The 66,507-nt window shown below is 54.3% G+C and overlaps 6 protein-coding genes and 1 long non-coding RNA gene across 9 annotated transcripts in view; 4 read left to right on the forward strand and 3 right to left on the reverse strand.

Annotated features, from left to right (window-relative positions):
• Positions 1-2,134: 2,134 nt before the first annotated feature.
• Positions 2,135-4,821, reverse strand: LOC132533003 (basic salivary proline-rich protein 2-like). The gene is made up of 6 exons (XM_060172315.1): positions 4,761-4,821; positions 4,372-4,467; positions 4,206-4,301; positions 3,826-3,997; positions 2,839-3,667; positions 2,135-2,523 (listed from the first exon to the last, which is right to left on the reverse strand). The coding sequence occupies exons 1-6, from the start codon at positions 4,819-4,821 to the stop codon at positions 2,434-2,436; spliced, it is 1,344 nt and encodes a 447-aa protein (XP_060028298.1). The 3' UTR covers positions 2,135-2,433.
• GNB2 (G protein subunit beta 2) lies at positions 3,066-7,043 on the forward strand. Its single transcript, XM_007534807.3, has 10 exons — positions 3,066-3,242; positions 4,780-4,925; positions 5,030-5,068; positions 5,177-5,283; positions 5,462-5,525; positions 5,599-5,761; positions 5,841-5,907; positions 5,991-6,192; positions 6,281-6,497; positions 6,575-7,043. Exons 2-10 carry the CDS (start codon positions 4,869-4,871, stop codon positions 6,679-6,681), a joined length of 1,023 nt encoding a protein of 340 aa, XP_007534869.1. The 5' UTR covers positions 3,066-3,242; positions 4,780-4,868; the 3' UTR covers positions 6,682-7,043.
• Positions 7,044-7,212: 169 nt separating this feature from the next.
• On the reverse strand, positions 7,213-16,799 carry GIGYF1 (GRB10 interacting GYF protein 1). Of its 3 annotated transcripts, XM_060173427.1 has the most exons (27): positions 16,678-16,799; positions 15,388-15,518; positions 15,030-15,260; positions 14,252-14,585; positions 14,044-14,173; positions 13,875-13,970; positions 13,687-13,798; positions 13,505-13,613; positions 13,356-13,396; positions 13,118-13,282; positions 12,803-13,041; positions 12,619-12,727; positions 12,295-12,438; positions 12,085-12,203; positions 11,767-11,938; positions 11,515-11,681; positions 11,331-11,431; positions 11,119-11,250; positions 10,856-10,956; positions 10,693-10,775; positions 10,477-10,608; positions 10,177-10,398; positions 9,920-10,092; positions 9,686-9,843; positions 9,396-9,559; positions 9,189-9,318; positions 7,213-9,104 (listed from the first exon to the last, which is right to left on the reverse strand). In XM_060173427.1, exons 4-27 carry the CDS (start codon positions 14,284-14,286, stop codon positions 9,052-9,054), a joined length of 3,087 nt encoding a protein of 1,028 aa, XP_060029410.1. In that variant the 5' UTR covers positions 14,287-14,585; positions 15,030-15,260; positions 15,388-15,518; positions 16,678-16,799; the 3' UTR covers positions 7,213-9,051. The 3 variants fall into 3 exon arrangements, with proteins under 3 accessions (XP_060029410.1, XP_060029409.1, XP_060029411.1); XM_060173426.1 differs by lacking the exons at positions 15,030-15,260; positions 15,388-15,518; positions 16,678-16,799 and having other exon boundaries at positions 10,477-10,614; positions 14,252-14,426; XM_060173428.1 differs by lacking the exons at positions 15,030-15,260; positions 15,388-15,518; positions 16,678-16,799 and having other exon boundaries at positions 10,477-10,614; positions 12,085-12,185; positions 14,252-14,421.
• Positions 16,800-30,037: 13,238 nt separating this feature from the next.
• On the forward strand, positions 30,038-30,720 carry POP7 (POP7 homolog, ribonuclease P/MRP subunit). Its single transcript, XM_007534805.3, has one exon. It carries the CDS (start codon positions 30,081-30,083, stop codon positions 30,501-30,503), a length of 423 nt encoding a protein of 140 aa, XP_007534867.1. The 5' UTR covers positions 30,038-30,080; the 3' UTR covers positions 30,504-30,720.
• Positions 30,721-31,580: 860 nt separating this feature from the next.
• On the reverse strand, positions 31,581-35,499 carry LOC132532985 (uncharacterized). Its single transcript, XR_009544881.1, has 3 exons — positions 35,442-35,499; positions 34,807-34,901; positions 31,581-31,773 (listed from the first exon to the last, which is right to left on the reverse strand). It is a non-coding gene; the product is annotated as an uncharacterized LOC132532985 (long non-coding RNA).
• An 8,800-nt stretch (positions 35,500-44,299) lies between these two features.
• On the forward strand, positions 44,300-48,088 carry EPO (erythropoietin). The gene is made up of 5 exons (XM_007534832.3): positions 44,300-44,336; positions 44,406-44,572; positions 44,859-44,945; positions 45,302-45,481; positions 45,611-48,088. Exons 1-5 carry the CDS (start codon positions 44,300-44,302, stop codon positions 45,785-45,787), a joined length of 648 nt encoding a protein of 215 aa, XP_007534894.1. The 3' UTR covers positions 45,788-48,088.
• An 8,565-nt stretch (positions 48,089-56,653) lies between these two features.
• The window catches only part of ZAN (zonadhesin), a 48,783-nt gene continuing 38,929 nt past the window's right edge, over positions 56,654-66,507 (forward strand). Inside the window, exons 1-9 of the mRNA XM_060173429.1 lie at positions 56,654-56,730; positions 57,706-57,758; positions 59,008-59,157; positions 59,281-59,552; positions 61,631-61,718; positions 61,911-62,063; positions 63,374-63,538; positions 66,089-66,180; positions 66,375-66,453. Coding sequence (XP_060029412.1) covers positions 56,654-56,730; positions 57,706-57,758; positions 59,008-59,157; positions 59,281-59,552; positions 61,631-61,718; positions 61,911-62,063; positions 63,374-63,538; positions 66,089-66,180; positions 66,375-66,453 — 1,129 coding nt within the window. The remainder of the gene's footprint in view (positions 56,731-57,705; positions 57,759-59,007; positions 59,158-59,280; positions 59,553-61,630; positions 61,719-61,910; positions 62,064-63,373; positions 63,539-66,088; positions 66,181-66,374; positions 66,454-66,507) is intronic.

Below are 66,507 nucleotides of genomic sequence, written 5' to 3' on the forward strand. Positions count from 1 at the left end.
GTACATTTAAAAAATATATTTATGTATTTATTCCCTTTTGTTGCCCTTGTTGTTGTTATTGATGTTGTTGTTTGGATAGGACAGAGAGAAATGGAGAGAAGAAGGGAAGACAGAGAGGGGGAGAGAAAGATAGACACCTGCAGACCTGCTTCACCGCCTGTGAGGGACTCCCCTGCAGGTGGGGAGCCGGGGGCGAACCAGGATCCTTACTCCAGTCTTTGAGCTTTGCGTCACATGTGCTTAACCTGCTGCGCCACTGCCTGACTCCTACCCAAAGTGCATTTTTATCTCATTTTCATTTATTTTTCCAGAGCATTGATCAGCTTTGGCTGATGGTGGTGCAGGAGACTGAACCTGGGACCTCAGGCATAAAAGTCTTTCTGCATCACCATTATGCTGTTTCTCTTCCAGTGTATACTTTTAAAAGGAGAGAGGCAGGGGAAAGATGGATCCCTGATCATGGAACTCCACCCAGTTCCATCTTTGGTACTGTCTGTGGTAGAGGAGATCGAACCCAGGGCTACCTCCCCCTACCCCCATCCCCAGAATGCAAACACTCACATGGAGACAGATTATTTTTAAGTTGAGAGTGGGACACCATGAAGATCAGTATAGCGTCAGTGTTTTCACAACCACCTCTTAGATAAGACATGGGAGCCCTGCTTGGGAGCCTTTGTCAGCTTCCATGGTACAAGGGAAAGAGGGATCAAGGGGGCTTTCCAGAGCTGATCTGAACTGGTCTGAGCTGGGTCTGCTGATGGCAGCACCCCCACCCCCAACACCTAGCACACCTACAGGGCTTCTGCTCTTCAGCAGAGAAACCCACCCTCTCCTGAAGGTCTGTTTCACCTCTATCCTCCTCCTCCTCCTCCTCCTCCTCCTCCTCCTCCTCCTCCTCCTGGTCATCTCAACCAGCGCCAGGAGCTCCCAGCAAAAGCCAAACCTCTCCACTCCATGCTGTCTGCACACCACCCACTGCTGCCCCATTTGCCCACCCAACTCTCCTCACCTCGGCCTCCTGGGTGCTGGCTCACCCTAGGCCCACAGCACCCACTGCAAACAGGCCAGTGGCCTTGGTGTTGCTCAGTGCTCTCAGCACTCCCCAGTGCAGTCTTGCTTCACCTCTCCCTGCGTACCCAGGGCACCTTAGCTTTCCCTGGTTGAACAACTCTGCTGTCTTCCCAGAGCCCTGCACCCTGCGGGAGCGCTCTGGCTTCCCTGCAGGCAGTCTGAGCGCCTCTGCCCGGCCTCCAATGCCCGAGTTCTCCAAGACTTGGTCTCAGGCCATCTTCTCTCTCTCCTCCCCCACTTTATCCCATCCAAACCTCTTTGCAACTTCATCTGCTCTAAAAATCACTCTCAGGGCTCTGCTCCAACCCAGACTCCTTTGCTGAGACCCAAACCTGCTTGTACAGCCACCAACTGAACAGCCTTCCTGGGCTCCTCAACTCTATCTCGGCCCAACTTTAAACTCTTAGTCCTCCTTCCCAAATGTGCCCCCTCCCAAGACTTCTGTCCAGGTAGGTGACACTTCCAGGCGGTCAAGAGTTGTCTCCATGACTGTCTACTGTGTGCTCTGTAGACTGGAAGCATCTTGCAGCAGAGGGTGATCGCACGGGAGATGCCTGGGCCATGGCGGGCACCTCGCCAGTGTTCAGTGCTAGCTGAAACAGGGATGCACACACGCTAGCTAAGAAACCAGTGTGAGAGGAAGCAGTGGCAGATGCCCCATCGAGATTACAAAACTGGCTTCTAGTTCTAGGTCGCTTGCTTTTTTTTTTTTTTTTTTTTTAATTATTTTATTTTTTTAACCAGAGCACTACTCAGCTCTGGCTTATGGTGGTGTGGGGGCTTGAACCTGGGACTTTGGAGCCTCAGGCATGAGAGTCTCTTTGCATAACCATTATACTATCTACCCTCTGCCACCTTGCTAGCTTTCTAAGTGGCTTTGGGGAAATCACTTGGCGCCATCCGTAGATTAAGGGAAAACTCAAGTAAATTATCTATCCGTTTCCTTTCAGCTTCGGAGGCCCAATTGACACCTCTCCCACCCAGTGTGTCCCTGGGTGGATAAGTTCACATGAATAGGTCGTGTGCAGAACTCAGAACGTGACATTGCTCGTTCCCATTTATTTATTTAAAAAATTTTTTAATATTTATTTTATTTATTCCCTTTTGTTGCCCTTGTTTTATTGTTGTAGTTCCTATTTGCTTTTAAACACTGCTTCAGAAACTGTTTTTGTTTTGTAATGCCCGTCGCAGAGGAGGCTGGAAGAGGAGTGTCTGTCTTGTGCTTTTCATTTTTGCAAGTAAGGTATTCAGGGAAGAGTCAGTCGCCAGGGACCTCCTCACAAAACGATGCAGGGCAGGGGGCTGTCAGGTGTGAGCAAGTGCAGACATGAAAGCGGAGGCCCGGGATGCCTGCCTCTCAGCCTAAAGCAGAAGGTCCAGCCCTGGCCATTTGCAGCCGCACAGGGACAGCATGTAGAGGGGCCTGGGAGTGTCACGCTCCTGGGACAGGCTCTAGGGGACAAAGCCGGGTCAGCTCCTGGGCGACACCCATCTTAGGCCAGGCTCCTCGGGCCTCGCAGGGGGCCCCAGCTCCTTCCTGCTCCGGGACCTTGTCCCAGGCGCAGCCCTCCCCGACTCCATCCAGGTCGTGATCCCTTCGGGCCCGCCCACAAAACGGGCGTGTCCCCTCGCGAGGGGGCGTGGCCAGACCCAGCACTAGGACTTCGAGCTCTCCTTCCCCCGTCACCGCCCAATCCGGGAGAGTGGAGTCACGTGACCAGAGGGCGCCCTAGCCCCCCGCCCCTGTGCCCGTACCACCTCCTGCACCTTCGGTGTGTATGTGTGGGGAGGGTTGTCTTTTTTTTCTGTTTTTCGCCCGGCACCGAAGCCTTGCTTGGGGTCCACTTGGCGCCTGGACCGTGTGCCGCGGTATCCTCGGTGGGCTGGGAACCCGTCCCGGGCCGTCGGGCGGTGCTGTGCCTTCCGGGCGCCCCCCGCCCGCGGCGGAGTTGGTCTCGCCCAGCCGGGCCCTGGGCGCGGCGGCGGCGGCGGCCGCGTCACTGGCGGGCGGGATCCCTCCGCTCTGGGGAGCGCAGCGCTGGACGGCCGGCCGGGGGCCTGAGGAATCCATCCGCGCCGCCGCCGCCGCCGCCGCCGCCGCCTCCGCCGCGGAGGAAGACACTCCGGCCGCGCTGCGCCGCGAGACCCTCCGCAGAGTCTCACCGCCACAGGTAGCTCCGCGGCCCCGGCTCTTCCTGCCGCCGCCCAGCTCTGGCCTCTCGGGAGCGGACGTAACTCCCCAGACCTGCGCTCCCGGCCCGGGCGCTGCCCGAACCCGGAAGGGGGCCGGGAGGGGGCAGTGCCCCCGCCGTGCACGCGCTTGCCCGCGCCCTCGGGGCGCTTTCTCTGCAGCCGGACCCCGGCCCAGCCCCGCTGGCCGTGGCTGCCCCAGAACTTGGAGGTGGGGGGAAGGTTTGCAGATTTGGGGCGCCGTCGGGGCCCGTCCCGCCCCCTCCTATCGGGGGCGCCCTGCGGAGCCCCGAACCCGTGGCCGGCCGGGCCACCCCGCCCCGGGAGCTGCCGCCGCCCCGGGCCCGCTCGGCTGGACAGGAGGCCCTGCCATCGTACCCCGAGCTTCGTCCAACTCCCGCCCCGCCTGCCCCGGGCAAAATGGAGGCCGTGGGCCCCCGCCTTCCCGCCGCTGCTCCCGGGACCCTGCGGGTCCCCCCCCCCCCCCGGGGCTGCGGGGCGGTAACAGCCGGGACCCCGAGGGCGCAGCGCGCCCCGCCGGAAGAAGGGGCTCGGAGCCTTGACCTCCCTTTATTTGGGGTGGAGGGGCCTCTGGAACGGAGAGCGGGGCCGGCGGAGGGAAGTGTCAGCGCGGAAGGGGATGGGCCGGGCCCAGCAGGGACGTAGCGGCTCTGGGAGGGGGCCCCGGACCCGATTCCCACCCCACCCCCTTTGGGGAAGGGCGTGCAAAGCCGGACTGGCAGAGGGAAATGTCAGAGGGGAAGAGGAGCGCCCAGGCCTGGGGAAGTGGGAGCAGGGTGGGGGCTCCGGGCCCCCCTCGCACAGGTGTCCCGCGGAGGGAGTGGGGGCTGGAGCCGCGCCAGCCGGGCCCCCCGGTGCCGCTCCGCGGAGAGAGCAGCGGCGGCGCGCCGGGACCCGGGGCCGCTCTGCGGAGCCCTAATTACCCGGCGCGGCTCCCCGGGGCCTCCCTTGGCCTCCCTCGGCGGCTAATGGGGCGCAGCCGGCGGCGGGGGGATTATCCGGGGTGAGCCGGCCCGAGCCTATTAGCGCCGATCGGCTCGGGCCCAAATCCTGTAAACAGCCTCGCGGGCCGGGGGTGGGGTCACCCACCCTCCGGGTCTCCGCCGGGGATGCGGTTGCCTTGACGACGGGGCTCGGGTGGGGGCCCTTCACCAATGAGGTGCTGCGGGTCCTGGTGACGGTTGCCTAGGCAACCGGGTGCACCGGCTCGCCTCCACCGTCGGTCCCCCCCCTCCTGGAAGCCGCCGGGGGCGCGGCGCGTGGGGGCGCGGGGAGGCGCCGCCCCGAGTCTGTGGGCGAGGCCTCTCCCCGCCCCCCAGTTCCTGCCCGGGGCGGCCTCCGTCCAGGGAGGGAGGGGCTTCCTTTTGCGCTTCCCGCTCTGTTTCCGGGGGGCGGGAGGGAGATTGGGGAAGTCAGCGAGACCCCGGCGTCCCCGCCCCGTTGCCCCGGCTCCCCCTTTCTGGCCACCCCCGCCTGACGTCCACCCCGCCCCCCCAGGCCTCGGGCCAGCGGCGAGGAGCTGCCTCCCCCAGCCCCCATCCCGCGGCCCCCCGCCGCCCCCAACCCCGCCCCACGGGCCCGGCGCCATGAGTGAGCTGGAGCAACTGAGACAGGAGGCCGAGCAGCTCCGGAACCAGATCCGGGTGAGCAAGCGGGGCGGGCGCGGGGGGGGGGGGGGGGGGGGCTGACCGCCGGGCCTAGCCTCTGACCTCTGACCTGTTCTCTGTTCCCCCGTCCTCCTGCCCAGGATGCCCGAAAAGCATGTGGGGATTCCACACTGACCCAGGTGAGCTGGGGCCTGGGCTGGGTGGCAGGGGGCTGGGGTGCCTGAGCTTCGTGCTGCGCGCCTCTGGCTGCCCCGCCTCCTCTCAGCCCCTCATGCCTCCCCCTGCAGATCACAGCTGGGCTGGACCCAGTGGGGCGAATCCAAATGAGGACCCGGAGGACCCTCCGCGGGCACTTGGCCAAGATCTACGCCATGCACTGGGGCACAGACTCAAGGTGGGAGGTCATCCTGCTGAGGGGGGTGCCAGTCTGCATTAGCAGCCAGTGCTGTGGAAGGGGGCAGGAGGGGACCCCCCACGGGACCTCTGGGGCTGGGAGTGGAAGTTTCTGCCTGGGCAGGGGGACTTAGGAGTCTGACCCCGCTCCACCGCCAATACTACCCCCCTCACACCAGGCTGCTGGTCAGCGCCTCCCAGGACGGGAAGCTCATCATCTGGGACAGCTACACCACCAACAAGGTAGTTGGGCGGCAGGCGGGGCTGTGTCGAGGGAAGTCGAGCCTGGCCCTGACGCCCACCCCTCCCTCCCCAGGTGCACGCCATCCCACTACGATCCTCCTGGGTCATGACCTGTGCCTACGCGCCCTCAGGGAACTTCGTGGCCTGCGGGGGTCTGGACAACATTTGCTCGATCTACAGCCTCAAGACCCGCGAGGGCAACGTCCGGGTCAGCCGGGAGCTGCCAGGCCACACCGGTGAGAGAGGAGCTGGGAGGGCAGGAGCTTGGGGTGGGGGCTTCATCCCCCAGACTGGCTGACTGGGCCCTGTCCCCAGGGTACCTGTCCTGCTGCCGATTCCTGGATGACAATCAGATCATCACCAGCTCTGGGGACACCACCTGGTGAGGCGTGGGGCGGAGAGCAGGCATGGGGCTCTGGTGGGGGCTGCCTCCCTGTCCTTCTGATCCTTACTGTTCCCCTGTAGTGCTCTGTGGGACATTGAAACGGGCCAGCAGACAGTGGGTTTCGCGGGACATAGCGGGGACGTGATGTCGCTGTCACTGGCCCCCGATGGTCGCACCTTTGTGTCGGGTGCCTGTGACGCCTCCATCAAGCTATGGGACGTGCGGGACTCCATGTGCCGGCAGACCTTCATTGGCCACGAGTCAGACATCAATGCAGTGGCCGTGAGTCCCTGCCAGCGCTGTGGGGGGTGGGTGGGGGGCTGTTGGTGGCCTGCCAGCCCTCACCTCCTCTGCCCTGCCGGCCTCGCAGTTCTTCCCCAATGGCTATGCCTTTACCACGGGCTCCGACGATGCCACCTGCCGCCTGTTCGACTTGCGTGCAGACCAGGAACTGCTCATGTACTCTCACGACAACATCATCTGCGGCATCACCTCGGTGGCCTTTTCCCGCAGCGGCCGCCTGCTGCTCGCTGGCTATGACGACTTCAACTGCAACATCTGGGATGCCATGAAGGGCGACCGTGCAGGTGGGCGGGGTGGCCCTGGGTGGAGGAGGGTGGGCCTGACTGCCAGGATGGGAACAGTCTCACACCCTCCCGTACAGGTGTACTCGCAGGCCATGACAACCGCGTGAGCTGCCTCGGGGTCACCGATGATGGCATGGCTGTGGCCACTGGCTCCTGGGACTCCTTCCTCAAGATCTGGAACTAACCACCCCAACCCGCCGGGCCCAGGCTAGGAGGGGCCCAGCCCATGCCCACACTACAGGCCAGGAGCCCTGGCCGGGGTACGCCGAGTCCCCCCAGGCCACGGGGCCTTGGGTCCCTGCTCCCCCACCCAGGTTTGGTTCCTCCCGAGGCCCCCACTGTGGAAATGAAGATGGGGAAGGGTTGGGGGGTGAGGAGGGGCAGAACGCCGCGTCCTTCTGCTGCCCTGGGGTTGGGCCTCATCCCTCTGGAGGGCCAGAGGCAGGAGGGAGACACTCCAGGGGCGGGCTTTTTTAAAAACTGGTTTTGTTTTAATTTTTATTATATTTTCAGTTTTTCCATAAAGGAACCAATTCCACCTCTGTACCTTGTGTCTGTTCTTGCTTCTCTCTCCATTTGGGGATGGGATGGGGTTGGGTGGGCTCCAGCCCCCTGGTGTCACTGAGACAGCTGCCAGACAGGAAACTGCCCTCTGCCCACCACCCTGAGTCTCCAATCTTCTCCCCAAATCAAAGCAACAGGATCAAGAGAGGGAGAACACACACCAATTTTATTTGGGGGATGGGGTATTTACAGGGGAGTCACACTGAATGGGAGAGGGGAAGAGTCCAGGGACAAGGCAGGCGAGGGGGTACAGGACCCCTGCCCCCACCCAAGCCGGAAGGGTGGGAGAGCAGCTGGGCCCGGAAGACGGCTGGGAAGGATGGCAAAGGGTCTGAGCCCCTGGGCTGGGGAGCTCAGGGGCTTGTAAACATTAACCACTCTCAGAAGGGGACGGAGGGGGGGGGGTGGGGGGGGGGTGGTGGTGGGAGAGGGATCCCCCTACATTTCTTCACAGGGTTAAGGCCTCTCCAGGCTCAAGGGGCCCCAAGTTCATCAGTCTCTTTAGCTGGGGGGAGGGGAGACAGGGCAGAGCACCCCACTCCCCTGCATTGGCTGCAGCAGGGGTGGGGCATTACATTCAGTCACAACAGTATCCCCCCACCTCCAATGCCCCCAAGCATGGGAGCGAGGGAGGGGGGCTGGGGGGCCAGCAGCAGCAAGTCATTTCCCCCTGGCCCATCACCCCCTTATTGCTTTAGAGAGAGAATTGTCTTCTCAAACGCTAACACTGTCGAAACCAGGGAGAAGCAGGTGGAGGCCACCACCCCCGAGGCCAGCTTGACCCAGTTGCCACTTTGGTGCAAATAAGTCATCTCTCTGGGGATGGGTGGGGAAAGTGGGGCCCACTCCCCCCTTCCCCAGGGCAGGAGGAGTACATTCATGGAGGGGAGGCAGCGGCAGCCCTGCCTAATACTGCGCTCGGCAATGAGGTGGTGGGACAGGCCGGTGCAGACCCGAGAGAAGACTTTAAAAAAAAAAAAAAATGGAGAGGGACCAATCACAACTCAAGAGGGTGGGGGGGTCACTACCCACTGCCTCCCCAACATTAAAAAGACATTGGGGTACAGGGTGGGGAGGGGTCCCCCATCTATTTGGTCAATGGGGTCAGCCCGGAGCTTGGTGGTCTGGTCCGACACAGCTGGCACAGTGGGCAGGGCCCTGCCTGTCCCCTTGCCCTCAGGGCAGTTAGTAGCGCCTCTAGCTCCTGGGGTGGGGGTCACTGCCCCCCCCCCCAGGCTGAGGGCCACAGGGGGCTCGTGGCCCTGAATACATTCATATGGCAAGGCAGGAGGCTGGTTCTCGCAGCCCCTCCCACCAGAGCCAGCTCGGACATGTGGACATCTGCACACCAGGGGGCAGCCAGGGGAGGCAGGCACTGCCCAGCCCCTGCAGCCCGGCTGCTGTTGGCTTCTGCAACTAGCCCCAAGCAGCAAGGGTGGGCTCCCCAGGACCCTTCACAACACTTGCCTGACTCAGGACATCTAGGCTGCTCACAGCAGAGGGGGACTCCGCAGACTGCTGGCACCCAGCTTCCAGCTGTCCTGCACCCCTGCACTGGGAAGGTGGGGCAAGTGTGGCCTCGGGGCCCAAGTCCCTACAGTCCCAAAGTAACAGTGTGTTCTTTCCATCTCCTAACCATTTTTTTTTCAGTTTTCCTTTTTTCTTATTAAAAAACAAAAACAAAACAACTCTGGATCTTCTGGTATCCCCCCAGTGCGGGAAGGGGTGCTTAGAGTCTAGCTTTTAAAGATTCCTCCTGTTTCCCTAACATTCGCTTCAATGTTATTTAAAATTAAAAACAAAATAAGGAAAAAAACAATCCCTTCCCCCCATCTGTAAAGTGCCTCGTGGTGGGTGAATTAAGGTGCATCGTGTGGTTTGTAACAAGTGCCGGGGACCGGGGACCCCGACCCGCTTGCCCCGCTCCCACTGTCCTGGGGAGCCTGGGGAGTCCGGCCGGGATGGCTGAGCCGGTGGCCAGCTGCTGGGGTCAGTAGTCCTCCACGCTCTCAATCTCCCCGGTCGGGCCATGCAGCGAGTACCCTGGAGCCGGGAGAAGTGGGGTCTGAGTGCCTCTCCCGGTCCGGGGCCTGCCTTGGCCGGCCTCCACCCCCCCCACACACTCACCCAGGATGCTGGGGTCCGAGTGCAGCATCAGTGCCCGTCGCTTGGCCTTGCTGCCCTCGCCAGGACCCAGTTTGGTGCTATGGTTGGTCTGAAAGGCTGTCTGTAGGGAGCCGCTGCTGAGCCAGGCTTCCTGCAAGGCGGAGAAGGTGGGGTAGAGCAAGGAGGGCCCCCGCGCACCCCCCACCCCCACTGGCGCCAGGGCCTCACCTGCTGCTGCTGCCGCTGCTGACTGGCCTTCTGCTTGGCCCTGCGCTCCAGGAACTGTTTGGCAAATTCTTTGGCTTCCAGCGTGTCCCCCAGGCAGGAGCGGATGTAATCGTGGACATCATAGGGAGACTCCACCTCCTTGAGGATCGCCACGGCCATGGGCACTGCGAGCAGGCGGGTGAGGGGTGCTGTGCCAGCAGGCCCCGCCCATCTGCTGCCTCCCCAAGGCCCCGCCCATCTGCTGCCTCCCAAGGCCCCGCCCACTTGTGGTGCCCCCAGGGCCCCCCTACCGTCCAGGCTGCCCGCTGCGCTCAGCGTGTGCAGCATCTGCTCGCACCACTGGGTGAATCCATCCTGCGGCCGCGGGATGCCCTGCAGCAACTTCAGCAGCTTCTCCTCCTCCTCCGTCTTCTTGCGCGGCCGCGCTGACAGGTGGCTGTATGAGTCGCTGGGGGCCCGAGGGCGGTCAGCTCCCAGAACACACCACTGCCCCCCCCCCCCCCCCCCGCATGACCCCCACACACCTAAGAGAGGGGCTGCTCCGGCTGTTCTTCAGGCCCAGGCCCCGCGCCAGGCCGCTGCCCTTGAGCGCGTCCTCCCAGAGGCCCAGGCCGCCCGTGCTCTTGTCAGTGCTGCCCCACAGTGGCCCGGCCTCCGCTGCCCACTGATTCAGGGGGGCAGCGCCCAGGCCCCCGAGCTGTTGCAGAGAGGGAGTCAGGGCAGGCACCCCGGGCCACCCATGATTCGAGCAGAGGGGTCTGGGCCAAAGCCAGCTGCTCACCGTGGTGCGGTGGTTGAGGGCCTGGGCCCGCACTTCCCGGGGCGGCTTGTGCAGCTGCCTCTCGCCCTCCAGCTGCAGCTCCAGCAGCGTCTTCATGGACAGGCCCTGCTTAGTTAGGCCGGCCCACAGCGGAGGCAGAGAGCTGGGCGTGGGGGGCGTGGGGGTGGCTGAGGCCTGTTGTTGCTGCTGCAACAGCTTCAACAGCAGCTCCTGTTGGCGCACCTGCACGGGGGTGGGAGGGTGAGGGTGGGTGCGGGAGCGTGGGCAGGGAGGTGGGGGGGGTGCGCAGCCAAGACCCACCTGCTTGCGGCGAAAGAGCTCCTCCTCCTCCTGCCGCCGCTTCTGCTCCTCCTGCTGCTGCCGCCGCTTCTCCTCGCGCCGCTTCCGCTCCTCCTCCTCACGCTTGGCCCTGAGCTCCACTTCTCTGCGCTCCTGGAACTGGCACCCATGGCACTGTGCTGGCCACCGCCCGCTGGCCCCCAGGCAACCCCCACCCCCGCCCCTGGTCCCACTCACTTTGTGTTGCATCTGGAGTTGTTCAAGAATTGGACCCTGAGTCGAAGAGTTAACTGGTACATCCCAAAGACTGGCCTCACCACCTACAGAAGGGAGGGGCAGCTGCAGGGGTGCTCAGGCTGGGGAAGGGAAGAGGGAGAGGGTGCGGGAAGGGGACACAAACCTGACTGGGGTGAGGCTGAGGTATATATGTCCCAGAGGGGACTGGAATCCGGCACCGACAAGGAGCGGGTCATCGCTGGGAGCAGGTTCTGGTCCCCACCCCTGAGGGTCAGAGCAGACTCAGCCCAGGCGTGCACACCCCCGAGCTTGTACAGATGCACAAGGGAGCTCACTTGCAGGCGCACACACATGGGTGCACGCGCACACACACAGAGACACACAGGTGTACACACATGCACTCACACACAGAGCACGTGTGTGCACCTGGAGGGTTTGAGGGCTTGGAGCTGCTGCAGGAAGGCGCTGAGCTGCTGCTGCTGCTGCTGCTGCTGCGGTGGAGGCGACAGGTCCCCCAAGGCCGCCTTCTCCCTGAGCGCGCACTGTGGGGGCTGGCGGCTGTAGAGGGCCAGGGTGGTCGGGGGTGGCCCGAGGTTGGGGGACCCCTCGCCCTGGCTGGAGACCACCCCATAGGCTACCTGCTGATCAGCTGCAGGAACTGCTGGTGCTGCAGCTGCTGGTAGAGGGCAGCAGCCGCCAGCTCCTGCTGCTTCTTCAGCCGCCCCTGGTCCAGGTTCCCCTGAGTGGATGCAGACAGTATGACTGTGTCCCCTCCCCGGCCACCCCTGGCCACCAGGCTCCCTGAGCACAGCAGGGGCTCACCAACAGGGGGGGCGGGGAGGGCCCCGGGGCGAAGGGCACACGGCCCCACATCTTGATGACTTCGCCCAACGGCTGGAAGCCCTCATCGCAGCCCCTCTTCACCAGCAGCGTCATGGAGAAGTAGCCGGCCTGGAACCACTCAGCCATCTCCTGTGTGGTGAAAGGGCCTGGCATGGGGGCTGCAGTCAGGGGGGTGTGGCACGGCAGGGGGCCCATTGGGGGTGCCCCTCACGCCCCCACACCCCGAGTCACCTTGGATCTCCCCCTGTGGGTCCTTGTAGAACCACCTGCGGGCAGCGCCGTGGTTGAGAGGCAGGGCAGTGGCGGCAGCCGAGTGGCGCAGGCCCTGAGCCTGCATGGCTGCGGTGAACTGCTCCTCCTCCAGGGAGCTGTCCTGCAGGGAGGCCACCAACTTCTCCGCCTCCTGGGTCAAGGGAGGGGGTGGGAAGGTGGGGCTCAGTGGCAGCTCACTGCACCACCATGTGGGGCCAGAGCAGAGGTGAGCAATGGAGGCAGGACAGATAGAAGGACAAATCTCTATACCCCAGCCCCCCGCTCCCAGCTCTGCACCTGCTGCAGGTGCTTCAAGCCTTCGTCATCTTCCAGATCTCCAGGGGGGGTTGGGGGGGAACTGGGCCCAGGACTCAGCTGTGGCCCCCTCAGGTCATCTCCTGGGAGGGAGGGTGTACCTGGTGAAGTGAGATCAGAGAAGCCAGTCCCCATGCATCTCTGGTCTAGAGCAGAGGCTCTGATGCTGCCACCTCTTCACCCTCTGCTCACCTTTGGCTGCCGGCAGGTCCTTCTCCATGGCAGGCCCTTCCCCACCGTCCACATCAGCACTCCAAAGCGGGCCCAGGGTGGGCAGAGGGGCCGGGGAGGCAGCCTTCTCCTCTTCGGGGGGTAGTGGGGGAAGTTCTGGGCTTCCTGAAAGAGAAGTGGGTCAGCAGCATTTGGAATCTTGAGCTCCTATGGGCTGGGGAGTGGCCGGTGCTGCCTACTAAGCCGGGGTTTACCCTTGGCCCTCCCGGCCACCCCCAACATGGAGTTCCAGCATGCCCCAAAGTCAGACACGAGCCTATGGGTGGGAGCCCATTCTAGACGCACCTGCCTCGGGCCCCGTTTCATCTAGGCTGTCAGCGGGATCCTCTTCCTCCTCCTGCAGCACCCGGAAGTCCAGCTCCTGCTCCTCAGGGATGGGCTCCTTGGGGCCCTTCTGCAGGAACCCAGGTAGAGGGTGAGTCCCCGTCAGTCACGCAGCATCCCCACCCGCCCTCCTGCAACCTGGCACCTTGAGCGGCAGGAAGGCCCCCGAAGCGTCGAAGGTGCCCATCTCCTCATCCTCGTCATCCAGGCACCACTCCGGGAGCCCGTCCTTGTCATCGTCCATGCCCCTGCGGGGGTGAGCGCCACCCGCCCCGCCCCGGCCCTCCTCCTCGGTGCACCCTCCTCGCTCCCCACGTGGCTCCAAGTCAAACTTGCGTCTGCGGTCACTGTGTTCCCGCCAGCCAGCAGAGCGGGGGCCACCATCTAGCAGGGTCAGAGAGGACAGAGGGTGAGAGTCCAGTGGCCTGCACTGTCCCCCCCCCCAGGACAAGGGCCTCACCGGGGCTGGCTGAGCGCCAGCGGTCGCCATCCCTCCGGGGGGCGCCAAGCCGCCAACTGCCCTCGTCCTCGTCCTGATCCTCCCGCAGGGACCGCCAGTTCTCACTGTCCGAGCGTGCATGCTCCTTCCTTGGGGCAGCACCGCCCTCCTCAAACCCAGAGCGTGCTGGGGGACATAGGTGGTCAGGATGGTGGTGGGGCCCCTCGGCCCCCCGCCATGCCAGCTGGCCACCCTGTACCTCCTTCCCTTCTGGCTGGCTTCTCGAAGCGCCTGTCGCCCCTGCAGGGAAAGGGCTGCGTCAGAGGGGCTGCGCTGCAGGCTGGGGACAAGGGTACGAGGGCAGGGTGGGGGGGCCCAGGGCCACTGCCCACCCCCACACCTCCCCACCTGTCGTCCCAACTCTGGCTGCGCTGGATCTCCCGGGGGTTCCGGCCAAAGACCCCCTCAGCCTCCTCGATGCTTCTTTGGTAAAAGCCGCTGTCACCCCGGCCTCGGCCTGAGGGGGCATGGGGTGTCGGGACCCGTCTGGGTGGCCAGGACCCCAAGCCCCCAGGCAGGTGCCCCGCTACCTCGGCTCCGAGTGCTGCCCCGGCCTCGGGAGGCACCCCCCAGCGGTGGAGGGGCCCCTTTGCCCATCAGCCGGAGCACGGCCACGCTGTTCACCGACAGGGAGAAGTTCCTCTGAGAAGGGAGTGGGGTGCGGTGAGGCCGAGTCACCGTGATGCCCCCGCCCACCGCCCCCCAGGCCCTGCCTCACCTGCTCCTCCTCCGTCAGAGGCTCGAGCGCCAGGGGTTGCAGCGGCTCTTCCTGAAGCACTGCACTGAACTCCTTGTCCTGGAGCTCCTCAGGCACCTGTGGAGTACAGGGCTGCCACAGGGTCCCCGTGACTCCCACCCGCCTGGGCCCCGTGGAGTGGGGGCCCAACCTTGTGCTCCCTGATGTAGAGGGCCAGCATCTCCTCTCGGCCGTAGCGGAACTCAGCCAGCTTGTACTTGGGCATGGCGGGGGACGGTGGTGGGGACACCACACTGCTGCCACCTGACAGCGCCCTCAGCCTGGGGGGAAGGGGGTCCGGCTTAGCACTGCTCACTGCACCTGCCACTCCCCAGCCCACCCGTCATCCACGGACTCACCACTCAGGCCCAAAGTTGAGTGTCTCCGCAGCCATGGGGGAGCTGGGGTGCCCTGCAGCTGGGGGGTAGCAGTGGGGGTGCCTGCTGTGGACGGACTTGGCGATCGCCTGGGGGTGGTAGGATGAGGCCAGGCTGGGGCATGGCCACGGGCCCTGCCCCTCCCACCAAGGGTTGGCCAGTGTCCTCCGGAGGTGCCCCCGATCCCACTCACCAGGGAGCTGTGTAGGGAGCAGCAGGGAGGGTGGAGCCTAGGTGGGCGTGCAGAGTCCCGAGCTGTGGGGTGCCCGTCTGATCAGTGGTGCCCAGGGAGGGGCCTTCACACCCGGAAAAGGTCCTTGATGTGAGTGAGAGTAAGATGGGACCCCCAACTCCAAGGGCTCAGAGCCCCCTCAGGAGAGACGCCTCCCGTGTGAGAGACAGTAGAGAGCAGGGTGGGGGGGGGTCCCGACTTTCAGCCAGTGGAGCACACTGGGCGCAGAGGGGAGCAGAGAGCTGAGGACTCCCAGCACAGGGGCCCCCACCATGAACTAAGGATCCCTGGGCTAGCCCCCCACAGGAGCACCATGTGTCAGGAGTGAGGTGGCGAGACTGCAGTGTCTCTCTGATACTGAGAGAGAAAAACAGGCTATACAGAGAAAAAAAAAAAAAACAACCTGAGTGCAGAGCTATCCCCCCCAAGATGCAGGATCCAGGGACTCATCTGGAAAGACTCTGAACCCCAGGAGGTTGGGATAGCACACAGGGCACCTTTCACCCAGGGGCAGACAGGCACCCTCACCATGCACGGGGCGGACGGGCAGTGGCCTCTAGGGAGCCAGGGGCTGTGCAAAGAGACGGCGCATTCCCCAGGGGTCCGAGCAGGGGAGGCGGGTGGGCAGAGTGGGTACTGTGCAGGTGGGGCTCCCCTCACAGGCTGGGGCGGCGGGCCAAGGGCGCCTCTACATGCCCATGGAGTCCTCAAAGAGCCTCGTCCACACCTTGGCGTCCCGACGACACCTGGCTGGGGCCCCTGTGGACGGGAGCGCTCTGAAGTCAGTCAGGGCGGGCGCAGACCCGGCCTAGCACACATCCTGCCCCTTCCTGCCCACAGGCACCCTAGGGCAGCACCCAGCAGAGTGGGCTCTCCTCCAACTCACCTGGGCAGAGGCCTGCCGCCCGCCCACCAGGAGATGCTGGGCCTGAGGAGCCGCCTGGGGCTGTGTTCTCCTTGTCCTCCTCGGATCCCTGTCGTCACCTCCTGTCCCCTTGGGACCGTGCAGCAGGGAAACTGAGGGGCAAGGGGAGCCATCAGCAGGCAGAAGGGGGACCTGCAGCCTCGGAGCCGGTAACAGAAGTCTGAGGGCGAGCCGCTGGGAGTGACCCCGAGTTCCCCGGTCCAAGCAGGTCACACAGCCAGGCGGCACCAGTCCGTCGTGGCACCTGCTGTCTGCCCACCGCCCATGGTACAGAAAGGAAGCTGGGAGCAGGGGGGTGGCCTCCATCACCCCCCTCCCCAGAAGGCAGAGGCCCTCCAAGAAGACCAGGGGATCACAGTCCCAGCTGTCCAGCCTCCCGGGTGCCCTGCAGAGTGCTGGAAGGCGGTTGGTGGGCTCCGCAGACCCCCACCCTGGCCTAGGCCGCCCCTTGCTGGAGTCCAGGGTGGGGGCCACTGGCCCCAAGAATCCAGGGCAGCTGCTGGGGGTCCCTGTGTTCTGGAGTTCGGCGCCACAGGCGCGGCCCTGCTACACTGGAGAACACTGATGCCTCGACCCGCGGCGCCAAAAACCAGCCGCGAGCCCTGGGCCTCGCCCGGCACCAGTGTCCGCAGGAGGGGGCCCCGGGCTCCCGAGACACCAGCGAGTGAGCGCCCAGTGCCCGACGGAGACGGAGTGGGGGTCACGTCTCTCTTTCTCAAACAAGCTGACAGGTGCGGGGTCGGGGAAGGGGTGCAAGTCTGCGTCGGCCCAGACGGCTGGTTACCTTCACAAGTGGCGCCTCCAAACCACGGTCGCCGTCACACGCCCACGGGTGAACCGTGTCCACACCTTCTCCACCGGGACGTGGCCCCCCGACACCCCTCCTCGCTCCCCAGCGGCACAAGCTGCGGGAACCGCCCCCACCCCTGCACCAGGGGCTAGGCACCCGAGTCGGGGTCCTTCCCGCCAGCGCCCCCCGCCCGAGCCTCACGCGCGAACTCGGGGGCCCAGGACGCGCCCAGCCCCGCCGTCTTCACGGGGCCCGGGGGCAGGTCCCGGGAGGGTCCCGCCTGCAGGCCGGGGGCTCGCAAGTTAACCTGGGGACCCCAAGAGCACCGGCGGCCGGCGCGGGGCCCGCGTGCGGGTCGGGGTGCAGCTGGGCGCGGGGCGGGGTGGCGCGGGGCCCCCGCGGGCCGGGGCGGCCGGGGCGGGGAGCTGGGGCCCTGCGGGCGGGCGGCGGACTGCGCTTACCGCGGCGGGGGCGGCGGGGGCGGCGGCGGCGGGGGCGGCGGGGGCGGCGGGGGGGCTGGCGGGCTCGCGGCCGCTCCTCTGTGTTTGTGTTTGTAGCAAGATGGCTGCCCGCCTCGCACCACGTGACGCCGGGCAGCCCCGCCGCCGCCGCCGCCGCCGCCGCCGCCGCCGCCGCCGCCGCCACGTGACCCGCCCGCCCGCCGGCCTCGCGGGCCCGGAGTGCAGCTGCGGGCGGGATGCGGGACGCGACCCCTGCTCAGGCCTGGGCCCCCCCCCCAACCCGAGGAGACAGCGCAGCGGCTCTGCCAGAAACTCTCCTGCTGAGGCTCCCGGGTCCGGGGTTCAACCCCCAGCACCACCAGTAGCTGCTGCTGAGCAAGGTGCTCTAGTCTAAAAATTAACTAAACAAATGAATGAATGAATGAATGAATGAATGAATGAATGAATGAATACCATTAAGGTAAAGGATTAAAAAAAAAAAAAAACAACCTGAGGTTGGAGGGTGAGCTAGTACAGTGGCTCTGTCAGAGAGTCCTGCCTGAAGCTCCCAGGTTCTGGGTTCAAATCCCCAGCACCACCGGTAGCCGCTTCTGAGCAAAGCGCTCTGGTCCAAAAAATAAGCAAACAAACGAATGAATAAATAAATTAATGCCACTAAAGTAAATAATTTAAAAACTGAGGGGGGAGGAATAGCACTGTGGTGATGCAAAAGACCCTCATGACTGAGGCTTCTGAGTCCCAGGTTCAGTCCACAGCAGCGCCAGAAGTTAGAGCTGAGCAATTGCTCTGGCCCAAATAAATAAGTAAATGTCATTAAAGTAAAGAGTTAAAAAGCTGGGCGGAGGGTAGATAGCATAATAGTTATGCAAACAGACTCTCATGCCTGAGGCTCCCAGGTTCAATCATCACTAATACCAGAAGCTGGAGCTGAGCAGTTGGCTCTTGTAAACAAACAAACAAAAATATAATAAAATAAATTAATTTAATTTAAATATATATAATTAAAATTAAAAAGTTAAAAAATATGGCCACAGAGAGAGCATAATGGTTCTCATGTCTGAGCCTCCCAGGTTCCAGGTGCAATTTAAAATTTTAAATTTAAAAACTGAAGCTGGGGAAGTAGGATAGTGGTTCTGCAAAAGACTCTCATGCCTGAGGCTCCCAGGTGGATCCCAAATTTAATCCTCAGCAACACCTGGAGCCAGAGTTGAGCAGTCATTCTAGTCCAGAAGAACACAATTAAAGTAAAAAAGTTAAAAGGGGGGTGGGGTGGGCGGTAGCACAGCAGGTTAAGCACACATGGCACAAAGTACAAGGACTGCATAAGGATCCTGGTTCGAGCCCCCGGCTCCCCACCTGCAAGGGAGTCACTTCACAAGTGGTGAAGCAGGTCTGTTGGTGTCTTTCTCTCCCCCTCTCTGTCTTCCCGTCCTCTCTCCATTTCTCTGTCCTGTCCAACAACAATGATAGCAATAGCAATAACAACAACAACAGTGATAAATAACAAGGGCAACAAAAAGGAAAAAAATAGCCTCCAGGAGCAGTGGATTTGTAGTGCAGGCACCTGGACCCAGCAATAACCCTGGAGGCAGAAAGAAAGGAAGAAAGAGAAAGAAAGAGTTTAAAAGCTAAGGCCAAGAAGAGAGCATAATGGCTCCGTACAATGGTTTTCATGACTGAGGCACTGGGGTTCCAGGTTCAGCCTCCAGCACCACCATCAGTCAGGGCTGAGCAGGGCTCTGGTGGAAGGAAGGAAATGGGTGAATGTGAATGGCTTTGACAAGTGAGCAGTTACTGTGCAAATGTGAGATAGCTTCCTCACCCCGTACCTTGTGCCTGCACCGGGCTAGCACAGGTACTGGTCAGTGTAAATTCACTGGGCTGGAGCCAGGACTCTGGTCTTGGGCCAGTGGACCTTGTGTGACAAAGCCCTTAGCAACCCCAAATGCTAGCTTCTGGTTCCATGGGGTCCACAAGAAGGTTAACACTGATGAAAAAGTATCAACAGGCGTGGTCTGAGATGTGCCACAGTGGGTAAAGTGCTGGACCATCAAGCTTGAGGTACTAAGTTTGAACCCCAGCAGCACAGATGCCAGAATGATGCTCTGCTTCTCTCATCCTCATAAATAAATATAAAAGAAAGAAAAGACCAGGAAGAAAAGCACCAATAGAATCCAAGCCAGGTTGGGAATTCTGCCCAGAACAAAACCTATAAACTTATGACAACTGTTTGTTTGTTTGTTTTCCCATATTTAGAAAGCTGTTTGTGTGTCTGGGGCCTCAGGCATGCAAGCTCTATGCTCTAATGCTAAGCTGTCTCCCTAGCCTGCTTGCTGGCTTTTCTAAATTGTGTCCTGACTGGATGAAGTAGCCTAACCTCTGAATGAATGAGGTCTTGGCATGTTTTGTTTTCATGAACCCAGGCTACTTGCACATGTGTGATATCTTTGCTAAGTGACTTCCCCAGCCCAGGTTAATTATTATTATTATGATGATTTTTAGAGATAGTGGAGAAACTTAAAGACATTATGAGAGGAGAAACACTTGAGCATGGTGCCACCATCATGGAGTTCCCTTAGTGTCCCCTCTGTGGCTCCCCGTGTGGTGCTGGGGATCAAACCCAGACACGTGGTTCACCTGAAGACCTATGTCCCTCCCCAGAGTACTTTACTTAGCAAACGAGAGATGGCAAATCATGTGGACCAGTCACTTCAGGAAGAAAAGGGGGGGCTCTCTGTGTTTTTTTTTTCTGTGTGTTAACAGTTGTTGGGAACAGCATTGGTTTATGCTGAGTTGGAAGGAAGGGTGGAGTTTGGGTAGATGGAAGAAAAGTGGACATCTCTTTGAGAATAGCCAAAGTACTGATTGATGGGAGAAGACCTCCTCAGCTAGATAAGAAATGAAGTGAGGGAGTCGGGTGGTAGCTCAGTGGGTTAAGCACACGTGGCGCAAAGTGCAAGGACCAGCATAAGGATCCCAGTTCAAGCCCCCAGCTTCCCACCTGCAGGGGAGTCGCTTCATAGGTGGTGAAGCAGGTCTACAGGTGTCTATCTTTCTCTCCCCTGTCTTCCCCTCTTTCTTCATTTCTCTCTGTCCTATCCAACAACTATGACATCCAACAACAATAACTACAACAACAATTTAAAAAAAAAAAGGTAACAAAAGGGAAAATAAATAAATAATAAATAAAATTTTTTAAAAAGTAATGAAGTGAAACTTCCCCTGGTGCTCTCCCATCCCATATGATGGCCAGGGGCTCAAAACTCAGTCCTCCTGCATGGCAGATTGTGTGCTCTATTGGAAAAAAAGGGGGGGGGGAGAAAAAGAAGAAAAGACAAATCACGGGAGTCGGGCTGTAGCGCAGCGGGTTAAGCGCAGGTGGCGCAAAGCACAAGGACCAGCATAAGGATCCCGGTTCGAACCCCGGCTCCCCACCTGCAGAGGAGTCGCTTCACAAGCGGTGAAGCAGGTCTGCAGGTGTCTATCTTTCTCTCCTCCTCTCTGTCTTCCCCTTCTCTCTCCATTTCTCTCTTTCCTATCCAACAACAACAATAATAACTACAACAATAAAACAACAAGGGCAACAAAAGGGAATAAATAAATAAAATAAAATATATTAAAAAAAAGACAAATCACTCAGACCTAGAATCTTTTTGATTATATGTAGATGTCCAGGAAACAGAGACAACTCCAAAATTCCTAAACCCAAATAGGCATACACCTAGCATTGTGAAACTATCAAGTCAAGGACAAAAATATATATATATATATATTTTTTTTCTGCAAGCTACCAGAGAAAAGGGAAAAGAGACTTCTTTTTTTCCCCGCTTTAAAAAAAAATATCTTTATGTATTAGAGACATCCAGAAATCAAGAGAATAGGGGAGATAGAGAGGAGGAGAGACAGAGAGACACCTGCAGCCTTGCTTCATCACTTGCAAAGCTTTCGGGGCTGGGGGACTTGCACCCAGGTCCTTGCGCATTATGACATGTGCACTCAACCAGGTGAGCCACACCAGGCCCTGAAAAAGTGACTTCTAAAGGCAGCACATCCAGACTTGCAACAGACTTTTCAGCAGGAACCATGGAGACCAGGAGAGAAGAGTGGTACATGCAATGTGTTTAAAAAAAAAAAAAAAAAAAAAAACAGCTGGGAGTCAGGCAGTAGTCCATCAGGTTAAGCCCAGGTGGCACCAAGTACAAGGACCAGTGTAAGGATCTCAGTCAGAGCCCCCGGCTTCCCACCTGCAGGGCAGTCACTTCACAAGCGGTGAAGCAGGTCTGCAGGTGTCTATCTTTCTCTCCCCCCTCTGTATTTCTCTCCTCTCTCCATTTCTCTCTGTCCTATCCAACAATGACGACATCAATAACAACAATGATAACTACAACAATAAAACAAGGGCAACAAAAGGGAATAAATATTTTAAAAAACAACCAACATGTCCTGGAGCTCCGCTTCCCCAGAGACCCACCCTACTAGGGAGAGAGAGAGGCAGACTGGGAGTATGGACCAGTCAACGTCCATGTTCAGCGGGGAAGCAATTACAGAAGCCAGACCTTCTACCTTCTGCAACCCTCAATGACCCTGGGTCCATGCTCCCAGAGGGATAGAGAATGGGAAAGCTATCAGGGGAGGGGGTGGGTTATGGAGATTGGGTGGTGGGAATTTTGTGGAGTTGTACCCCTCCTACCTTATGGTTTTGTTAATTAATCCTTTCTTAAATAAAAAAATTAAAACAAAAAAACAAAACAAAAAAAACCAACAATAGCAGCCAACCACACATACCTTACCCTGCAGGACTATCACTCAACCATGAAGGATCAATAAAAATAGCACTGGATATACAAAAACTGAACTTTACCATCACCAGACCTGCCTGGATAGAATGGACTGAGGAGACAGCATAATGGTGATGCAAAGGACTTTCATCACTGAGGCTTGAGGTATCAGGTTCAATACCCAGCACCAACATAAGCCAGAGCTGAACAGTGCTCTGGTTGAAAAGAAAGAGAGAGTGGTCCAGGAGATGGCACAGTGGATAAAGCATCGGACTCTCAAGCATAAGGTCCCGAGTTCAGTCCCTGGAAGCACATGTACCAGAGTGATGTCTGGTTCTCTCTCTCTCCTCCTCTGTTTCTCATTAATAAATAAATAAATAAAATATTAAAAAAAAAAAGAAAAGAAAGAGAGAAAGAAAGGAATATCTTCTTTTTGTTTTTGGTTCCAGGGTTATCATTGGGGTTGGGTACCTGCACTATGAATCTACTGTGCTTCTGGTTGGATGGTTTTTCCCATCGCTGTTGCTTTTATTGTTGATGTTGAATAGAACATAGAGAAATTGAGAGAGGACAAAATAGGGGGAGAGAAAGATAGACACCTGCAGACCTGCTTCACTGCTTGTGAGGTGACTCCCCTGCAGGTGGGGAGCCGGGGGCTTGAACCGGAATCCCTGCCTGGATCCTTATGCTTCGTAGTGCCCGACCCCAAGAAAGAAATTGCTGAAAGAAGTGCCACAGAGAAAAAAACAAGGCTGTACACAGTGAGACCGAGAATACTTTTGTGTCATCTGGTGTGACACTCTAAAGTGTCTCAGTCTGTGGTTATTTATTTATTTCATAGATATAGAGAGAAATTAAAAAGGAAGAGAGAGATCAATTGGGAAAGAGAGAGACACCTGCAGATCTGCTTCACCTCTCATGAAATCTGCCTTTTGCTAGGTGGGGAGCAGGGGCTTGAACCCAGGTCCTTGAGCGTTGTAGCATGCCTGCTCAGACAGGTGTATCACCGTGTGGTCTTTTAAGCATGTGAGCATTTGCACCAAACAGACCTGACTGAATGATCAGTCAAGGTGAAAGAGAGGGCTGAGGGCTCAGTCACTGTAACCAAGCTCTGCCCTCTTTCCCGATGGGTGATTCCTTCCTTCCTTCCTTCCTTCCTCCCTCTCTCCTTCCCTCCCTTCCTTCCTTCCTTCCTTCCTTCCATTTATTTAATCATCAGAAAGAAGAGAGAGAAAGAGCCAGACATCACTCTGTTGCCAGGGATTGAACTTAGGACCTCATGCCTGAGAGTCCAGTGCTTCACTGATGGCAGATTTCTCACTGAAATAGCAAGAGGGGGTGGGGGTGGGGTGGAGAGGCTACAGTGTTAGAGTTAATCAGTTTATTACAGGGCCCACCTTCACTCATCTGATAAAACATCAGCCCTGAGATTATTTATCTGGGCATCAAAGTCTGAAAACATTTCTGAGAAGCTGAAGAGACACACAGTCTGAGCCAGGGCGTGGTGGATCATGACCCTGTGGGTCTGTTGCCTTTAGTCACTCTCTGCCAGGAGCAGGGTTCCTTGCCTGGGCGGATGGAACTTGTTGTGGAGTAACCTGGACCTCTGTGCTACTGCTCCCACAGGCCCAATTCTCCTGTGACCTGCCTGCTGCTTGTGGCACTGTGGGTCACTCCCCTCTCCTGGCAATGCCAGCCTCACCTGGTTGTCATTCCTGCCCCCCCCATGTCTGTCCCCGAGGCTGAGCCCTGGAAGGCCTGTCATAGAAGTCCTGTGCCAGCAGACCTGTCCAGGCTGGCCCTTGCTGCCTCTGTCACACTCTTTCCCTGCAGCCATGTTATTCCTTCCTCCTTGGAGCCATCCAGCCCTGGGCCTCTTGTCCTGACCTAATGTCACTGATGGGTTTTGAGAAACTACAAGTTTGAGCAAAGTGATGGATAATGAAACCAGTTAGTTTTGTCTGTTTTGTTTTGTTTTGTTACCAGAGTCCTGCTCAGCTCTGGTTTATGATAACGCCAGGGATTGAACCTGGGGCCTCAGAGCCTCAGGCATGCCTTTTGTGTTTAAAGATAGAGTCAGATCAAGATGAAGAGATGAAAGAGATCACAACACTGAAGCTACCTTCAATGCCAGGTCACACACATGACAAAGCAGTGAACTCTTTTGCCAGCCTTCTTTATTATTTATTTATTTGTTTGTTTATGAGAGAGGAAAGAGGAGATGGAGAGAACCAGAGCGTCACTCTGGGACATGCACTGCCAGGGATCCAACTCAGGACCTCATGCTTGAGAGGTCTATGTCCTAGCCACTGCACCAACTGTCAGACCTCATTTTTATCTTAAGTATTTATTTCTGTGTTTATTTCTTACCAATAGAGGAAGAGAGAGAACCAGAGCATCACTCTCATGCACTGCCAGGGGTTGAACTTAGGACCTCATGCTTGAAAGTCCAACACCTCATCTACTCTTACTAGCTCCCAGGCCACACCAGGCCCCCCTTATTAATAAATTTTTTATGCGAGAAATGATGGTATCATCTCAGTTGGGAATTGACACTGGGGCTTTAGGAATACAAGTCCACTAGCTCTTCCATTGGGAAATATCCCTAGACCTGTGAATCAATTTAAGTTAAATATTGAACTGTCAATCCAAACTGAAAAAAAAAAAATTAAGTTCCTAGACATTTTTCTGATCACCACAAAACACCACCAATCTTATGAATGAATACCTCCCAAACTCAGGGGACCAGGTAGGGGCACACCTGGTTAAGAGCACACATTATAGTGTGTAAGGACCCAGGTTCAAGCCCCTGGTCCCCACCTGAAGTGCTGCAGGTATCTCTCTGTTTCTTTCCCTCTCTGCCTCCTCCTCCCATCTCAATTTCTCTCTGTCTCTATCCAATAATTAAAAAAAAGAAAGACATTTAAAAAGCACCCCCAAATGCTTCCATTTTTTTAAAGACAGAGACACAGAAATCAAGAAGGAAGGAGGAGACAGAGAGAGACCTGCAGACCTGCTTCACCACTCATGAAACTTCCCCTCTGCAGGTGGGGAGCAGGCCTTGAGCCCAATCCTTGCATGTGGTAATGTGTGCCTTCTACCAGTTGTGCCATCCTGGCCTCTTCAGTTTTTTACGATTTATTTTTATTTTTTCTCTTTTGTTGTCCTTGTTGTTTATCATTCTTGTTATTGTTATTGTTGTTGTTATTGCTGTCGTTTTTGTTGGATAGGACAGAGAGAAATCGAGAGAGGAGGGAAAGACGGAGAGGGGGAGAGAAAGATAGACACCTGCAGACCTGCTTCACGGTGCCCAGGGCTTGAACTGGGATCCTTACGCTGGTCCTTGTGCTTCGCACCATGTGCACTTAACCCACTGTGCCACCACCCAGCTCCCCTAAAAATTTTTATATATGTATTATTCATTGAATAGAGACAGAAAGAAATCAAGAGGGAAATGAATAGAAAAAGAGGGAGTGAGATACCGACCATTCATGAAGCTTCACCCCTGAGGGTGGGGAACTTGCTCGTGGTAGCAAGTACACTCAACTGGATGTATCAACCCTAGCCCCCATTTTGTTTGTTTGTTTGTTTTTACCAGAGCATTGCTCAGCTCTGACATAAGGTGGTGCTGGGGACTGAACCTCTGATCCTATGGCCTTAGGCATGCAAGTCTGCCGCTTTGAAAGACTGAGATCTCTCCCTGGCTGTTGGTGCTACTGGGGATTGAACCCTGGACTTCTCCACTGTGGTGTTTTCATGAGTTTAGAGAGTCCTCTGAAAGCCTGAATTAAATCTGTTGTTGGATGTGCACTTGGCAAAGAATTCCTCCAAGTCTGTGGCTTCACATTTCATCCCATTAAAGTGACCTTTCAGGTGAAGTACAGCTTATCAAATTTTTTCCTGAATGGCTGAAGTCATGTAAAAGAACTCTTACCCTGGCCCTCTGTTATGAAGAATTTTTAAAATTAATCAATGAAGGGGCCAGGCAGGTTAAGCCCACATGGCGCAAAGGTCAAGGACCAGTGCAGGAGGTTTGAGCCGTAGCTCCCCACCTGTAGGGGGCGTCGCTTCAAAAGCGGTGAAGAAGGTCTGCAGGTGTCTATCTTTCTCTCCTCCTCTCTGTCTTCCCCTCCTCTCTCCATTTCTCTGTCCTATCCAACAACAATGACACCAATGGTAACAACAACAATAATAGCAATGGTAACGAAACAACAAGGGCAACAAAAGGGGAAAAATGGCCTCCAGGAGCAGTGGGTTCAATCATAGTGCAGGCACCAGGTCCCAGCGATAACCCTGGAGGGGGGAAAAAAGAGAAGAAAAGATAAAATTAATTATTTTTTAGAAATGTGGAGAAAGAACCAGAGTACCATCAATACCCCAGGGATGGAACTCAGGTTCTTATGCTTGAGAGTCCAATGTTTTATCCGCTGAGCTAGCATGAGGGCTTTCCCCTTCTATATATATTTTCTTCTCAAAGTGCTGTCGTTTTACACTTCATCTTAAACCGACCATTTTATGTCATTTTTCTCTGCACAGGCTGAGGTACATTCTCTGCCTGGTGGTCTGGCGACTTTCACCCACTGTGAGGAAGCCCGCCCTCCCGCTGACTCATGTCAGGCCAGCTGCACTGTGTCCCTTCCTTGACCAGACTGTGTACACAGCCATGTCTGAGCTCAGGGTCTCTGTTTCCAATGATTCATTTATGTATTTAACCAGAGCGACTTCATTGGAGCTTCATGTCTGATGGCATTTGACAGCAGGATAAAGACAGAGAGAAGTGATATCTTTTCTCTGTTAAGACTTCCAGCACTTGGATGTGGAATGCCTTTGCATTTTCCTAGAGCTGCTTTGATTTGCTTTCTTCGATATCAGTACTTGCAGTTTTCAGTGTGGTGTGTGTCACACACACACACACACACACACACACACAATGCCGCTGACTTTTGCTCTTTCTGATTCCTACTCATCACCTCTGGCTTTCCTCAGCTTTTCAGGTTCCTGGAGCTGGACAATTAGATTATTTGCTCCCATTCTTTTATTTTTAATTTTTTAAAAAAACCTTTTTATAATTATTTATTAATGGATAGAGAAAGCCATAATTTGAGAGGGAAGGGGGTGATAGAGAGAGAGACAGAGAGACACCTGCCTGCAACACTGCTTCACCACTTGTGAAGCTTTTCCCCATCAGGTGGGGACCCGGGGTTCGAACCCAGGTCCCTGAACATTGTAGCACTTAACCAGGTGCGGCACCACCCAGCCCCTTTGCTCACATTCTTTAAGGAATGCTGCTGAATGTTTCTAGGTGGCTCCTTGGCTCCCTGGGGAATTCCTGTTTGTTCACTGGAATTTGGCTCAGAGGTCTCTTCCCTGGTAGCATAGGGTTAGCTACACTCCCATGTAACCAGTGCCTCCAAATTTGTGGCCATTATAAGACAGAAACTAAAGGAAAATGACAGGGCTCAAAGGTCACCAAACTTGACCTCTCTGCTCCCTTAGCAACTGGACAGGGTCTATGGGCCACTGGTGTATATATATACCAGCTCACACACATAGCTTTACAGTTTGCATGACTGTGGTGTTGAGTTTCTCTGGTCCATGGAAAGAGTGGAATTAACCCCATTTGAGGCTTGGGTAGGACGCAAGCAGAGAGTAGTTAAAGCTCCCCAGTGCAGGTCTGTCGCCTTTCCAGAGCAAGGAATTCTGCACAAGCTGAGCTTTTCTGAGTGGAGGGGAAACCTTTGTCCACAGACCTTGGAGAGTCCCCACCCTCGAGTTCCTTCCCTGGGCCGCTAGGGGGTGCACGGTCGCTGCGGTGTAATTGGGCTGGTTGAGAATGTGTCAGCCTGGGAGTATGAAGCAATTAGCCCTAATTAGGGCTTTTTTTTTTTTCCCCTGGGGCAGAGGAGGGTTATCCCAGCAGCCATCCAGGAACTGGAACAGTGGGTGAAACCTTTAACCGTCAAATATGAGGTCCTGGGTTTGATTCCTTGAATCACACGTGCCAGAGTGGAGTTTTCATCCCCTCTTATAAATTCATTTCTCTCCCCCTTTTCTTTCTTTTTAAAAATATTTTATTTATTTTAGTTTTGAGAGAGAGAGACACCAGAGCACTGCTCAGCTCCGGTTTATGGTCGTGCAGGTATTGAACCTGGGACTTCTGATCCTCAGGCATGAGAGCCTCTTTGCATAACCATTATGCTACTAACCCCACCCCCCACCGCCCCTTTTTTAAAGTCTTAAACGACATTATTTGATCAGGAGGATCTAAATGATGAATTAACATTCCATTCAACACAAGTAGATTAAGGGGCCAGGCGGTGGTGGCACACCTAGTTACAGTGCACAAGGACCGGGGTTCAAGCCCCTGGTCCCCACTTGCAGGGGGGGAAGATTAACAAGTGGTGAAGCAGGGCTGCAGGTGTCTCTCTGTCTCTCTCCCTATCTCCTCCTCTACTCTCAATTTCTGTCTCTATCCATTAATAAATCAATAAGAAACTTAAAAAATCAAGTAGATTTCTCTCAATTGTACATGTGACAGTTTCCATAATACATCACCTATGAGTCCACAAAACAATGAAGAAATCAGAGGTGAAAAGTAGGCATTAACCAACAGTAGGATATTAGAAATCACTCAAGAAAAGTCAAAATTCACAAATATGTGGATATTAATAAGCATATCCTGAACAACCAATGAATCAAAGAGGCAATCAGAAACTATGGGTTTCTGCTTTACAAGCCATTTAAAATATGTATTTATGATTAATCGTTGTTCAGAGATTGTCAGATTGCAGCATATAGTTCCACACTGCAACCATCACCCAAGTTTTGGGCCCACCACCCTCCCTTTGACAAACTTCTGTAATGCTCTCATAAGTTTTAGAGACAGCTTGCTTTTGTTTTGTAAGTTGATGTGTGTCAGTTCTCTAGGTTCCACAGATGGGTAAAACTGTCTGGGAGAGTTGTCTTTCACCTATTTTGCTAACTATAATCACCTCCAGTTCCATCCATTTTGTCCCAAAAGACACTGTATCAGCTTTTTGTTGTTGTTTTAATCAGTAAATCTTTTTTTTTTAAATTTCATTTATTGGACAGAGGCAAATTGAGAGTGATGGGGGAGGAATACAGACTGAGAGACACCTGCAGCCCTGCTTTACCACTTGTGAAGTTTCCCCACTGCAGGTGGGGGCCAGGGGCTCGAACCCAGGACTTTTCACATGGTGATGTGGTGTTCTCAACCAGGTGCACCACCGCCTGGCCTCTAATCAGTAAATCTTAAGGGGAAAAAAAGTTAAAAATAAGAACGAATTAACGGTGATGTAAAAGGACTCTCCTTCCTGCCTGAGGCTCTGAGGTCCCAGGTTCCATCCCCAGCACCACCATCAGCTAGAGATGGGCAGGGCTCAGGGCTCTAGGCTCTCTGTATCTCTTTCTCATTGAAATAAATAAAAATGTATTTTTAAAAAAATTTATTTCTTTATTGGGGAATTAATGTTTTACATTCAACAGTAAATACAATAGTTTGTACATGCATAACATTCCCCAGTTTCCCATTTAACAATACAACCCCCACTATGTCATTTATTATCCTTCTTGGATCTGTATTCTCCCCACCCATCCACCCCAGAGTCTTTTACTTTGGTGCAATACGCCAATTCCATTTCAGGAATTCTACTTGTGTTTTCTTTTCTGATCTTGTTTTTCAACTTCTGCCTAATAAAAATGTATTTTAAAATAAAATAAAAATGAGTCTTGAGGAGTGCCAAGTCCGGGACCGGGAGGCCGCCATGGCCGCTCACAAACCCCTTACGGACCTCTCAGAACAGCCGCCTTCTCCATCTGCGGGCGGGAGCGCCAAACCCGGGCCCCGCCTTCGGCCCCGCCCCCCCGGCACACGTGGGCGATCCCATCCATCCCGGAAGCCTCGCGGTACTCCACCTCCTCGCGCGCCTGCGCACTTCAGCCAAGGGGGCGGGAACAACGGGTGCCTGGAAGGCGATTGGAGGGCCGGGGCGGGGCGCGCGTGCGCATTGCGCCTCCTGGTAGGACCCGGGGCCAACAGGGCGCTCGCTTTCCTGCTCTCACCGCCTGGAGCGGCGCCTGGGCGGCCTCGAGGGGCTGCGGGCAACCGGGAGCGTAAGTGCGGGAGTGGAGGGGCGGCGGGGCGGAGAGAGAACGGAGGTCTGGGGGTGCCGGCAGGGGCGTGCACGGCTGGGGAGAGACACCCTTCTCGCGTCACCCTTGGGTGGGACCCGGGGTGGGAAGGCAGAGGAGCCCCGTCCCTTCCCTGCCGCCTGTCACCTCCCTGTCGCCTGTATCCGTCCCTGAGCTCTTCCCTGTTGTCTGTCTGCCCCCTTATCTCTCCATTCCGTCACCTGTCTGTCCCTGAGCTCTTCCCTGTCATCTGTCTGTCCATCCTGTCGCTTGTGCCCTTTCCCTGACTCCTGTCCTCTTGTCAGCTGTCTGTCTCATCACCTGTCACCTCCCCACCACCTGGCCTTCCCTGTCACCTGCTTCCCTGCCACATGTCTGTCCCTGAGCTCTTCCCTATCATCTGTCTGTCCATTCTGACCTCGCCCCTCTCCTGTGCCAGGACACATCCCCTCCCCCCCCCCCCCCCCGCCCAACATGGCAGAAAGCCGCGAGCCCCGGGGCGCAGTGGAGGCCGAGCTGGACCCGGTGGAGTACACGCTCCGGAAGCGGCTCCCGCACCGCCTGCCCCGCAGGCCCAACGACGTGTATGTCAACATGAAGACGGACTTCAAGGCGCAGCTGGCCCGCTGCCAGAAGCTGCTGGACTGTGGGGCCCGGGGCCAGAGCGCCTGCAGCGAGATCTACATCCACGGCCTGGGCCTGGCCATCAACCGCGCCATCAACATCGCCCTGCAGCTGCAGGCGGGCAGTTTCGGGGCCCTGCAGGTGGCCGCCAACACCTCCACAGTGGAGCTGGTAGACGAGCTGGAGCCCGAGACGGACACGCGGGAGCCGGTGATCCGGAACCGCAACAACTCGGCTATCCACATCCGAGTCTTCAGGGTGGCGCCCCAGTAGCCGAGCCAGAGGTGGCTCTTCTGTGCCAGGCGCCGTGGCGGGCCTCCTGCCACATCCCTGGGGACAGAGCCCGCAGAACTCGGGGTGCGCGGGGCTGTTGTGTCCTGTCGGCCCCTGCTTGTGGGTCTTTCCCCATGTCCGTGAACTGGAACTGTGGTCTTCTGCACTAAGGGGGTGTGTGACCACCTACCTCCAATAAATTTTTTTTTGTCTTGTTTGTTTGTTTTTGTTTTATCTTGTTTACCAGAGCTCTGCTCTGCTCTGGCTGATGGTGCAGGGGATTGAACCTGGGACCTTTGGTGCCTCAGGCATGAAGGTCTTTTCCCATAACTATTATTTTCATTTACTTATCTATTTATTTTATAATATTTCTTTGTTTATGGGAGCAGTGAAAGAGAACCGGAGCATCACTCAGGCTCATGTGATGCTGAAGAATGAGACCTCGAGACCTCATGCTTGAGAGTCTAATACTTTATCCACAGTGCCATCTCCTGGGCCACTATGTGTCCCTCCCTCCCACCCCCCTCCACCTCCCAAGATAATGCAGAGAGGGAAATCAGAACTGAAGCTTCCCCCAGTGCAGTGGGGGCTGGACTCAACCCCAGGTCACTCACAGAGCAAAGCAGTCTACTATCCACTTTGCTCTTTTTCACCCCAACCTCCACCCTTTTTTTTCCCCTACCAGAGCCCTGCTCAACTCTAACTTCTGGTGATGCAGGGGATTAAACCTGGGACCACAGACACTCAGGCATTCTCTTTTTTAAGTTTTTATTTATTATTAGAGACAAATTGAGAGGGGAGGGAGAAGAACAGAGAGATACCTGCAGCTCTACCATTCGTGAAACTTTCCCCCTACAGGTGGGGACTGGGGACTTGAACCCGGGTTCTTGCAAGCTAATGTGAGCCCTTAACCAGGTGTACCACTGCCTGGCCCCCTCACCCCCAGTTTCCTACTGGAAACTCCAAAGTGTTCTGGGAGGCTGGAGGAGGGGATCCCCAGTTTTTCACCTTCACTGAGTGTGACTGCACTGCAGGCTTGGTCACCAACATGGGGTTAGTGTCCAGGCCTGGGAACCAGGCTCAATTCTGGAAGTGTCCAGAATTCTGGTAGAGCTCTTATATACTGGCAGGTCAAGAGGTGTAGGGTAAGCATGGCAGAGCTTAGCCCAGGGAGGCAGCTCAGCTGGCAGAGCACAGGATGTGGGTAACTGAGGCTCCAGACACAATCTCCAGTGCTGTGTGCAGGAGTAGTGTGCAGGCTGCTTCCTCCCTTAAAAAAGGGAAAGAATTAAATTGAAGGGAGAGAAGCAGAGCATGGTTGTCATACGCAGTGCCAGGAATTCAGTTGGAGCCTCATGTTTGCAAGTCCAGTTCTCTAACCACTGCACTACCTCAAAGTCTTGTTCTTCCTTATATAATACTCTCTTATGAAAGAAATTAGTAAAGGGAGTCGGACAGTAGCACAGCAGGCGGGTTAAGCGCAGGTGGCACAAAGCGAAAGGACCGGCATAAGGATCCTGGTTTGAGACCCCAGCTCCCCACCTGCAGGGGGGTGAAGCAGGTCTGCTGGTGTCTTTCTCTCCCCTTCGTGTCCCCTCCTCTCTCCGTTTCTCTCTGTCCTATCCAACAACAGTGACATCAATAACAAAAATAAAACAATGGCAACAAAAGGGAATAAATAAATATTAAAAAAAATATATATATATATAAAAGAAATTAGTAGGAAAAAAAAAAAAAAGATGGATGCCAGGCTCTGGGGTGGAGCCCAGCATTCAGCTTTGATTGCTGGTCCCTTGGGCCTGATGGATCCAGTACCCTGAGGTCCTGAGATAGGGACACCCCTGCACCCCCCCCCCATAGGGCTGAGCACTACACTCTTGTTTTTAATTTCATTTTTTAATTTTTTTTATTGTAGTTGTTGGGTAAGACAGAGAGAAATGGAGAGAGGAGGGGAAGACAGAGAGGGGGAGAGAAAGACACCTGCAGACCTGCTTCACCACTTGTGAAGCAACTCTCCTGCAGGTAGGGAGCCAGGGGCTCGAACCTGGATCCTTCCACCTGTCCTTGTGCTTTGCGCCACATGTGCCTAACCCACTGCGCTACCGCCCAACTCCCTCTGTAATTGTTTTATTTTTTTTATATTTATTTCTTTTTCCTTTTGTTGCCAGGATCCTTGTGCCAGCCCTTGCACTTTGTGCCACCTGCGCTTAACCCGATGCACTACTGCCTGAGTCCCTATTTTTTTTTTTATTTATAAAAAGGAAACACTGACAAAACCATAGGATAAGAGGGGTACAACTCCACACAATTCCCACCACCAGAACTCTGTATCCCATCCCCTCCCTTGATAGCTTTCTGATTCTTTAACTCACTGGGAGTATGTACACAAGGTCATTGTGGGAGGCAGAAGGTGGAAGGTCTGGCTTCTGTAATTGTTTTTTCTTTAATATTTATTTATCCTCTTTTGTTGCCCTTTTTTTTATTATCTTTGTTTATTTGTTGGATAGAGACAGCCAGAAATCAAGAGGGCCAGGGAGATAGGGAGACAGAGAGACAGCTGCAGCACTGCTTCACCACTTGTGACATTTTCCCCATGCAGGTGGGGGCCAGGGGCTTGAACCCGGGACCTTGTGCACTATAACATGTGCACTTAACCAGGTGCACCACCACCCGACCCCTTGCCCTTGTTATTTTATTGTTGTAGTCGTTGTTGGATAGGACAGAGAGAAATGTAAAGAGGAGGGGAAAACAGAGGGGGTGAGAAAGACAGACACCTGCAGACCTGCTTTACCACTTGTGATGCGACTCTCCTGCAGGTGGAGAGCCAGGGGCTCAAACTGGGATCCTTACACGGGTCCTTGTGCTTTACGCTACATGCGCTAAACCCGCTGCACTACCGCCCAACTCCCTCTGTAATTGTTTTAAATTTTTTTAATATTTCTTTCTTTTTTTTTTTTGTAGGTGAAATGCTTTTTTAAAAATTTTTTATTTAAGAAAGGATTAATGAACAAAAACATAAGGTAGGAGGGGTACAACTCCACACAATTCCCACCACCCAATCTCCATAACCCACCCCCTCCCATGATAGCTTTCCCATTCTCTATCCCTCTGGGAGCATGGACCCAGGGTCATTGAGGGTTGCAGAAGGTAGAAGGTCTGGCTTCTGTAATTGCTTCCCCGCTGAACATGGGCGTTGACTGGTCGGTCCATACCCCCAGTCTGCCTCTCTCTTTCCCTAGTAGGATGGGTCTCTGGGGAAGCTGAGCTCCAGGACACATTGGTGGGGTCTTCAATCCAGGCAAGCCTGGCCAGCATCCTGGTATATTTATTTCTTTTCCCTTTTGTTGCCCTTGTTTTTTTATTGTTGCTGTAGTTATTGTTGTTGTTATTGATGTCGTCATTGTTAGGTAGGACAGAGAGAAATGGAGAGAGGAGGGGAAGACAGAGGGGGGAGAGAAAGACAGACCCCTGAAGATCTGCTTTACCGCCTGTGAATCAACTCCCCTGAGGTGGGGAGCTGGGGGCTTGAACCAGGATCTTTAGGCTGGTCGTTGCACTTGTCGCCACCTGCGCTTAACCTGCTGCGCTACCGCCTGACTCCAGTGTTTGACTTCTTGTGGGCTGCTCTGCTCTCCCCCCCATTGGCTGAGTCATCTAAGGCAATGTTTAGCAGTAGGAGGTGGAGGCCCATCAGCAGACTTTAAAATCAATCTGTGGGGTCACAGTCTTTTGAAAAAGCAGGTTGGACAAAGAGACAATGCACCGTGGACCTGAGCCCTTCCTTGATGGGAGAGGGTGTGGACTTGAGTGCTTCAAGCTGTGATGTCAGTGCTGTCCCGTAGGCTGCACAGGGCCAAGGGTCTCAAAGCTGCCATCTAAAGGTCACTCACTGCTGGCAGCCAGGCAGGGGGTGGGGGTGGCAGGAAAGGGGGAGACTGCTGGGGGTCAGAATGCCAGGGGTTCAGTAAGAGGGAGAGAGGCTGAGATGAGGAAATGGGAAACAGGCGGGGTCGAAGCACATCTGGCTGAGCACACATGGTACAGTGTACTAGGACCTGGGTTCAAGTCCCTGGTATCCCCGCCATCACACACACACACACACACACACACACACACACACACACACACACACACACGGAAAACTTCACAAGCAGTGAAGCAGGTCTGCAGGTGTTTCTTTGTCTCTCTCCCTCTCTATCTCCTCCTTCTCTCTTGATTTCTCTGTCTTTATCCAATAAACAAGTAAAATAAAAGGGAAATGAGAAACCACTAACTTTCAGGGGAGTTTTAGAAACAGTTTCACCTGTGTCCTAGGTATTGCAGGATGAGTAGGAGTTTGCTAGTCAGAAAGGAGGGGAGAGGGCCTGAGCTCCTTTGGCAGCTGACATAGAGGGAGTCCTGAGGGAGAGGGGCTTGGGGGGGGCCCAGTCAGAGACACTGGAGAGCCCTGATCTCTTGGCCCCAGCACTGTTCTCCACCTAGTCTCAACACCCCGGCCTCCTCACCCTGCCCACCCCCTGGACTAAGCAGCCTGCAGGAGCTCTGTGTCTCCCCGCACGTATGAGCTCTCCCGGAGCTCCTGGCTGGGGCCCAGTGAGGTGGCGGCAGGCGGCCCAGTGCGCTGGTTTGTTTTGGCAGCTGACTGGCCACACGTCCCCTTGGTTCCCAGCAGGGCTTCCCTCCAGGTGGAGAGAGGCTGCGTGTGGGTATGCTGGAGGGGGAAGCTGGGAGGCACCCCCACTTGCAGCCCCCCCCACCTTGGCCCTCCTGAAGAGGGACCCACTCACCTCTGCTCTTTTTCCTCCCATCAAGGCTTGTGGGGGCAGGGCAGGAGCAGAAGGCAAGTCCGCCAGAGGAGCCTCCCCCTTTTCTCTGGACCCCTGGCAACCTCAGAGACCAATGCAGAGTGACCTCCCCTGCCGGGATTCTAATGCTTACCTCTGAGGAGGGTGGAGTCAATGGCTCTGGGAGGGGCCTTGCAGGTAGAGCACAGGCTTACCCATCCCTGAGGAGGCCATTTGAGCACCCAGTTCCCACAGGGGAGCATCAAGCACAGGAGAAATTCACCAATACAGCAGTGCAGTAGTGTCTCTCCTCTCTCTGGCCACTCATCTTCAATCTGTAGAAGGAAGGAAGGGAGGAAGGGAGGAAGAGAGAATTCGGGGAGCAGAGAAAGATGATGGGGAGACGTAAAGACCACACGGGAGAAGCGGGCTCTGCCCCAAGGTGAGGCCAGCAGGAAGAGAGAGAGCAGAGGATCAGCCAGTCAGCATAGCACCCAGCTTTCATGACCCAGGTTCCAGGTTCGATCCCCAGAGCCTCATATACAGGGTTGGTAGTCTGGTTTCTATCTGTCTCTCCTCTCTACCTCATGTGAAACTCACTCTATTTATTATTGGATAGAGACAGAGAGAAATTGAGAGGGGAAGAGGAGAGAGACAGAGAGACACTTGCAGCCCTGCTTCATCACTCATGAAGTTGTCCCCCTGCAGGAGGGGACCAGGAGCTTGAACCTGGATGCTTGCACACTGTAATGTGAGCACTTGACCAGGCATGCCACCACCTGGCCCCATGAAATTCACTCTCTTATGGCAGGGAGATAGCACAATGGTTCTGCAAAAGACTTTCCTACCTGAGACTCTGAGGGCACAGGTTCCATCCCTAGCACCACCAGAAGCCAGTGCTGAGTAGTATTCTAGTCATACAGAGGACCAGCGTAAAGATCCCGGTTTGAGCACCCTGGCTCCCCACCAGCAGGAGGTGGGGGGGGTCACTTCACAAGCAGTGAAGCCGGTCTGCAGGTGTCTATCTTTCTCTCCCCCTCTCTGTCTTCCCCTCCTTTCTCAATTTCTCTCTGTCCTATCCAACAAAAACAATAACAGCTATAACAACAATAGCAACAACAAGGGCAACAAAAATGGGAAAAATGGCTTCCAGGAGCAGTGGATTCACAGTGCAGTCACTGAGCCCCAGCAATAGCCCTGGAGGCAAAACAAAAACAAAAACAAACAAACAACCCCCCCCCCAGAAACTTGCTGTCACATATGTAATAAATAAAATAAATCTTAAAAGAGAGGGGAAAAAAAACACTGATCACCCCCCAGCAGGCCTGTCTTATCCCACATGCCCCCCCAATTCTACAGAATTGGGGGTAGGGGCAGAGACGTTACTTGTCCAGTGCAAGTGACAGCAAGAGGCCTAGCTCAGGCCACCAGCCTGGCTCTTATTGTCACCTGAGCTTTGCCCGTCTTTGTGCCTGTCAGAACACCCCCCCCCCGATCTGATAGAAGGTGAGACAGAGAGAGCAGAGACACCCCTGTACAGCCCCACTGCTTAGGAAGCTTCCTCTTTCACATGATACTACCAGGTGGTGGCCGGGGGCTCAAACCCGGGTCCTTGCATACGGCAAATTGCGCACACTATCGGGTGAGCAGAGTTCCTACGCCCTGCCCTGCCTCCCATTATCCCCTTTCACAGCTGTCCAGGGCATTAAGGTGCATGCCTGCCCCTCCTGGCTCTCTTGGGGCCCAGAAGGCAGACCCCGATTCAGTTTCTCCACAACAGCCTCGACCGTCACTTGAACTTTACTCGTGCCTCCCTTCTGCCTTCTCGTCCCCTTCCCGGATCACCAGAGGCCAGGATGCCCCCCCCCCCGCCCCCTCCACGTCCCCGGTCACCTCACGTCTCAGCACAGAAGGTCCAGACCACTGGCTGAACTCCGGGAGCCGCCGGGAAGGGAGGAAAGAGCCCCCCTCCGTGTGACTCCAGCAGCTGGGCCTTCGTGCCGGCCGGGGGTCCGGGACTGCTCAGGGGGGCTGTAAATTTGCCTCGTCTTGGATTTTTCAATTGCACTCAGCTGCCAGGAAGAGTAGAACAGAGCCTGCTTCCACCCCCGCCAGCCCCGTCACCAGAGTCCCTCTCTAGCCCCTGGTTCCCAGGCTGCTGGCTCAGGAAGTGGCCAGAGGCCTCGCAGAGCCTCGGAGCTGGGCTGTGCAGACCTGGCTCCCAGGAAGCCTTGTTCTCCGGCTCCAGGGTCTCCAGTGGAGGCCCCCCACAACAGGAGCCACACACGAGTGACAGGCCTACCCAAACCTGCCCTAAATCATCCTTGGCAGTGTCTAAGTGAATGATGCCCCCTGGGTTGTGCAGTGCTTGATCTGGTCAGCTGTGCACACGAGCCTGGCTAGGGCATGGGATGTGCACATAAAACCATGCCCTGCATGGGGGGCTGGGGCAGGGGGAGGCAGGGATTCTTCCTGGAGGAGGCCACACTCGGTTTGGACTTAGAGACAAAGGGGCAGAGTGGGAGGGTAAGGCAGGTGTGTAGGGGCTGTGGGGGGAAGGAGGCACAGAGAAAGGCTGGGGAAGTCATACCCCGTCTACCAGGAGAGGAAGGAGCAAACCAGAAGAACATTTTGGAAAGGAAGAATGAGTGGTCCAGGAGGTGGCACAGTGGCTAAGGCACTAGACTGTCAAGCATGAGGCCCTGAGTGCGATCCCTGGCAGCACATGTACCAAAGTGATGGCTGGTTCTTTCTCTCCTCCTCTTTCTCATGAATAAATAAATTCTTCAAAAAAAAAAAAAAAAGGAAGAATGAGTGTTAGAATTCAGGGGGTGGGGGGGTCCTAGATCTGAAGTCCTGGGGAGCCACAGCTGGCCCCTGCCCAGGGGGGTTATCCAAATGAGGTGTTATTTATTAATTTTTTAATATTTATTTATTTATTCCCTTTTGTTGCCCTTATTTATTATTGTAGTTATTATTGTTGTTGTTACTGATGCTGTTGTTGTTGCATAGGACAGAGAAATCAAGAGAGGAGGGGAAGACAGAGAGGGAGAAAGAAAGATAGACACCTACAGACCTACTTCACCACTTGTAAGTGACCCCCCTGCAGGTGGGGAGCCTGGGGCTCAAACCGGGATCCTTACACCAGTCCTTGCGCTTTGCACTACCTGCCCTTAACCTGCTGTGCTACTGCCCGACTCATTTATTTATTTATTTATTTATTTATTTACCTACTTACTTATTTGAGAGACAAGCAGACATACAGACTGATTGACAGCAGAGCATTGCTCAGCTAGTGGTGGCAGTAGGGATTGAACCCAAAACCTCTGGGGTTTCAGGCGTGAGAGTCTAGTGAACTACTTCCACACTATCTCCTCCAGAATATTTAGCTCTTCATTTATTAACAGAGCCAAGAGCACCATTCTGGCAGAGGCAGTGCTGGGGTTGGAACTCAGGGCCTCAGACTTGCAAGTCCTGTGCTCTAATGCTGAGCTGCACGTGTGTGTGTGTGTGTGTGTGTGTGTGTGTGTGTGTGTGTCCCATAACCACTGCTGGAACAAGGCCTCTGTGGGAGGTTTGCCCAGTGTGTGGGGTGGCAGAGTTGGTTGCAGGGGTCAGAGAGAAGCCCCTGAGGTCAGCAGCCAGCAAGGTGGGGGATGGTGGCCCCAGGTGGTCTGGGTTCCAGGCCTTTGGGGACTGATAGTTTTGATTTTTTTTTTTTTTTTTAACCAGAACACTTGCTCAGATCTGGTTTATGGTGATGCAGGGGATTGAACCTGGGACTTGACAGAACCTCAGTCATGAGAGTCTGTTTGCACAGCCATTGAGCTATCTATCCCCCACCCAAGAGGACTGATAGTTGAACCTAGTTGGGTGAGACTCAGGAGTGCCCAGGGAAAGGCTGAACCCCAAAACAGCCCTTACCCTCTTAGCAGGGCAACTGGGGCCTAGGCACTGGGTGAAGGCTCCCCACTAAAGCTGCAGTCATGACCCCCCCCACCTTGAGGAACAAACACCCTGGCATCCAGGCTGGAGGCCTGCTGTCTTTCCTTCTGGGAAGTCAGGGGTCTGGGGGTCTCTTAGGAGTTGCTTTGTGAGGAGGAATAGGGCCTCTCCCTCCATTGGCTGTATCCCCGATCTGCCACCCACACCCATGGTCAGGTCAGGGCAGTGACGCAGGATTCAGTGGACCCGGAAGGCAGGAGAACGCCATGTGGATGTGTGTGGACGTGAGCGTGTGTGTGTGTGTGTGTGTGTGTGGGTGTGTGTGTTAGCCTGCAGCTGCCATAGTCTAGGGAGATGCAGCCCTGCTAAGGTTGGGATGGAGGGGGCCCAGGGGGCCAACCAGGCCCCTCCACTGCATCCTGAGGCCCCTCTCACTCACCCCTCTGCACCATTCTAAGAGCACAGTCCCCCAAACCACTGCCTGGAGGCCTGCTCCCACCTCACTTGGGACCTCCTCAGTCACCCTCTCAGCTGCCTCCTGGGACTCAGTTTCCTGCTGACACTTCCCAGCAGGTGTGTCTGTTCATCTGTCCCCAGGATCCCCACAGGAGAAGGGACCTCAGGAATCTCTCTCTCTCTCTCTTTCCTCCAGGGTTATTGCTGAGACTCAGTGCTGGCGCCATGGATCCACCGCTCCTGGAGGACATTTTTTTCCCTTTTGTTGCCTTTGTTGTTTTATCATTGTTGTGGTTATTATTGTTGTTGTTATTGGTGTTGTTGGATAGAACAGAGAGAAATGGAGAGAGGAGGGGAAGGCAGAGAAGGGGAGAGGAAGACAGAGAAGGGGAGAGAAAGACAGATACCTGCAGACCTGCTTCGCCACTTGTGAAGTGACCCCCTGGGGAGCTGGGGGCTCGAACCAGGATCCTTGCTCCAGTCCTTGAGCTTTGTTCCCTGTGTGCTTAACCCGCTGTGCTACTACTGTACAACTCCCCCAGGAATCTCTCATTTCTGCTCTTTCTTTTCCTTTTCTTCTTTTTTCCTCCCTTCCTTCCTCCATCCCTCCCTTTTTTTCTCATCAGCTTTACCATTATGGGTCGACTTTTCAGATAAAAAGACAGAAACAGGCTGGGTGGCAGAGCACCCAGTAGAGGGGCACATGTTACCAAGGAGGTGGCTCAAGTCCTCCAGCCCCCAGCTTCTGGGGGAGGGGAGCACTCCATGGGCGGTGGGGCAGGTCTGCAAGTGTCTCTCCTCCTCGTCGTTTCTTTCTTCCTCTCTCTGTTCTCACCTCTACCAAAAATAAATACATAAATAAAAGAATGAATGAAAAGGGGGGGAAGGGCTGCAGGGAATGGTGGAAACATGTATGCCCCGAGCCCCAGTGATAATCTCTCTCTCTATAAATCTTTCTATATATCTATATCTATCTAGAGAGAAATAAGGGGGCGCAGGTGGTGGCACACCTGGTTGAGTGCACGTTACAGTGTACAAGAACCTGGGTTCAAGCCCCTGGTCCCCACCTGCAGGGGGAAGCTTCAGATGAAGCAGGGCTACAGGAGTCTCTCTGTCTCTTTCTCTCTCTGTCTCCCCCTTCTTGATTTTTGGTTGTCTCTATCCAATAAGTAAAGATAACAAAAAATTAATAGAGAAGTGAGAACAGAGCCCTGCTCAGCTCTGACTGATGGTGGTGCTAGCGACTGAACCTGGGGCCTCAGAGCCTCAGGCAGGAGAGTCTTGCTATGCTGTCTTTTCAGTCTTTTTTCAAAGATGTATTTTACTTCACAAGAAAGAGAGAGAAGCTGAATGACACTCCAGCACAGGTGAGGCTGAGGGCCTTCAAGTCCTGTGCTGCATTGCTGTATTTTGGCTGACTAAACCAACAAACAAATGGGAGCTCTCTTTACAAATAAAGCCCACAGCTCCAGAGACTCGCCTACCCCCAGACTTATCTCCACATCTCGCTCCCCCTCCTCCCCATTCCCCAGCCTCCCTTTCACCACCATGAAGCTTTCACCTCTCCCCAATGAAATCCTACCAACCCTCCATGGCTGAACTCACTATCACCTTCTCCAGCAAGTCTGCCTGGATTAAGACAGCTCAGATTTTGGGTTCCAGACTCATTGGCTCAGTCTGTACGGCCAGCCTTGTGTGCACAGTCTTGGAGTAGGCCAGGCTCAGCCAGAGCTCAATGCCCCAGAGAAATCACACACACACACACACACACCACCACCACCACCACCACCACCACCACCACCACCACCACCACCACGTGCATAGACAGAATAGTTGGAGGTGGGGGGTGGTGCAGTGGGTAGAGCAGCAGAGGGCAGGACTTACATATGTGAAGAACTAGGCTCCCCCCACCCCCAGCATCTCTTTCTCATAACACATAACAAACACATAAACACACTGCAACTATGAACTCCCTACAGCCTGAGAAGGCCTGGGAACAAAGCAATGCAGAGCAACAACTGGGTTTGAGGAACTTTCCTGTTTCTCATGAAAGTCCCCATGACAGATGAGGGCACAGAGGCTCAGGGACCAGGACACCTAGTGGTGGGGTGGGCTGGGCAGGGACACAAAAACTGGTCTTTAACTCCTGCTCTGGGGAGTCTGGCTCCTCTACTTCCAAATCAGGGCTTCCCACAAGTCACAGAACTGCACATTCTGACTGCCATCACTCTGGGGGTGTGTAGTTCTGCTTCAGAGTTCTTTATGGGTTATTTTAAAGATTTATGTGTTTATTAATTGGGAGGAGCACTTGAAACATGTGATGCCAGGGATCAAACTCAGAACCTCATGCTTCAAAGTCCAACGCTTTATCCACTGCAGCACCTCCTGGGTCACTATTTCAGAGTTCTTAAGGTGGGGTGGTAGTGGAATAGCATAATGGTTCTGAGAACAGACTTTGGTGCCTGAGGCTCTGAGGTCTCAAGTTCAACCCCCCAGCACCACCATAAGCCAGAGTTGTATAGAGCTGGGAGTGGGGGAGAGAGAAAAAGAAAAAGAAAAAAAATCAAAAAGAAAAGAAATTGTATTGGGGGCTGGGCAATGGTGCACATGTTACCACATGCAAGGACCCAGATTCAAGCCCCTGATCCCTACTTCATGAGCTGTGAAGCAGTACCGTAGGTCTCTTTCTCTCTTTCTCTCTCCCTCTGTCTCCCCCTTTCCCTCTCAATTTCTCTATGACTTTATCCAATAAAATAAAAATAAATACTATATATTTTTAAATGAATTGCATTCAGGCTACACTATCTCATAGGTCAAACGCACATACTCAACAGTGACAGGAAAAATAGCTCAGCTGGTAGGGTACAGGATTTGCCTCCCATACACTGGACTGGGGCTCCAACTTCTTTTTCTCTTATGCTCTAAATGATAAAGTGAATTTTTGAAAGCAAGAAACAAATGCCTGGGTGGTGGTGCAGTAATAGAGCTCTAGATTCACAATGAATGTTCTGACACCCTTCCCCACTCGACACCCCCCCTTTTTGTTTGTTAATACCAGCGCCTGCTAAACTCTGGTTCATGGTGGTGTTGGGAATTGAACCTGAGACTTCAGAGCCTCAGGCATGGAAGTCTTTTTGCAGAACCATTATGCTGTCTCCCAGCCCTCTTCCTCCCCCCCTCTCAATCTACCTGAATTAAATCATATAAATCTTTTAAAACATTTTATTATCTTCATTTATTTGGATAGAAACAGTCCTAAATTGAGAGGAAGGGTGAGACAGAGCGACAGCTGCATGGTAACATGTGCACTCAGCCAGGTGCACCACCACCTGTCCCCAAATCATGAATCTTTAAAATAAATAAAACAGAAACCTGATGTCACAGCCAGTTCACACCAAAAACTGCATGCTCTGTGTCCTAAGAGTTCAGTGTCTGAGCTCAGGAGGGTGGAGGAGACAGCATAATGTTTATTTAAAAAAGACTTTCATGCCTGAGGCTCTGAAATCCCAGGTTCAATCCCCAGCACCATCACGTGCCAGAGCTGAGCTGAGCTCTGGCCTCTCATTAAAAGGGGGGGGGGGGCACGTGAGAGGTGGGAAGCCGGCATAATGGTTCTGCAAGACTCTCATCTCTCATGCCTGAGACTCTGAGGTCCCAGGTTCAGTCTCCAACAAGAGCTGTGATATAAACAACTAAAATGTCCAAGAGGTTAAAGAGGGGGAGGAAGGGAGGGACCCCCAAATTCCTGCAGCCCAGCCCGTCTTAACCCTCCCTGTTAGTTTCTAGAACCTGAGCTATGATTGTGGGCCAGTGGGCAGCTGACCCCACCCCCGCCCAGGAGAGACAAAGGTGTCCCCAGGCTTCCCAGAGTGGCACCAGAGGGGTTTCCACCCTCCTGAGTGGATCCCCAAAGTGGGTCCCAGAGGGGTCCACAAAGTGGCACCAAAGGGGTCCCCAAGCTTCACCAGAGTGGCACCCGGTTCCTGAGCGCAGGCTGTGCACCCGGGCACGCGCCCCGCGCACCTCCGGGAACCCGGGGGCCTCCAGGCAGGCCCGCCCCGCCGCGCCCCGGACCCCGGCGTCCTGCCCCCGCGCCGCCCAGGCCCGCGACCCCTCACGCACACAGTCTCCCCCCCCCGCCGCCCCCGGGCGCACGCACACAGCCTGATAACCCGGCGCCCCCGGCGAGAGCCGCAGTCCCCGGCCAGCCCCGTCACCCTCGAACCCGCGCCGCCGCGTCCCGGGATGCGGGCTCCGGGCAGCTGCGCCCCGGCCCGCTGAGCGCTGGAGATGGGGGCGCGCGGTGAGCGCTGTTTGCAGAGGGATCAGCCGCCCCAGGTGGCCGGGTTCAAGGACCCGCCACGCGCCAAGGACCCCGGGAGGGCCGGGTGGGGGTGGGGTGGGGCCGCCCCACCTGCGGCCAGGCGGGGGGACCCCCGGGAACTGGGCGCTCGCCCGGCGCGGGGGGCGCAGGGGGCCCGGGGGCAGAGGGCGCAGTTCCCGGCGGCGGCTGGAGGGGACCGGCGACTCCGCTGTCGCTCCTGGGTTGGAGTTCGGCCCCGGGGGCGCACGCAGGCTGGGGGGCGGGGTGCGCCGCGGCCGCCGCGTTGAATGAAGGCGCCCGAGGCAGAGCCGGAGCGCTGGGAAGGTGGGGTTCCCCGGGCGCAGGGTGCCGGCCTGCGCCCCCCAACGTGCCTTCCCCCCTCTCTGCCCGAAGGCTCGGCTCGGCAGTCCGCGCTGGAGCGCCCGGCTCTTCGGCTCCTGCTACCTCTGCTGTTGCTGCCCCTGGGGGTGTCCGTCCTGGGGGGGCCCCCGCGCCTCATCTGTGACAGCCGCGTCCTGGAGCGCTACATCCTGGAAGCCAAGGAAGCCGAAAATGTCACGGTGAGACCCCTTGCGCTTCCCCGACCCTGATCAGAACACCCCCTCCTTCATTCTTGTTATTGGTTTGGGGGGGCTGGAGAAGGGTAGCCCACCCTCCCCCCCAAAAAAAAAAAAAACACGGAAAGGACGAGACCGGTCCCCTTCCCACCGTCAGGCTGGGCAACCTGGGAGCTTGGGCAATCCTGTGGCCTGGCAGAGGGGAGGCAGGGCTGGAAGGTGGGCGGGCAAGGCGGGAGACCTTGGCGAGGGGGGGGGGGAGCCCTGACACCTCGGTAGTGCCTTTTAGATGGGCTGCACCGACGGCTGCAGCTTCGGAGAGAACCTCACAGTTCCAGACACCAAAGTGAACTTCCACACGTGGAGGAAGTTGAAGGTGGGTTCTTGCTTGCACCCTCTGGAGGTGGGTGGAGGGGGGCAGGAGCCAGGAGACGGGGGGGGGGGGGGGGGGAAGGGGGCTAGGAGAGGAAGAGAACCAGGAGAAGGGGAGGTGGGGGGGCTCACACAGGCTTTGAATCCGAGAGGTGGCGGATCCCCTCTGGAGTAGCCAGAGCTGATGGGGTTCTGTGGTTTGGGAAGGAAAGAAGGGAGGCAGGAAGGTGCTCAGTTCATTCATTCATTCTTTCATTCTCTGGGCTGTGCTGCTGTTTGCTCAGCCCGCCAAGAGACCGGAGGGCGGAGGGCGGAGGGCGGAGGGCAGGGAGGGCCGGCTCTGAGCCCTGCTTCCTCCAGGTGGAGCAGCGGGCGGCTGAGGTCAGGCAGGGGCTGGCCCTGCTCTCGGAGGCTATCCTGCGGGGCCAGGCCCTGCTAGGCAACTCGTCACGGCCACCAGAGTTGCTGCTGTTGCAGGTGGACAAGGCTGTGAGCGGCCTGCGGAGCCTGTCTTCATTGCTGCGGGCTCTGGCTGCCCCGGTGAGTGGCCACGGGGAGGGGAGGGAGGAGGGCCCTGCTCTCCCTGGGATGTCCCTTTCTGCCCGGCATGCTTGATGCCCACCCAGGGTCCCCAGCCTCCCCAGTGACTGTCCTGTCCCTCCTGGGCAGAAGGAAGCTGTCTCCCTGGCCAGTGTGGACCTGGATGCCCCTGCTACCTCCCCCTCTGCGTCCCTCCGGACATTCACAGTGGATACTTCATGCAAACTCTTCCGTGTCTACTCCAACTTCCTCCGGGGCAAGCTGACGCTGTACACGGGGGAGGCCTGTGGGCGAGGGGACAGGTGACAGCGCCCTGACTGCCCACTGCCATCGCTCGGCACCACCACTCCCACCCCCACGGACACTCCAGGACCAGCAGCGATGTGTCAGGGACCAACAAATTGCCCAGAGCTTGACTCGGACCCAAGAGTGTCACAGGGCCAGCTTGAGGCCCTGACACAAGAGGAGGTCAAAAACAGCTGAGTTGGGGAGGGGGGGGGTCAGGGCAGGAAAGTCACTGTCACCTCAGGACCCAGCAGGATGGTGACAGCCACGAAGGGTCAGTGACTTTTTTCTACACAGGGACAGGATGGCCGGAGAACTTTGGAATGAGCTATGGATTGTTCAGGTCTGGGGGATCCCGGGCCCCCGGGGGCTGGCCCCCGGTGCTCTGGTGTGGGGGCACAGCTGCTGTATTTACAAGCCCACTTGGAAGAATGGGAACCACCTGGCTGTCTGCTTGTCTGTCTTCCCAGAAGCCCACCCCCACCTCAAACCTCACTTCTGCCCTGACCGGGCAGCAGGAAGCAGGTGGATCATGGGTGGTGGAGGGGCTGGGTCCTACGTGCTGCCTGGCAGGACCTATCTGGCCCCTGGACCCTCCCCAGCCCCCCCTGGGCCTGAAACCAGGTGCTCAGCCCATGCGGGTTGATTTGGTTGGTTACAGGCTTCCCGCCCCCCTGGCACCAGTCCTGTGTGAGCCAAGGATGCTGTCGAGGAAACAGGAGTCAGGCAGGGCTCCCAGGGCTGGGGCAGCTGCCAACCCAGCCTCAGGACCTGCTAGTCTCCTGCCTCTGTTGTGTGCCCCACAACCCCCAGGATGATGCCATTCCTGGACACGCAGCCTCGTGCACAGAACCAGCTGCCCATCGGTTCCCCATCCTGCCCAGGACTACTCCCCAGGGCAGATGATATCTAGGGCCTCTGTTCCCTGGTGCCAGCCTGTGCTTAGTGCCACCACAGTGGTTCACCTTGCTACCTGGGCACAGTTCCACAGCCCCAGGATTTAGAGAGATGGTGGGAGAGACAGAGATCAGGAAAGACTCCACAGCACCACAGCTTCCTCCAGGGCCATAGCAGTTCCTGCTTCTTCTTTCCTTCTTTCCTCCTTGGCTTATTTATTCATTATGAGAGAGATGAGGGAGAAAGGGAGAGCGAGAGAGAGACACCAGAGCACATTAACTCTGGCATAAGGTGGTGCTGGGAACTGAGCCTGTGGCCTGTGGGTGTTCTGACAGGCTGAGCTACCTTCTGATCCATGACTTAGTTGTTCATGCAGCCGTGTGTGTGTGTGTGTGTGTGTGTGTGTGCGTGTGTGTGTGCGCGTGTGCGTGTGTGTGTGCGTGTGTGCGTGTGTGCGTGTGTGTGTGTGTGTGTGTGTGTGTGTGTGTGTTGGGGAAACTTCATGCTTTCCTAACTTTGCTGCTCACGGGTCAGCTTTTTCCATTTCCTTCTTTTTTTCGTTCAAGTAGAAAGTGAGATGAAAGAAAGAAGGAAAGAAAGGCCACAGCACTGGAGTTTCCCCTGGTGCTGGGGCCCACCCATGTAGTGCTGGGGCTGGAAACCTGGCCGTGTGCATGACAAGGCATGCACCCTACCCGGTGAGCTATCTCTCCTATGCTGTATGCAATTCTCGGAGAAAGTCAGGGCTTTCAAACCCACTGAACAGAAAACATATCAAATTCCAAGGCCAAGATCACCCACCCTTCTCTGCTTCTGCTTACTCCTCCCATGGAACCTCCCCGCCCATACACACACCTGCTTTCTAAGTCCCCTGAGACAAGGGACATGGGACAAAGGGCCCTGATCTGGTGCAGTATGCAGATGACAAGAGATGTCACAAAACTGGATGCCCCCACCACACACACACACACACACACACACACACACACACACACCATAGCTCGGGGTGGTGGGGCTCAGGCTTTCTGCTTAGACCGACAGATTTAGAGAAGCTGTAGCAAACACAGGAGAGGAAGAGGCCGTTTTGTAATCCATGGCAGGAAAAATGACGGGCTGGGTAGGGGGACTGGAAAGTGAGTGTGAGGGGCTGTGTCCTGGCAGGAGATGGACTGCTGGGCTACACTGCCCTCTGCAGGCTTGACCAGAAAGTGCTAGAGAAACTCCACAGGCTCCCAGATGCTTTGGGCTCTTCCTCACCAGGCGTTTCCACAAGTGACAGTCTGTGTTGTAGCACCAAGAGGGTCCACGGGGTGGGTTTGCAGACAGGCATGAGGTCCAAGGTTTGATCCCTGGCATCTCATGCACCAGACTGATGCTCTGGTGCTTTCTCTCTTCTCTCAGTCTCTCATAAATAAATTTTTTTTAAAAAAATACAAAACTAGTTTGCATTGTGGTTTCAAGATGTGACATCTGGCTCAAGCCCCGACTCTGTTGGTGGGTGAGGGAGGGGTCTCTTCTCCTCACTAGGAGGATGGGAGCTAAGTGACTTGTCCCCAAACCCAAGGGATCCGTCTCCTCAGTGACCGAGGGCCCAGCTCTGAGACTTCAGGTTCAGGATCCCAAAGCCTTGTCCACCCCTTAGGATCGTTTGCTGTGAGATGCATTCTTCCCCTCCCACCCCCTGAAATGCCTGACTCCCCTCCTCCCCCCAGACTGATTTGGCTATTGGCTTCTTACTGCATTTAATCACGATGATTTGTTATAAAAAGCAGCTGGGGAAGTGCCTCAGCTGGCAAAGCACAGGGTTTGAGCACCAGAGCCTGGCTTCACAAGTGCCAGACTGACACTCTGGTTCTTTCTTCCCTGTAAGACTCTCCCCTGGCGGGGGCTAGGCAATAACACAGAAGGTTAAGCACACAAGGACCAGTGTAAGGATCCCGGTTCGAGCCCCTAGCTTCCTACCTGCATCGGGGCCGATTTGCCAGTGGTGAAGCAGGTCTGCAGTTGTCTTTCTCTTCTCCTCTCTGTCTTCCACTCCCCTCTCGATTTCTCTCTGTCCTATCCAACAGCAACAATGGCTATAACAACCACAACAAGGCCAACAAAATGGGAAAATAGCCTCCAGGAACAGTGGATTCATAATGCTGGCACCAAGCCTCAGCGATAACCCTGGAGGCAAAAATAAATAAATAGATAAGTAAATAAATAAATAAAAATAAAAGACTCTCTCCTTGGCTAGGAAGCCGGCGCACTGAGTGTGGGACCTTCAAGCATGAGGTCCTGAGTTTGATCCCTGGCATCACATGTGCCAGAATGATGCTTTGCTTTCATATCTCTCTCTTTCTCTCTCTCTCTCATAAAAAAAACTTTCCCCCCCTCCCCTATTGACACTAGGGTTGTCACTAGGGCTCACATTATGATTGGGCCCTCCTCAATCACTATCGAACAGGCCATGGCTGGTGCACCACGATGCACCGATGTTCCATCGCTGGGGAGCCAGAGACGACCCGAACTGCCCCTGCGGCTACAGACAGACTTTGAGCCACATAGTCAACGACTGCCACCTCTCCAGATTCAAAGGAGGTCTCGAAACTTTACATCAGGCTCAACCTGACGCTGTTGACTGGCTACGGAAGAAGGGCAAACGCTAGAAGAAGAAGAAGAAGTGCCTACACTATGAATCCACAACTCTTGGTGGCCATTTTTTCCTTTTCCTTCCTTCCTCCCTTCCTCCCTCCCTCCCTCTTCCTTCCTTCCTTCCTTCCTTCCTTCCTTCCTTCCTTCCTTCCTTCTTTCTTTCCTTCCTTCCTTCCTTCCCTTCTTTCTTTTTCCCTCTTCCCTTTCTATTTTGTTTGAAAGGACAGAGAGAAATTGAGAGAGGAGGGGGAAGGAGAATAAGAGAGATACCTGGGGCAGGGTATCTGGTTATGCAAAGAGACTCTCAAGCCTGAGGCTCCAAAGTCCCAGGTTCAATCCCCCACACCACCATAAGAAAGAGAGGAGGAGGAGGAGGAGGAGAAGGCAGAAGAATGAGAAACAGAAACCTGCAGACTTACTTCCCTACTTGCAGGGAGTGGGGCTCAAACCCAGGTCCTTGAACATAGTAATGTGTGTGCTCAACTGGGTGACTCCTCCCCCCCAAAAATCTTTTTTTAAAACCTCTCTACCTCATATTAAGTAAATACTAAAACGTGTCCTTTTTAAAAAGTGGTGATGGGGTGGGCTGGGAGGTGGCACAGTGGATGAAACACAGTGGCTCTGGAACATGAGGTCTGGAGTTCCATCCCCGGCATCGCCTGTGCCTTAAGGGTGGCTGTTTCTCTCATGGATCTGTGAATCTTGCAAATAAAGTGATGATGGGATCTGATATGAACCCTGGGCTGGGGGCAGGAGGGCCATGGAGACAGGGACTTTTATAAAGTGATGCGTCAAGTCTATGTTTGTTCCTCCAGCCTTGGCATTTGGCTAGAAACCTGGAACAGCCATTGTCACCCGAGGACAGGTAGGGTCACAGGGGAGGAAGCAGAAATCCAGCCAGCTCCTGCTTCCTGCTTGGATCCCAGCTACCAGCAAGGCCCTGCGTTCAAGTCCCGCTACCACACAGGAGTACCACAGACAGCATCCCCAGAACTCCAGGGGGAAATAAAGACGGAGGAGAAAGTTGGCCTTGAAATGGGCCCCCGGCACTGCAACAAGTGGGTTGTGACCCCGAGCGATAGCTCAACATTAGAGCATAGGACTTGCATGCCAGAGGTACTGGGTTCAATTTCAAGCATGGCTGGAGAATTCTAGGATTCTAGGTAGAAATTAGAGGGATAGTCATGGCCTTTTACCCAACTTCCTAATGAAGTTAATTCAGACTCAGAGACCCTGAGCTGAGGAGGAATCCTGCAGTGTGGAACCCAAACGTGTGCTCCCTGTCTTCCCCAAAGCCTTCATCAAGAACCCCCCCCATAATAATAAATTTTATATATATATATATATATATATATATATATATTACCAGAGCACTGCTCTGCTCTGGTTTATGGTGGTGCAGGGAGTTGAACTTGGGACTTTGGAGCCTCAGGCATGAAAGTCTCCTTGTAGAACCATTATAATATCTACCCTTGCTGTTTTTTTTTCTTTTCCCTTCAAGTTAAAGAAAAAAAAAACATAGGCAGTGGAATTCCTTTTTTTTTTAAATATTTATTTTATTTATTTATTCCCTTTTGTTGCCCTTGTTGTTTTATTGTTGTAGTTATTATTATTGTTGTCGTTGTTGGATAGGACAGAGAGAAATGGAGAGAGGAGGGGAAGACAGAGAGGAGGAGAGAAAGATAGACACCTGCAGACCTGCTTCACCACCTGTGAACCGACTCCCCTGCAGGTGGGGAGCCGGGGTTTGAACCAGGATCCTTTTGCCAGTCCTTGTGCTTAGTGCCACCTGCGCTTAACCCGCTGCGCTACAGCCCGACTCCCCAGGCAGTGGAATTCCTTATAAGCTTGGGAGCTATTTCACCATTTTTAAAGTTTTTTTTTTTTTTTGCCTCCACTGTTATCATTGGTGCTCTATGCCTGCACTATGAATCCACTGCTCCTGGAGGCCATTTTTTTCCCATTTTTGTTGTCCTTGTTGCTCAGGACAGAGAGAAGTTGAGAGGAGGGGAAGACAGAGAGGGGGAGACCTGCCTCATCACTTGTGAAGTGACCCCTCTACAGGTGGGGAACGGGGGGCTCAAACCGGGATCCTTATTACGGTCTTGCTCTTCATGCATTGTGCGCTTAACCCATGGTGCTACCGCCTGGCCCCCAATTCCATCACCTTAAATAGAGAAGATGAGTGGCCAAGGGTTGTGGCACAGCAACTAACATGACCTCTCAAGTATGAGGCTTTTAGCTCAATTCCTGGCCCCACATGTGCCAGAGTTAAAGTTTTGGCTCTTTCTCATAAATAAATAAATATTTGACAGAGATAAGAGAGGGTGAGTCCAGAGCCTGAGGACACAGCCAATCTGTGACTTGCCTCCTTGTCCCACATTTTGCACCATTAGCCCCGCAGCTCTGGGACCTGGCTCCTCTGCCGCCACCATCATCTCCAGGCTGACCCTTGCCCCCCCACCCCCCCACAGGCGACTGTCCAGCCCCCTGGCGCCAAAGATAGGTCAACAGAGGCTGCCGGGGGGGGGGGGGCACCTATTGCCCAAGCAGATCGATTGGCTTTGGCGCTTGTCCGGTTAACCATTTCCTGGCTCTGAGCCTCTGCCCCCTGCCCTGCCAGTCTGGTCGGGAGGAAGCCAGGTGTGGGGCTCCGGGGCGGGGTGCTGTGCGGGCAAGAGTTTGAGCCCCACAGGGGGCACTGAGGGTGCTGGTTTGAACTCACCTGGAATCCCCAGGGCTCTGAAGAGGATTTGAACTCTGTGCCTCTGGGATCTCCTGGTCTGGCCCCTGGGCTGCCACACCTGGCAGATCCACACCTGCCACTTGTGGAGCAAAGGTTGCTGTGGATGGGGGTGGGGAGCAGGACCCGTGGGTGTGTCGAGTGACGGGAAGCCTGGACTCACCGCCAGCTTGCGTGTGCAGAGAGGCACGGCGGCGGTGTGTTTGTGTAACCCAGCGTCCGCTGGCCATGATCTTTTGCTTTCTTTTGTGGAGGAGTCCAGGCCTCTGGCAATTTCACTGATGTGGGCTGTCTTTTCATTCAGAGAGAGAGAGAGACCATAGCACTAGCGAGCCCTGTGGTGCTGGGACTCAAACCTGTGTAGCATACACAGAAAGAACAGGCCCTACCCTCTGGATGAATTATTTATTATTATCATTATTGTTGTTATTATTATTATTATTATATAGAGGGTGAGAAGGGGCTGGGCAGTGGCAGTCCTGGTTACCATGTGCAAGGACCCAAGTTCAAGTCCCCAGCCCCCCACCTGCATGGGAAGCTTCATGAACTGTGAAGCAATGCTGCAAGTCTCTCTCTCTCTCTCTCTCTTCTCTATCTCCTGTTCCCCTCTCCATTTTTCTCTGTCCTATCCAATTAAATAAATAAATTGAAAGAAAACTAAAAGAGAAAAAGAAGTTGAGCGATACACAGAGAGATATAGAGTGGAGAGAAAGAGGAGGACAGACATTAGTCCTGCTCGTCCACTTGTGAAGCTTCCCCCCTGCAGTTGAGGGCTTGAACCCAGGTCCTTGTGCATGATAATATATTCACTCTATTGGGTGAGCCACTGCCCAGCCCCTGGTCTCCCTTTTTAAAGACTGCATTGGACAGTAGTGTGTTAAGACTTGATTCAAGCCCCTGGTCCCCATCTGCAGGGGGGAAGTTTCATAAGTGGTAAAGCAGGCTTCAGATGTCTCTCTCTCCTTCTCCTTCTTTATCTGCCCCCTCCTCTCTCAACTTCTCTCTGTCCTATCCAATGAAGTGGAAGAAGATGGCAGCTAGGAGCAGTGGATTTGTGGTTTCGACACCGAGCCTCAGCAATAACTCTGGAGGCACAATAAACAAATAAAGGCATAAATTAAATATCATAAAAATAAATAAAATAATAATAAGACTGTATGGTTAAGTGTTCCATTGTGTGGGTAGTCCATAACTATTCTGTCTTGTCATCTAACCATGAACACTTGAATGACTCGCAAATCTTGATTAAGTGTGAATGTAGCTCCTTTTAAAATTAGATTTATTGGGGGCCAGGCGGTAGGTAATGCAATGGGTTAAATGCATATGGTGCAAAGTGCAAGGGCTGGTCCGAGGATCCCAGTTAGAGCCCCCGGCTCCCCACCTGCAGGGGGGTTGCTTCACAAGTGGTGAAGCAGGTCTGCAGGTGTCTATCTTTCTCTCCCCATCCCCCTTTCTCTCCTCCTCTCCCCCTCCTCCTTTCTCGATTTTTCTCTGTCCTATCCAACAACAACAACAGCAACAATAATAAAAAGCAACAACAATGATGAACAACAAGGGCAACAAAAAAAGGGGGGAAGAATAAAACAGCCTCCAGGAGCAGTGGATTCGTGGTGCAGGCACCGAGCCCCAGCAATAACCATGGAGGCAAAAAGAAAAGAAAAAAATTAAATTACATTTATTGGGCAGGGGAGATAGTATAATGGTTATGCAAAGAGACTCTCATGTCTGAGGTTCCAAAGTCCCAAGTTCAATCCCCCACACCACCATAAGCCAGAGCTGAGCAGGGCTCTGGTGTTTTTGTGTGTTTCTCTCTCCTTGCATCTCTTTCAAAATAAATAAATAAACAAATAAAAATTTTCATTTAGATTTATTAGATTTAGATTTATTGGGGGTTAGATTAGATTTATTGGGGGTCAGGCAGTAGCACAGCCAGTTAAGCGCACATGGCACAAAGCATAAGGACAGGCATAAGGATCCCGGTTTGAGCCCCTGGCTCCCCACCCCCGCTGGGGGTGGGGAGTCGCTTCATAGGCGGTGAAGCAGGTCTGCAAGTGTCTATCTTTTTCTCCTCCTCTCTGTCTTCCCCTCCTCTCTCTATTTCTCTCTGTCCTATTCAATAACAATGACAGCAATAAATACAAGGGCAACAAAAAAAAAAGAAAGAAAGAAAGAAAAAATGGCCACCAGGAGCAGTGGATTTGTAGTGCAGGCACTGAGCCCCAGCAATAACCCTGGGGGCAAAAAAATAAATAAATAAAAATAAAAAATTAGATTTATTCATTTATGTTTTTTTTTTTTTTTAACCAGAACACTGCTCAGCTCTGGTTTATGATGGTGCCAGGGATTGAACCTGGGAATTTGGAGCCTCAGGCACAAGAGTCTCCTTGCATAACCACTGTGCTATCTACCCCTGCCTAGATTTATTCATTTATCTATGGGGGGGAGAGGGAGGGGAGAGAAAGAGGAGGAGAGAGCGATGACTTTAGAGCATTAGGCTGGCACATGCGATGCTGGGGAGCAAACTCAGGATCTGATGCTTGAGTGTCCAGCACCTTATCCACTGCACTACCTCTTGGGCTGCAATAAAACTTCACAGCCAGCCCGGGGGGCGGGGGGAATAGGCTACATATCTGTTCAGGGTTCTGCTTTTAGGCCTTTGAGGTTTATACCCAGAGGTGGAATCACTAAACCTCCACATGGCAATTCTACTTAAAATGTAGCTTACCAACTTCATGATTTCATTACATTTGAAGAAGAAAGTTGGACATGAGGCAGAGAGAAGGAGGGAGGGAGGGAGGGAGAGAGAGAGAGAGAGAGAGAGAGAAAGAGAGAGAGAGGAGCTATAGCGCCACTCTGGGACACACAGTGCCAGGGGCTAAACTGAGAACCTCAGGCACATTCCAGGCCCCTACAAGCCCAACTATTTGGATGTCAGAAAAGTCATGACTTATTTCTTTGTTTTCTTTTCTTTCTCTTTTTAAAAAAAATATTTATTTTAATGAGAGAGATAAAGATACACATAAGGTGGGGGGGGGTACCAGAGCCCTGCTCAGCTCTGGCTGATGGTGATGCTAGGGCTTGAACCCGGGACCTCAGAGCCTCAGGCAGGAAAGTCTTCTTCATAACCATTATGCTGTCTCCCCTGCCCTTTTCCTATGTTTTTCTATGCAAAACTGTCATGACTTTTCCTAAGACCCAAGATTTGCTTGGTCAAGATGTTACACTTACTTACTTACGTACTTACTTATATAATTAATTAATTTCACCAGAGCACTGCTCAGCTCTGATTTCTGATGGTTCTGAGGATTGAATCTGGACTTTGGAGCCTCAGGAAGGAGAGTCGTTTTGAAAAAAAATCATGCAAGAGAGTCTTTTTTGCATATAAATCATGCTGTCTCCCTAGTCCCTGAGACATTTTTTTTTTTTTTTTAAAAACAACTTTATTTGATAGAGACAGTCAGAACTTAGGAAGGAAGGGGGAGAAAGAGAAAGAGAGACAGGGACACCTGTAGCACTGCTTCACCACTCAAAGCTTTCCCTCTGCAGGTGGGGACCAGGGGTTTGAACTTGGGTCCTTGTGCACTGTAACATGTGCACTCAACCAGGTGCACCACCACCTGGCCTGTGAGACATCATTCTTTTTGACAACTGCATCATCCTCGTTCATGTGGCAAATAGTCCTTGAATGTCATCCAGCCTCACACTTCTGGGAAACACGTGGGGACCCTGTGGTCTCCTTTCCCGCTTGATCATGGCACTGCCCTGCACATCCGGGAGGTAGGGGGAGCTCTCAGACATGTGGGTGTGAGAGCTCAGTGGCTGCTCAGAAGTGTCCCCAGCACCCCAGCTTGCCTCAGCATCCTCGCCATCACTCGGTGCCCTCCAGGTGCTTCCAACTTCACCAACAGAGCAGCTGTCACCTCCATGAGAGTGTCCTTTCCACCGGTGAGATGAGACCCTCTAGTCAAGCTTCCCCAGATGTTTGGACTTCTCCTTTAACTTGTCTTCTCCATCCTTTTCTCTCCAGCCTGGCCCACCGTCCTCACCTCCTCCCAAGGTCCAGGCTGTTACCAACCATAGAACTCTGGGCCTGAGTTCGGTTTCCATTGGAATCCTGCTGACAATGCTCCCAGCCTCCCAGAATCCCACCTGCTGTTGTAAAGGCCTGTGCCATGCCAGGCCGCTGCCTGAGCCTTAGTATGTGATCTCCTCCTCTCTGTCTGAAAATAGCTAGAACTTTGTCCTGGCCCCCATAGCTGTGTCTCTGTTCTGATTTGCACTCTCTCCTCTGGTGCTGGGCCTCTGGGTCTGACCCTCCAAGTCTCTCCTGTTTCCCATCTCTCTCTTTTCTTCCTGCCCCGCTCCATCCTTCTCCCCGTCTCTCTATTTCTCATGGTTCCTGGGTATCTCTCTCTTGGCTTGGACTTGACCCTTCACGACTCCCGTGCCCTCAGCTGGTGCAGTTCCCATAGCATCTTCCGGGGGCCGCCTGGCAAGCAAGGAGGAGCTGGTGTGCAGGGCCAGGGTGGAGGGGGTGGAGGGGGTGGAGGGGTGGCCTGGGCTCCTCATTGTGCCTTCCCACCCCCTGAGAGCTACCTCTGATGTCCCGAATGGCGCTTCCGGTCTGGACTTTGGTGCTGCTGGTGGGGGCTGTCTGGGGTCAGGGCCACTCGCCTCTCCCCTTGGAGTAAGTAAAAGGCTGGGGGGCAGGGTTAGGGTGGGGGATGTAGGGCCAGTGCAGAAAACACTGGTGGGGTGGGGTGGGGTAGGCTAGGGAATGGGTGACCCCTGTCTGCCCTAGAGGCGTGTGAGAAGCTAGAAGGTGCAGGGGACACAGACACTGGGTGGAAGGGAACAGTAAACAGCTGCCCACCCCCTAAAAAGGGGGGAACCCAGCAGGTGGGAGAAACATCTAGTGCTGAGAGGCAGGAGTAGATGGAGAGTGGATGACCGGGTACCACCTCCCCTGGGATAGGGGCCAGGGATGGATTTTTTTGGGGGGAGGTCTGTAAGCTGATGAGTGGGAGTAGCCTCCTGGATACTCAGCTATGGGTCCAGTTCTGTGTGACTGCACCCCCTTACAGAGGGGGGCCCCAGCCACGAGCAGAGTTTGGGATACAGCAGAAAACCCTCCACCAGGGAGGGAGGGGATGTCTGCCCAGTGCAGACTCTCAGGCTCCGTGTGTGTGTGTGTGTGTGGGGGGGGGATGGGGGCTTCCAGAAAGGACACAGGGCCTTGGTGGGGTGGTGGCACACCTGGTTAAGCGTACATAGTACAAAGTACAAAGACCTGCACAAAGGTCTGGGTTCAAGCCCCCAGTTCCCCACCTCCTGGGGGGACGCTTCACAAGTGGTGAAGCAGGTTTGCAGATGTCTCTCTCCCTTCTCTGTCTTCCCCTCTTCTCTCAATTTCTCTCTGCCCTAGCCAATAAAATGGAAAAAATAGCCACCAGGAGCAGTGGATTCGTAGTGCCAGCCCGAGCCCCAGTGATAAGCCTGGAGGCAAAAACAAAAACAAAAACAGGGCCTCTGGGGCTAGCCCTGACCCATGGGGCTCGGGGGTCTAGGGAAAGACCCGGGGAGATGGCGTGGAAGGGGAGGTGATCCACAACCCCCAGCCTCAGGACAATGACGATGCTGTCCCTTGATTTTCCTTTCCCAGGGAGGAGGACCCCCCAGATTTGAAGCCAGCAGTCAAGAGCACTATGCAGAAGAGTGAGCAGGAACTTCCCTCCTTGCCTGGGCAGCCATCCTTCGACCCCACTGTCCAGCGCCCCTGGGAAGGGGAGGGACAGACCTTGTTGGAGAGACTCAGCCCCCCACCCCCAGTTCATTTGGGAGCCTAGGGCCTGACCACTGTACACCCGCCACCCTGAATGTCCCTAAGAGATGACTCGTTTCTTAAATTCTATTTCTCTCTTCTCCCAAACTGTATTGCTGGGGCTGGGTGGTGGCACCCCCAGTAGAGCGCATAAGTTATCCTAGGCAAGGATCTGGGTTCAAACCCCTGGTAACCACCTTTAGGAGGGTGGGGAAGCAGGGCTGCAGGTATCTCTCTCCCTCTTTATCAACCCCACCCCTCTCAAATCCCTCTGTAGAGGGATAATAATAATAATAAATAATAATAATGTCTGTGGATTTATCATGCAGGTACAGCAATAATAACTGTGTGGCTGTGGCTGGGTAGTGGCACACCTGGTTGAGCACACATGTTACCATGCACAAGGACCTGGGTTCAAGCCCCTGGTCCCCACTGCGGCCAAGAATTGAACCCAGATCCTTGAGCATGGGAAAATGTGTACTCTCTAGTGGTGAGCTATCTCCACCCCCCCAATTATTTTATTTGATTTTCTTATTTTTATTTTAAAATCTTTCCAGTGAGCTGCTAAGCTTGGGCTTATGGTGGTACTGGGAATTGAACCTGGTACCTTTGGTGACTCAAACATGAAAGTCTTTTTGCAGAGCCACTATGCTATCACCCCATCTCTAATTTTTTTTTTTTAGAAGGAAAGGGGTTAGGTGGTAATGCACTTGATTGAGCGCATATGCTACCATGTATAAGGGCCCAGGTTCAAACCCCTGGTCCCCACCTGCAGAGGGGAAGCTTCAGGAATGGTGGAGTAGTGCTCCAGGTGTCCCTCTGTCTTCCTCTCTGTCTCTCCTTTCTCTCTTAATTTTTCTCTGTCTCTGTCTAAAGTAAATAATAAATATAACAAAAGAAAGAAGCAGAGGGCAGGGGAATAGCGCAATGGTTATACAAAATATTTTCATGTTTGAGTCTCCAAGGTCCCAGGTTCAGTTCCCAGCCACTTAGATTCCTTTCCCAAATCTCAGCACCTGCCCTTAACTTTTCAGCTGTCTTCTCTAAGCTTGCCCTCTCTCCCTGAGTGCCCCCCCCAGCTGGCATCCCCTTGCATAGCCCCCCACCCCCAGCCCCGGTCTCACGGTGGCCTTTTCTTCCCAGCCATCTCCGTGGCCCAGTGTGACTTTGACGACAATTCCAGGCCCATCTGTGATTGGACCCAAGTGGCCTCTGATGACGGGGACTGGTCACGCACCAGTGGGCCCTCCCCCATGGGCCGCACAGGGCCCTCAGGGGGGTACCCCGACGGAGGTGAGGATGGCAAGGCTTTGGGGCAGAGCTGGTGGCTGGAGAAAGGAGGCAGGAGGGAGGGACTATGTGGGATGCCTGGTGGGGTGACAGGCCCTTCCATCACCTCTGTTCCCCACCCCCCAGAGGGCCACTACCTGTACATGGACCCCAGCTCCTTCCACCAGGGCGGGGTGGCCCGCCTGCGCAGCCCCGCTATCTGGGACCAGGGTCCCCTGTGTGTGCACTTCGCCTACCACATGTTCGGGCTATCGTGGGGCGCCCAGCTCCGACTGCTGCTGTCCCGGGGCCGCGCTGACAAACACCCCTACGTGATCTGGAAGCAGATGGACACCCAGAGCCAGTCCTGGGTGCCTACTGCTGTCACTGTGCCCGTGACACTCACCCTGCCCAGCGAGGTGAGGGCCGGAGACCCTTGAGGGGAGCAGGGGGGGGGGCAGACGGGTTTCAACTGCAAGGGGCATCAGGAGGGGGCCCGCTAAGCGCACATGTTATCATGTACAAGGACCCTGGCCCCCCCACCCGCAGTGGGGAAGCCTAAGTGGGGAAGCAGGGCTGCAGGTGTCTCTCTCTCTCTCCCTTTTCAATTTCTCTCTATCTCTAGCCAATAAATGAATAAAAATATAATTTTTTAAATTTATTATTTATTTTATTTTTTTATTGGGGAATTAATGTTTTACATTCAACAGTAAATACAATAGTTTGTACATGTATAACATTCCCCAGTTTCCCATATAACAACATAACCCCCACTAGGTCCTCTGTAAAATTATAAATTTTTTAAGAGAACTTAGAGAGCTCCTTGGTCCCCTTCTACGAGAGAGAAAGAGAGAGAGAGAGATGGCAGTAGCACAGCAGGCTAAGCGCACATAGCATGAAGCACTCAAGGACCTGCCCAATGACCAGTGCAAGGATCCTGGTTTGAGCCCCCCCACCCCGCTCCCCCCCCTGCTCCCCCCCGCAGGGGGGACGCTTCACAAGTAGTGAAGCAAGTCTACAGGTATCTGTCTCTCCCCCTCTCTGTCTTCTCCTCCTCTCTCGATTTCTCTCTATCCTATCCAACAACAACAAGAGCAACAACAATAATAACAACAACGATAAAACAAGGGCTACAAAAAGGGTAAAAACAGCCTCCAGGAGCAGTGGATTCCTAGTGCAGGCACTGAGCCCAGCGATAACCCTGGAGGAAAAAAATAAAATAAAATGGGAGTCGGGCTGTAGCACAGCGGGTTAAGCGCAGGTGGCGCAAAGCACAAGGACCGGCAGAAGGATCCCGGTTCAAACCCCGGCTCCCCACCTGCAGGGGAGTCCCTTCACAGGCGGTGAAGCAGGTCTGCAGGTGTCTATCTTTCTCTCCTCCTCTCTGTCTTCCCCTCCTCTCTCCATTTCTCTCTGTCTTATCCAACAACAATAATAACTACAACAATAAAACAACAAGGGCAACAAAAGGGAATAAATAAATAAAATAAATATTAAAAATAAAATAAAATAAAATAAATAAAATAAAATGAGAGAGGGTGACGTTAGATAGCATAGTGATTATGCGAAGTCTCATGCCTAAGGCTCTGAAGTCCCAGGCTCAGTCCCCCACACCACCATAAGCCAGAGCTGACTAGTGCTCTGGTTAAAAAAAAAAAAAAAAAAAAAAAAAGGGTAAGAGGAATAAACTAAAATCAAAATTCATGTGCAAGGACCCTGGCTCAAGCCCTGCTCTTCACCTGCAGGGGGACACTTCATAAGTGAATGGTGGAACAGGAACAAGGCTGCAAGTGTCTGTTTCTCTCCTCTTTTAAAAAGTATTTTATTTATTTTTATTTTAATGAGAGAGAGAGAGAAGAGCCTTGCTCAGCTTTGGCTGATAGTGATGCTGAGGATTGAACCTGGGACCTTGGAACCTCAAGTATGAAAGTTGTTTGCTGGGCAGAGGGTAGATAGCATAACGGTTATGCAAACAGACTCTCATGCCTGAGGTCCCAAAGTCCCAGGTTCAATCCCCACACCACCATAAGCCAGAGCTGAGCAGTGCTCTGGTAAAATAATAATAATAATAATAAATAATAATAAAAGAAAGTTGTTTGCATAACTACTATGCTGTCTCCCCAGCCCTCTCTCTCCTTCTCTATCTCCTAGTCTCCTCTCAATTTCTCTCTGTCTTATCAAATGAAAGAAAGAAAGAAGGGAAGAAAGAAAGAAAGGAAAATGGAAAAAAATGGCCACCTGGAGTGGTGGATTCTTCATGCAGGCACCGAGCCCCAGCGATAATCCTGGTGGCAAAATAAATGAATAAATACGGAGGAGGAGGGAGGAGGAGGAGGAAGAAGGAGAAGGAGGGAGGGGGAGGGAGAGGAGATTGGAGGAGGAGAGGGGAAGAGGAGGGGGAGGAGGAGGGTGGAGGAGGAGAAGAAGAGGAGGAGCATCTAAGTCTTGGCAGGAAGGAGCCAGTGGTGGTCACCCCAGTCTGTCCATCCCTCTGCAGCTAGTATTTGAAGGGATGCAGGGCAGTACCTCATACCTGAACATCGCCCTGGATGCCATCACTGTCCGCCGGGGCTCCTGCCATCAGGGTGAGTCCTTCCCCCCCATCCTGTTTCCATCTCAGCCAAGTGTCATGCACCAGTGGACATGGTGGACTCTTGATCTATGCCAGGATCCCAGTCTCCAGGGGGCTGCACCTCCTTCTGTGGGGGCACCCAGAAGGAGGTGCCGGATCCTGGCTCCCAGGCTTCCTTTCTGAGCTTCCTTCTCCACCTTCCCAGTCTGCAGGACACAGACCTGTAACTTTGACACACTCCAAGACCTCTGTGGCTGGAGCTGGGTGCCCACCTCCTCCGGGGCCATATGGGTGCAGAAGAGTGGGTCCTCGGGGGTGCCAAACGTGGGGCCCCAGAGCGACTTGTCTAACCCGGATGGTAAGAAACAAACCCCCTCCCCTGCCTTTGATGCCCTGGGCTTCCAGGGACATCTGCAGGAGTGTGTGACGTCAGTCCCACAACCCACAGTGACTCCTCCACAGTGACAGCCCAGGGTGACCCCCAACAACCACAGACCTCTATCAGGGGTTCTGGGGGTGTACCCAGGCAGCTCCTCCTCTGGTGCCCACAAGACCTGCCTAGCATGTCCCCTGCCTCTTCCTCTGACTCCTGGTCTCATTCATTCATCCAACCATTTTGCTGGGCACCTACCCATGATGCACCAGGTCCCAGATCCGGAGTGGAGGCAACAGTTTCTCAAAACAATTATAAATGAAATTACAGAATTATGGAGCCAGGGAGACAGCTTGCTTGGGAGTGTGCCTGCTTTGCCATTGCTCTACTGAGGTTGCAGCCCCCGGGGAAATATATGGGAGTGCTAAGGCCCTGGAGGAAGCTTTGGTGCTGTGGTCTCTCTCTCCCTCCCCATAAAAAATGTCATCCCAGAGCAGTGAAGCCCTGGTGACAACAACAATAAAATTAAGAAGTTACATGGTGAGTATATAGGCTTTTCTTTTTATATGGGGGGAGAGGGCGAGAGAGAGAGAGAGGGAGAGAGAGAGACCATAGCACTAAAATTTCTTTTAATATAGTGGTTGTGGGGCTCAAACTTGGATCATAAACATTGCAAAGCAGCTCACTACCCATGTGAGCTATTTTGCCGGTCCAATTATTATATACTAAGATATAATATTGGGGGAAAATTTAAAAAATGAGCTTGAAAATAAGAGGTTTGAAGACCAGGAGCAGTACTTAAAATTTATATATATTTTAGTTTTTGGTCAGCGAAGTAGGTGACTTGGATAGCATGCTGCCCTCAGTCTTCTTTCTCCGCCCTTATCTAAAAAAAAAAAAAAAAAAAAAAGATCTGGGTAGGATGCCCCCCCCCCACCCCGGGCCACACATGCGCACTGTGGGCGGCAGGCTCAGGCTTCCCCCCCCCCCCCCCCCCCCCCCCCCCCCCCCCCCCGGCTACCAGTTGCGTCAGGGGGTACAAGTCTATCTGATTAGCGGCACCAATTCGGAGGCGGAGTCGGGCAGGGCGACACCTGGTGGTGTGCGTGTGAATCGGCCTTGTCGGAAGGGTCAGGGGTGAGAGGCTGGGAGGCATCCAGAAGGATGAGGGTCTAGGCCAGGCGCGAGGGGCTGGAGTGGCATCTCTATGCTGGCTGACCTCAGCTGTAGGGGCTCCCCAGGGCTGTCCCCCCTCTAGCCCAGCCAGCCCTCCCTACTGGCCTTTGCTTTCACAGGTGGCTACTACATGCTCCTGGACCCTAAGAACGCACAGCCGCTGCAGAAGTCGGCGCTGCTGAGCCCCCTCATCCCGTCCCAGGGCTGCCTGAGCCTGTCTCTGCACTACACCCTTCACGGCCAGGCCCGGGGCGCCGCCCTGTTCATCCAGGCTTCCAACTCCGGTGAGAGGGGACCCAGCACAGGCTGACACCCCCACTCCTGGGATTGGGGTTAGTGGGGGCCTAGGCTAGCCTTGGAGTAGATTCCGAGAGCTGAGTGGGTACAGGGTTCTGGGAAAAGAGATTCTTCTTTTTAATTTCTTTATTGGGGGATTAATGTTTTACATTTGACAGTAAATGCAATAGTTTGTACATAACAGTTCTCAGTTTTCCACATAACAATACAACCTCCACTAGGTCCTCTGTCATCCTTCTTGGACCTGTACTCTAGGGAAAACAGATTAAATGCACTAAAGGAAAGGACTCAGGGTGGGTGGGGGGTGTTCAGGTCCTAGAGCATGATGGTGGAGGAGGGTTCAAGTGTTGTGCAGAAAACTGAGAAGTGTTATACACGTACCAACTACCGTATTTACTGTCAACTGTCAAGCATTAACCCCTCCCATTAAAAAAACCAGTAAGTGATAACAATAATAATGACAACAATGATAAACAACAAGGGCAACAAAAGGGAAAATAAATGTAAAAAATTAAAAAAAAAAACGGTAAGTGCAGGAGAGGCCTAGCAAAATAGCTCACTCGGGTAGTGCTCTGCTTTGCCATGTGAACCACCCAGGTTCGAACCTGGCCCCCTGCGCACTGAAGGAACCTTGGGGGCTGTGGCCTCATTCCCATTCTCTATCCTCTATCTCTGACTTTATCTTTAAAAAAAATGCAGAGAGTAAGAAGGATGGGCTTGTGTTGGGGGAGGGGGCTATCCTCCAAGGTAGCTGGGCAGTAGCACACTGGGTTAAACACATATAGTGCAAAGCACAAGGACCTGCGCAAGGATGAAGCACAAGGATCCCGGTTCAGGCCCCCGGCTCCCCACCTGCAGGGGGAGTCACTTCACAAGCAGTAAAGCAGGTCTGCAGGTGTTTCTCTCCCCCTTTCTGTCCTCCCCTGCTCTCTCGATATCTCCCTGTCCTATCCAATAACAATGGGGGGAAAATGGCCACCAGGAGCAGTGAATTCGTAGCACCAGTACCACACCCCAGTGATAACCCTGGAGGCAATATATATATTTACTGAAGGCCAGTGGTGGTGCACACGTGTTACAATGTGCAAGGACCCAGGTTCAAGCGCCCCCGCCCTCAGTCCCTATCTGCAGTGGGGAAGCTTCAAAAATGGTGATGCGGTGCTGTGTCTCTCTGTCTCTCTTCCTCTCTATCTTCCCCATCCCTCTCAATCTCTCCCTGTCTATCCAATGCATAAATAGAATATTTTTTGCAAAGAAGAATTTATTTACTTACTAATGAGAAAGAGAATTGGGGGTGGGGAGCAAGGATGCCAGACCACTACTTTGGCACATTTGACATTGAGATTCAGACTGGAGTCCTCATTCTTGGGAGTTCAGTGGTTTAACCACTACCACCTCCCAGGACACTATTTTCTTCTTCCTTTTTTTTTTTTTTTTTAATTTTGTGCTGGGGCATCACCCCCGTACTCCTACTCCTGATGGATATATTATTATTATTATTATTATTATTATTATTATTATTAGATATTTATTTATTTATTTATTATTGAATAGAGGTAGAGAGAGATTGAGAGGGGAGTGGGGAGAGAGGGAAGGAGACAGAGAGACACCTGCAGCCCTGCTTCACCACTCATAAACCTTTCCCCCTGCAGGTGGGGACCAGGAGCTTGAACCTGGGTCCTTGTGCACTGTAACGTGAGTGATTAACCAGGTGCACCACCACCTGGCCCCTATTATTATTCTTTTTAATCAGAGCACTGCTCAGCTCCGACATATGGTGGCTTCAGGGGAATGAGCCTGGAACTTTGGAACCTCACGCATGAAGAAGTCTTTTTGAGTAACCACTGTGCTATCTCCCTTGCCCTTTTTTTCTTTTCCTTTTTTCTATTTTAGATAGACAGGCAGAGAGAGAGAGAGACAACAAGGCACTGCTCCACCCTTCATGGTGCTCCCCCATGGTTCTCTCATGTAGTGTTGAGGGGCTCAAACCTGGGTAAAGTGTTTGATCTACTGGGTGAGCTGTCTCCCATTCCCTCCAAGCAGTCTTTCTATATTAATTAATTTATTTAATAGTCTATATTTTTAAATATTTTATGTATTTATTAGATAGAGACAGAGAAACTGAGAGGAAGGGGGAGAGAGAGGGAAAGAGACAGACACCTGCAGACCTCTTTCACTGTTTATGAAGGTTCCCCCCTGAAGATAGGGACCAGGAACTTGAACCCAGATCTTTGAGCATTGTAACATGTGCGTTCAGCCAGATATACCGCCGCCTGGCCCCTAGGTGAATTTATTCATTAACAAAAAGAAGAGAGAGACAGAGAGACAGAGACAGAGAGAGAGAGAGAAAATCAGATCATCACTTGGCACATGCAATGCAAGAGATTAAACTCAGGACCTCCTTCTTCAAGTCCAACGCTGTCGCCGCTCTGCCACCTCCCGGGCTACCCAAGCTTTCCCTTTGTCACATGTAGCCTTTCGCTTTTGCCTTTGGTCTGGGCTCAGCTCATTGCCCTCTCATTTCCCGCACATTGCAGGCAGCATCCGAAAACACACACTGTACTCGGGACAGCCTGGGCCTGACTGGCAGCCTGTCTCTGTCAACTACACAGGCGAGGGAGAGATTCAGGTAGGGAGACAGGTCCCGAGCCTCTCCTCGAACGAAGCAGGCACCTGGTACTGAGCTTCATGGGGGGTGTTGGCTCTGGGGGCAGGGCACCTGGGTCCCCGAATGGAGCAAATCAGGCAGAATGAGTGTGTGTGCGTGTGTAGGGGCAGTTGAGGCCTTTGGGATGCTCTGTCACTGCTGCTTCCCCCCTCCAGTTCACCGTGGTAGGTGTGTTTGGGACGACCCCAGAGCCGGCTGTGGCCGTGGACGCGATCAACGTGGGGCCCTGTGAGGGTGAGAACAAGGCCCCTGCCGCCCCCAGATGTCTCAGATTCCAGGGGTGCAGTG

This window comes from Erinaceus europaeus, chromosome 15 (genome assembly GCF_950295315.1).
Source record: "Erinaceus europaeus chromosome 15, mEriEur2.1, whole genome shotgun sequence".
In the NCBI taxonomy this organism is placed as follows: Eukaryota; Metazoa; Chordata; class Mammalia; order Eulipotyphla; family Erinaceidae; genus Erinaceus; species Erinaceus europaeus.

Bases quoted from the DNA above. Each gene is read 5' to 3' on its own strand.
- LOC132533003 (XM_060172315.1), bottom strand. From the start codon at position 4,821: ATGGGGGCTGGGGGAGGCAGCTCCTCGCCGCTGGCCCGAGGCCTGGGG. The intron at 4,302-4,371 runs GTGGGTGACCCC...CGGCGCTAATAG, and splicing joins CCCCGGCGGAGACCCGGAGG to GCTCGGGCCGGCTCACCCCG. The intron at 3,998-4,205 runs GTAATTAGGGCT...TCCCTCTGCCAG, and splicing joins GCCCCGGGGAGCCGCGCCGG to TCCGGCTTTGCACGCCCTTC.
- GNB2 (XM_007534807.3), top strand. From the start codon at position 4,869: ATGAGTGAGCTGGAGCAACTGAGACAGGAGGCCGAGCAGCTCCGGAAC. The intron at 4,926-5,029 runs GTGAGCAAGCGG...CCTCCTGCCCAG, and splicing joins AGCTCCGGAACCAGATCCGG to GATGCCCGAAAAGCATGTGG. The intron at 5,069-5,176 runs GTGAGCTGGGGC...CTCCCCCTGCAG, and splicing joins GGGATTCCACACTGACCCAG to ATCACAGCTGGGCTGGACCC.
- GIGYF1 (XM_060173426.1), bottom strand. From the start codon at position 14,286: ATGGCTGCGGAGACACTCAACTTTGGGCCTGAGTG. The intron at 14,174-14,251 runs GTGAGTCCGTGG...CCTTCCCCCCAG, and splicing joins CTCAACTTTGGGCCTGAGTG to GCTGAGGGCGCTGTCAGGTG. The intron at 12,728-12,802 runs GTGCCAGGTTGC...GGGTTCCTGCAG, and splicing joins GGGCCTTCCTGCCGCTCAAG to AAGGGCCCCAAGGAGCCCAT.
- POP7 (XM_007534805.3), top strand. From the start codon at position 30,081: ATGGCAGAAAGCCGCGAGCCCCGGGGCGCAGTGGAGGCCGAGCTGGAC.
- EPO (XM_007534832.3), top strand. From the start codon at position 44,300: ATGAAGGCGCCCGAGGCAGAGCCGGAGCGCTGGGAAG. The intron at 44,337-44,405 runs GTGGGGTTCCCC...CTCTGCCCGAAG, and splicing joins AGAGCCGGAGCGCTGGGAAG to GCTCGGCTCGGCAGTCCGCG. The intron at 44,946-45,301 runs GTGGGTTCTTGC...TGCTTCCTCCAG, and splicing joins ACACGTGGAGGAAGTTGAAG to GTGGAGCAGCGGGCGGCTGA.